Source organism: Aethalodelphis obliquidens, unplaced genomic scaffold (assembly GCF_003676395.1).
Source record: "Aethalodelphis obliquidens isolate GAN/ISIS:26980383/991018 unplaced genomic scaffold, ASM367639v1 scaffold76, whole genome shotgun sequence".
Taxonomy (NCBI): Eukaryota; Metazoa; Chordata; class Mammalia; order Artiodactyla; family Delphinidae; genus Aethalodelphis; species Aethalodelphis obliquidens.
The window spans coordinates 1,664,284-1,736,372 of NW_020838020.1; the positions used below are offsets into that span (position 1 = coordinate 1,664,284).

General features: G+C 33.6%; 1 pseudogene; it reads left to right on the top strand.

Annotated features, from left to right (window-relative positions):
* Positions 1-33,151: 33,151 nt before the first annotated feature.
* LOC113612407 (flotillin-1 pseudogene) lies at positions 33,152-43,806 on the top strand (annotated as a pseudogene).
* Positions 43,807-72,089: the final 28,283 nt, after the last annotated feature.

Sequence of the window (72,089 nt, forward strand, 5' to 3'; positions counted from 1 at the left end):
ATTAGCTATTTTTAAATTGCCCTCAAATTTTATACTTCTTTTTTACTTTGTCCATGTTCTGAAGGTAAATTCTATATTCAAAACAATAAGAACAGGAGATATGTGAAGACAAATACAGGGCTCCCTATTTTTTCTTCTACTTTGCACATCAATGAAAATCTGAAAACTGACACAGAGCAAAGGAATGCTAAGAAACACAATACCTCTCCTTGAATCAAGATGTCTCCTTTGGGGGAGAGATTGCATAACTTTTGTCACCAGTAGTATTCATTCAGACTGATCTAATAACAGAAATGTTTATAAAGTTGACAATATAACAAAGAAATGGAGGTGAATACATGTGTTAAGCATTGGGTGTATGTGTGTTTCCTTTGTTAAAGATCTGTGCATTTCAAAGTTTTGTTCTCCTGTTCTTACATTTTCCCCTAGAGCTCAGAGATAAGTAATGGTACTGCTTTAAATTGTGCAGAATAAAAGCAGTTCACACCTCACCCATAGCTCACCCTCACTGACAGGAACATGTGATCATACAATCTTATCAGCCTATCATATTTTCCATTAATGGAAAAGAAAATATATTTAATGTGGGAGTTGATATTCATATATGGATAGTTGAATAAAGGGAAGATTTCAGTGTTTCTTAATCAGGCTACTTAATATATATTTTGCTAGATAATAATACCTCCAGGTTGCACTATCCCTAGTTTTACAATATTTGAGGTTCTGTCTTTATCTCCATGAAAACTTTTCAGTTGTAGCTGAAGAGCTAAAACAGAAATGAATATCCAAATATATGTCCCTCACCTGTCCTATTTTTAGAAAGTATAGAGTTTTTCATTATTTCACCTTGGTTATGTAAGTCATAATCATATAATCTTTTCTTACAGAGAGAATTGGATTTTTCAAGTATCAAAAAATAAAAGGAAAGCATAAAATAAAGACATATTGATGATATTAACTGTATATTAACCTGGATCTCCTTGAAAGCACAACTAGAATCAAAAACTTAGTGTCAATGATTGATTTGGAAAATGATCCCTGAGTGCAAAAATTGGAAGTCAGATGAATGGACCAAGGAAAGAAGGAAAATCTATCCAAGAAGCATCTTCAAGGTGACCACTGCTAAGGATGACAGGTTTACATGCTCACTGACTCCTTTTGATGAGTTAGAGTTCATTTTCTGATTTTGAGCATAAAAGATTAAAGAAAATCATTTATATTTTTAAGGAGAAATCAAGCTTCAAAGCGTTTTTTAAGACTCTTGTTAAATTTCTACAGATTTTAAATCTCCAAATTAAATGCATTCCTGGGTCCTTCAACAAGTAGTAGACTCTTAAGAGTGTGCCACTGACTCTAAGGCACAACTTGGGAAGGCAAATAGGTCAAAAGTGGTTTCAAATGAAAATATTTCCCACAATGGTCTCTCTAATCAAGGATGAGTCCAGAAAGGATAATTCATTTTGTGTCATCATAGCCTGCACTCCTGAAAGTCCAATCCTAAATTCTCGTGTATTCAACTCTGCTTACACAGGTATAACAACAACAACAAAAAGTAGAGTAACAAAGTACCCTTGGAAAAACAAATCAGGCACAAATGGCAAGGGGGCGGGGAACAGTTTATACCAGCGTTTCCCTTTTAGCAACGTTTACTTGCCATCAATACAAGCCTGAACAGAGACTCCACAAACTGAAATTAAATTCTGCCAAGATCACAGGGAATGCCAGTGGTTTGACCAGAGAGCATCAAGGGAAGCTCCGTAGCTTCCCACTGACTTTGGAAAGCTGCAAGATCAACATCTGGACTTCAGGCCATTTCTGAAATCAGAATTAAGAAAGTGAACCTCCTCTCTCCCAAATCTGCTGCCCACAGATAAAAGTGGGAGGCAGTTATCTTCAAGCTGCTACCCCCAAATGGTCAAGATTGGCCCTGCTGTGCTGAGTTTCCCTTTGCCTACGTGTGCATGCGTGATTATCACAGAAACCACCTTCCATGGCATTAGAGAAGTCCCTAAAAGAGGAAGTGAAGGGACTTCCCTGGCAGTCCAGTGGTTAAGACTTTGCTTTCCAATGCAGGAGGTGTGGGTTCCATCCCTGGTCCAGGAGATAAGATCTCGCATTCCTTGTGGCCAAAAAGCCAAAACATAAAACAGAAGCAATATTGTAACAAATTCTATAAAGACTTTAAAAAATGGTCCACATCAAAATTTTTTTTTAAAACAAGAAGTTTTTTTTTTTCTTTTTTAAAAAGAAGGAAGTGAAAGTTCTATAGCAAGATTTGGGTCAGGAGGCTGACCAGATATACTTGAACAAGACTTGCTCAGAGTCATCATGAAATGGTTACTGATGGAAGAGCTCTAGATAGAGTTGGAGCCAAAAGATTCTATCGTGGCACACAAATTATGCCCCATAGGACTTGTCATCATGAGTGCTGCTCTATTGGAGTGTCAACTAAAGTAGAACTAATGCCGTGAGTTACTTTGGTTAAAAAAATATGATTTTTATATCCATATTACTGAGGTAAAATCTACTGGAACTGAAAATAAAATATAAAATAATTTTTATTTTTCAAGATCTTACTCTACCATTTTAGAGTTTCTATCTTGTTCTAAAAGGAAAAATTACCATGTTAATTGAGGTATGTCAATAAAAGTGGCAAGGGAAATTGGGAAAAAGCATTTTTAGCTGAAACTGAGCATACAGCCACCAGGAAAATATCACCACTTAAGGGTATATTGGAAATAAAATTGTGTCCAGATTTATTAGGAGTAATAAAGCAGACATTACTGTGGGAAAATGAAATTATGAAAGCCAAAAGTTGTTTTCTGACCAAAGATTATAGTTTACTTATAGTCTAGATGTTCTAATATCAAATAGTCCATGAAATGACTGACCTTTAATATAATATTTGTTAGTTGGGAAAACTAGTTTTCTTTTCAGAAAAATTCACACATTCAATTTACAGAGTTCTCAATGCAGTTGTTTTTTAGTAGAACAATGCACACCCTTTAGTAGAACAATGCACACCCTTTAGCTGTTTATGGTTGAATTAACTATTAAGACTTGTATTTTTTTTAAAAAAGCTATAAGTTAATTAACCTAAAAAATGAACACAGAAAAAGCAGGATGTATCCACAGGTGGTAAATCATTTCAACTGTGAGGGAAATGGGAAAGTAAAAGAGATAGCCAGCTGTTCAAAGCAGTGAAAATTTTACCCAGAAAACTGGAACATGAAATCCAAGCTAAAACTTAGTGCAATCCCTTCAAGACAGCAGATGCTCAAGGTGGAATAAAAGGGTGACAATTTGTTGTAGAAAATTACATTGATATTATGATCTATGATCCAGACATCAAAGATCTCTATTAATCAATAGTCCAATATTACAACTACAATTTGATTGCACTGGCAAAGAAAATGAAGATTTTGTATTAAAAATGCATAGTAAAACCATCTGGAATGAGACCCTGTTAGTACACCATCCACCCTTAGGCAGATGCTTGACAAATGCTGCCGAAAATAACGAGACCAGGTGTATTAAAAAATAAAACAATTAATCACAGACCTCTCTCAGAATAAAGCACTTTTGGATGTTTCATGGAGAATATAAAGAGAAGATAGAGATTTTAGATCTATTTAATAACAGATAAAGGCTGTTAAAAGATAAAACAAATCCATAGAAAAATATAGAATTAATTTTACCATTGATAAATATATTAGATGAACCATAGTAAACAGCAAATGCCCACAATATCAAAGCAATAAGGAGACTTCATTAATTAGCAGGTCCTACAGCAGGGGGTGGAATTATTTAAACTAATATAAATTACCTTCTCAGGTATTGCTATAAAATTGAATATGATGTAATTTAGGAAATTAAACACTATGTTTGCTCTTTTATTTATATTTTTCTTCTTTTTAAAATTATCTTTAGTTGTTTTTTAGTAAGATATTAGACCCTTTAATTAGGGTTTTACACATGCTTACATATCAATGGGAATGCTGGAAAAAAGCCACTAATAGTACTATCTTAAAAGGGAATCACATATTAGTGTTTTCCCTTCACAGGTTTTCCTGAATTTTAAGTTATTTAATTTGATTTTTGACCCTCATGAGATATGCTATCTGAATGTGAGAAATTCACAGAAAAATATTTTTTGACCTCATATCTCTTAAGAATTATGTTATATATACATTGAACATCAGAGGGCTGACTTAGACTTAATATTTCACCACTTCTCTTAAAACAAGGAAATCTTGAAACTGTATAAGCCTTTGATTTTTACTTATAATATGTACTTCATATATGTACATTATAAACCTCAGAATACAGTGCTATAAGTTTGTCTTAAAACCATATTTTCAGAAAAATCAAGGGAAAATACTCTTTTATATTTCACCCATATTAGTATTTCCAGTGTGTCTTGACTACCTGTTTCTTTTGTTTGCATTTCACATCAGGCCAAAAATTTACTGTAGCATTCCTTGTATTGCGTGTCCATTGGTGAAAAAAAAAAATCTTTTTCTTTCTTTATTCTGAAATGAGGTTTTTTTTCATTCCAAATGTCTTTATTTAGTATATTTATAGTATATTTTTGCCTGATTTAGAATACTAGGTTAACCTTTTTTCAGCATTTAAAATAGTTTTCTTACTGCCTTTGGCCTCCATTTTTCTGAATAGTCAGAAAATTGGCCATCCCGTTTTCTGAATATCCAGTCAAGTTCCATAATATTTGTGCAATGTGTCATTTTTCTCTGGCTTCTTTCAAGTTATTCACTTTATCTTTCTTAGCTATTTGGTTGTGATGTACTTAAGTGGCTATTTTGTTTTTATTCTTCCAGATTGGTGTTCTCTGAGCTCCTAAATTTCTAACTTTATGTAAATGTATGTCTTTTCCCAAACAGCTACGATGTTTTCACTTTTTTTTTTCTTTTGTTTTCTGTACCACTCTCCTCTTTCCATAGGAACTACAATACACATACAGTAGACCTTTTGATACTGCCCAAGAGATCCCTGAGACAATTTTTTTTCTCAATAATCTTTCTCTTTTTTTAAAAAAATAGATGACTTCTATTGATCAAGTTTTAAGCTGTCTCTTTCCTTTGCCATTTCCACTTTATTCACAAGCCTATTTAGTGAACATCTTATTTTATATACTGCATTTTTACATCTAGAAATTTTTTTTTTCTTTGCTGAGAATCCTTATCTTTTATTCATTATCATAATATTTTCTCTACATCCTTGAGCTTATATGTGTTAACTGTTTTAAAACTATTTTCTGATAGTTACAACTTCTGGGTTATTTCAGGCTTGTTCTCTGGTTATCTTTTCTCTTGAGAATGGTTCTTGTTTTCCTGTTTCTTCAACACTGTGAATAATATGATATATTGTAGAAATTATGGATTCTGCCACATTCCTCTAAAGAATATTAAATTTTTAAGGGACAATTATTCTGCCTGGGTTCATACTATAAATTCTATTCCTTTAGCAACCAGTGGTAGCCCAAGTTTCAGTTTGTTTGATTTTTTTTTAATTTAGCTTGCCTTCATGAAATCTGGATCGCACATATGTAATTTAGAGAGCAGCAATGGAGTGAGCATTACACACAGAAATTATGACTGAATTTTTTGACTTTCCTCACTTTTCAGAAATTGTGATCTAAACCCTGTTCTCTGTTTTTTCAGGACAATATTGCATGGTTTTCAACTACTCTTTGTTTTACAAACTCTGACTAAAAAATATAAAAATAAACTGCAAACATATTTGGGAACTGCTACAGTGTTCATGATGAATTGTTTATATCAGGCCTCAATGCCTTTTAGTTAATACAATGTGTGTTGCTTCTTCTTCTGTGTCTTTGCTGCTGCCAATATCTGGAATCCAGAACAACCATACCCCATATCTCTCAACTTTTGTATATCCAGGCACACAGTCATTTATTCCATTAACTACTATTCATATTTCAGATCACAGTACAGTTGCCTCTGTCTCTGGGAATATTTTGTTGACAGGGCTGAAGTGGTCAGTTTTCATTGAATTGAAGTGATCAATTCAATTTTCTAGATTGAATGCTCTATAATCATTGAATAAATTCATAAATGAGAGAAAAACTGGAGAATTACTAAAAGCATGAATGAATAACTGCATGAATGAGTAAACAATCTTTAATGAACATCAAGATTGTTTCTTCAAAGTGGAACACTTTTCTCAAGTTCCTATATATCCACTTCAGCTGCAGCTCAGATCTCACATTATTAAGGCTCAATACTTGTATTTGATATAAATATATAAATGAATGAGTAAATAAAGTCATTATAAGGAATTGCCTTTATTTTTGTTTTTAGAGTAGAAAAGTGTCTTGGTTAATGGTGAAAATGAAGGGAGGAAAAAGAAAACCTCAATAAAATCAAGAAAAATGCATAAAATTGGAAAATAAATGTAAAAAATAATTTAATTTTGGAGAAATTTTATTTAAACTTTGGAGAAATTAAAAGCTTAAAATGTTATGATTGCTGTTCTCTTCTAGAATATCTTCCAATCTCTGTAAGCCCTTAGTGATTTCTCCCACCTCCCAGGTCCCACAGAATTTAACAGCTGAACCATTCATTTACACTTTACGTAAAATTATTTATGTATTGTAAGCACATATGTATTATAAGTACTATTGATTGCAAAGGCTGTGGTTTATACTGTTTTTAAGACAGTTCTACTACAATTTCCACAACATAATAGGTGCTCAAAGTTGTAAAATTAATTAGAATGAATTGTTAACCTATTTATGAAAAGTCAAGGAAGACTCAAAGATGAAAGGAGAAATCAGATCTCCAGCTCCATATTAAATTCTAGCATTGTTTCCTTCATACTTTTATGCCATGAATTAATAAATTAAATTTCATACTGTAATGACCATAACTCCTTTCATTTAGGATATAAATCAGATCATCCTTGAAAATATGCTAAATATGTTAACAATTCAACTAAATGCTAGAATGTTAATTTGTCTAACTAAATATTGCATGCACTTAGAAATTTTTGACCACAGGAACAGAAAACTTCTTCAACTTTCAAGCAGTTCTATGTTTTAAAAAATGACCTAAAAGGGAGTTAGAATGTAATGAGTTACAGTATCTTGCTGTCCAGTCTTGTTGGCATTTTAATGATTTAATATTCAACTGTTTAAAAAAACAATAGAGGTAGAAAATAATTTTAGTTAATTCTCTGATGCATTTTATTTTTAATTCTCATAGCTCAGGGATAAGACCATCTGTGCTATATTAGCTGGGTGCAACATTTTTAAAAGCCAAGAATTTCCTTAAGCCTGAATATACAGGTGCTATGACTCATGCAGTGGGGAGTTAACAAAACATTAGTATAACTGCATAATCTAACTCTTAGAGAAGCAAAGATTGTCTACTGCAAGAATTGGGTTTTGTGTTCATGACTGATGAGATTGTTGTATTAAGTGAAAGAAAAGGTCTCCCTGGTGGCACACATATGCTAGTTGCTGATAAGATGTTTCCTGGTTGCGTTATTTTTATGCTATCTGCTTTTAATAGACTTCTTTTCTATTTTCTTTTCTGATCACTTAGTTATTCATGACTGTTTGTTGGTATCTTGATGCGAGGGCATTTATAGGAATGCAAAACCAAATAATTTGCTTGTGGAAATTATTGTGCTTTATAGAGTTACATACTAATTTTATCTTTATTCATTATCATGGATTTCTATCAATAGTTGAAAGTTACAAGACCCCTGAAAAATCTTTCAAATATCAATTTTTAATGGATAAAACATATTGTAAAAAGGTTAAAGATCTATTAATTTTCTCTTTAGTGTTTCATTTTTAAATGATCTTTAGCATTTTTCATTAGTGATTTTATTAACTACTTTAGGATTAAATTCCTTTGAAAATCATCATAACCTCCACAATATCTAGATGTCTTTGTGTAACATAGACTAAATTTTTACAACATCACACAAGTTTATTCTGATGAATGAGACTAAGGCAGGTAATAGAAACTTGTTCTTAATTGCTCAATTGAGATGATTATAAACTGTCAGAAATAATATTAAAAATAAGGTTTAAATTCACAACTCAAATATTCTATAAATAAGCCCACATTTACTCAAGGAATATACAATGTGTGCAGATCAATTTGTTCATTTCTATGAGAAAGTAAATAAACTACAGCTTCACACAGCCTGTTCTATGTAGAATGCTGAACGTGTACTCATAACAGAAGGGAAATATGTGGAATTTCTGCCTGCAAGAATTCTCCAGGATCCTTTGTCCTCAGATGCATATTCAGCCCCTCTACGACAGCTTCCTATACAAAATCATTATCAGTGAAAGTCAGTAAGTACTTTGTTTAGTGGTTACATGGATCTAAACACTGTCTTTGAATTCAGAGATAGGTAAGACCATTGTCTCTCCAGGTGCTCATAGTCTTTGGAGAGATGTAGGAATATAGCAGGTGGTTCTATAAAATATAGTAAGATGTAAAGTACAAAATCCTATAGGAATATAGGAGATGAACCTCTGCTGTGTTTGTAACTACAATTTGTAATATAAAAGAAACCATTCCTTTAGACTATGAGCTACAAGTGGGAAGTATATTGCCTGAAGACATTGCAGGTGCCCTGATGAGGCAGATGTTTTTCTAAGTAAAAATATTAGCAATCTTTTATCAAATTTATTACATGTTCAATTGCCTGTCTCCACCAGGTTTTTGAATATGCAGCCATTGCTTTAAACCTTGAGTATCTTGTCTGAGTTCCCAACAGCAAACAGATTGCACACTTAAATTAGGGCAATTCAAGTTGGGCATAAAGGTGTAAGTAGCACGTAGGGAAATAAAAAACTAATAACATCTTGACTTCTACCTTCCAAGCTATGAGGAGTAGGAGGGGGAAAACTTGAGCAGGATGGAGATTTTTGCGTGGAGAGGACTGCATTGACAGAAATGTAGCCAAAAGCTGGAAAGCAAGAGACAATTGTTTTAGTCTATACAATTCTGCTTTCTGGAAAAGACAACAGTGTATAAAATGTTATCTAAAAGTGTTAAAAAGATAACTAGTAAAATGAGTAAAACTATAATGAGGTGGATAGACCTAGAGTCTGTCATACAGAGTGAAGTAATTCAGAAAGAGAAAGACAAATACCATATGCTAATACATATATATGGAATTTAAGAGAAAAAAATGTCATGAAGAACCTAGGGGTAAGACAGGAATAAAGACACAGACCTAGAGAACAGACTTGAGGATATGGGGAGGGGGAAGGGTGAGCTGTGACAAAGCGAGAGAGAGGCATGGACATATATACACTACCAAACGTAAGGTAGATAGCTAGTGGGAAGCAGCCGCATAGCACAGGGAGATCAGCTCGGTGCTTTGTGACCGCCTGGAGGGGTGGGATAGGGAGGGTGGGAGGGAGGGAGACGCAAGAGGGAAGAGATATGGGAACATATGTATATGTATAACTGATTCACTTTGTTATAAAGCAGAAACTAACACACCATTGTAAAGCAATTATACCCCAATAAAGATGTTAAAAAAAAAAAAAACTATAATTAACTAAGGAAAACGTTTTCCTAACACCATTTACTGAAGAGACTATACTTTTTCCATTGTATATTCCTGGCTCCTTTGTCAAAAATTAATTGACCATACATGCATGGATTTAATTTGGGACTCTCTATTGTTTTAATTGAAATTTAAAAAAAAATAAAAAAATAAAATTCCAATTATTAAGATGATTTTTATAGAGATCGTATGAATGGTATTTTAAAGCAATAAAACTGTTGTATGAGATTTTTTTTTGAGATATTTTTAAATTAAAAAATAAAGGTAAGTGAATCTATGTAATTGATGATTCTCTAGTGTGCATCTCAAGACTTGGAATCTTTTTGGTTTCTGGAAACCCTGTCTGGAATTAAAAATTTAAACAAAGTAGTGGTTTATTTCTCTCTTTGAAAGAGACTTGAGGTAGGCACATCACAGCAACCCAATCTTCTATTTGATATCAATCATCCATAGAAATGGCTTCAATCTTTAGCATCACTTCATGATTTGAAATGGTCAGTTCTGTTTAAAGAAACTTTCCTAAAAACTCAGTAATCAAATTATTTTTATATTCTCTTGCTAGAATTTATCATCTTGATGACATCTATCTTCAAAGGAGAATAAGAAAGCATATTTTATTTGAGGCTGTTTTTGCTTTGCATAAAATCAAGGTTCTGATTAAGGAAGAGAGGAGAATTGATGTTTGTTAGGCAAATAATCACCCCAACAAGATGTTCATCTATAAAATGTAGGTATTTGCATAATCTAAATATTCCTTAATTTTGGTATGGAAAGGTAATTTACTTTCTATTCATATAGCTAATAAATTTATAAGACTTTTTTCCAAGAAGTTTTTTTATCCTATCAGTTTTATTTTATTCTTTTGAATTTTTCCTTCTCTCCTAGCATAAATAAAATTGAATTATTGTGGATGAATTTAGTAAATTGAATTATTTATTCAATATCACTGGTGCATTTCTGTGATAACTATGCTAAAATTCAGAAGTATAACAACTAAATTTAAGTTTAAAAACATAAATAAGTCTTCATATTTTATCAGAACTGTAAATATATTGACTTATGATTTCACTGATGTCAAAGAAATTGTTAATGAAATACCCAGAATATTACATAGCATAAAAGGCTACATTACCATTGGTGACCTTCTTTGATATAGCTTGTGGAAAACCAGTTCTTCATCCTTAAGGAAACACAAAATTATAAAATTTATTGACCACAATACATAAACACAGGAGACATGTACACTGGCATTTGATTATTGTTGCTTAACAAAGAAAATTAAATGAAAGAATTGATTATGTATTTTTACAAGGAGAAATGTAGTAAGGTTTACCATTTTAGCTATACAAACACTGACAATATTGAGTTATAATACACTTGATTTCACACTAAATTTCAAATTCCAGTGTTACATTATTTTATCAATAGCACAAGTTTTGTTTTAAATAATATGGTATTCTGCTTGATATTTACACATTTTGGTCTCCATTCCATAGATCAGCACCTTTAAATATGAGTGAAGATATCAGTGCAGGCACATGCATGCTATATCTTTCATAAGACTACAAAACACTTTTCTGCACATATATGGCAAACTTCCCTAAGGCTGTTAACATGCAGCAGATTTAATTGCATCCAGTGAAGTATATTTCATATGTGTTATTCATATGGTATACTTAAGTACCTTGTATGCCGAGAAACTGCATTAATAAGTAACAGCCACAAATAATGTAAAAATTATAATTGGGTTAAAATAAACTGTATGCACTTGCTTTTAGTCTTTTAATTCATGCAGGTAATTTTCTTTAAAAATTACAGATCAATGATGAATAACTTTACCTACACTACTGTAATCCATTTTTGTTATTATTTGACCATTTTGTTATGATACATCCATCTTTATTATTATTTTTTTTACTCAGTACCAATTTTTTATTTAAGTATAATTAACACATAACATTATATTAGTTTCAGATATATAATATAATTAATAGGTATTTGTATATGTTGCAAAAAAGATCACAATAAGTCTACTTACCATCCTTCCATCTTCACAGATGATACAGATTTTTTCTTGTGGTGAGAACTTTGAAGGTTGACTCTCTTAGCATTTTTCAACTGTGCAATGCAGCATGATTAATTATAGTCATCATTTTTAAAGGCAAATCAAAACTGCAATGAGGTATCACCTCACACTGGACAGAATGGCTACCATCAAACAATAAATGCTGGAGAGGGTGTGGAGAAAAGGGAAGACTCTTACACAGTTGGTGGGAATGTAAATTGATACAGCCATTATGGAGAACAGCATGGAGGTTCCTTAAAAAAAGTAAAAATAGAGCTACCATATGATCCAGCAATCCCACTCCTGGGCATATATCCAGAGAAAACCATAATTCAGAAATATACCTGCACCCCAATATTCATTGCTATACTATTTACAATAGCCAAGACAAGGAAGCAACCTAAACCTCCATCTACAGAGGAAAGGATAAAGAAGATGTGGTACATATAGACAATGAACTATTACTCAGCCATAAAAAAGAATGAAATAATGCCATTTGCAGCAACATGGATGGACCTAGAGATTATCATACTAAGTAAAGTAAGTCAGACAGAGAAAGACATATAACATACGATATCACTCATATGTGGAATCTAATTTTAAAAAATGATATAAATGATTATTTATTTAGAGAACAGAAACAGACTTACAGATTTTGAAAACAAACTTATGGTTACCAAAGGGGAAATATTGGGGGGACATAAGTTAGGAGCTTGGGATTAACATACACACACTACTATATATAAAATAGATAACTAACGTTGACCTACTGTATAGCACAGGGAACTCTACTCAATATTCTGTAATAACCTATATGGGAAAAGAACCTGAAAAAGAATGAATATATATATATATATATGTATAACTGTATCACTATGCTGCACACCTGAAACTAACACAACATTGTAAATCAACAATACTCCAATAAAATTAATTTTAAAAATGTTACATCCATTTTAAACTGGTGCTTGGTCTCTACTACTGAGAGGAGCTAGAAATGGGGGTATCAACTAGCTCTGCTTCTCTGGCACCAGGAACATATGTGTCAGTTTCTTTGTTGAATTCGAGTTAGTAAAAAATAAAGAGAAGATAATTAGTGCTGTTCCAGTGGCAGTAGTGGTGACTTACAGGTTGGATTTTGACTGCAGAAATATAAGTGGTAGACAGCATCATCTAGCGTTTCTTGCTGGCAGCAACTGTTTTCTTTTCAGACCAGATCTCTATCGCTGTTGTTGTTTTTTCAGAGAAGTTGTGGAAGCTTAGGCTCAAACCTAGTCCTCTAGCATTCTCCACAATTCTGAGATTAACATTTTACACCTTTTCTGCTTTATCTTCCAGAATCAGTTTCTGTTAATCATACCACGGAATATAACTTATTTAAAACACTTGCATTTTGTGGTAAATCACAGTATATCATCTAAAACACACATAAACATATTGAAGAAAATTTCTAAGTATTTATATTCATAGGTGTAGTAATCTATTCAAACTCATCCATTTTTTAATCCAGATGAGTCATACATGTTTTTACAGCTCTTTCTGAATTTATTTAGAATTATTTAGCACTGCTATATCATCTTTTCATCCATGGATTTCTGGGAAAACATATTGTGAGAATGGAAAGGAAGATTTTTTTGTGGAGATAATATATGAAAAAGCACATATTAAAATGATGTTGTTACATATATACACGAGCTCAGGTGCATATACGTTTTCGTTCTCCAAATTTCTGCAGAATATAATTTGTCAGTGTAATCAAGGATTTAAAAAGTAGGGTTTAGGTTGGACAATGAGAATTCAAGACATATATACAGAACTGAAGCTTTTATTCTCTAGCAGGTTCGTAGAATTAGGGGTTCTCCTACACTGAGCTTCCTGTCTACCAAGAGCTTCTCAGCCATTCCCCAAGATAAATGACTTTCTCTTGGCATATGTAAATCAAACAAATGTATAAGCATTACAATCCTTTGTTGCTGATCTTGGGACCTGGTATTTGACAAATAGATTTATAGACAATTTGACATTTGAATGTTGTAGGAAATCCTCATTTTATTCCACATCTCTTTCACATAGACTTGCTATAGTGTTTTCTTCTTTTCTCTTTTTAGGTCTATATCCCAAATTAGTTATGCAGAGACAGTATAGGAGAGCAAAACTTCAGGCTACATTTTTGAGTTCTCCTGGATCTAAATTAACAAGATGCTACCATAAACATATTCAGGAACATAAATTTCTATGGTGGAGAAAGATGTGTGCTAGGTTGTGGAAACAAAAGAAAGGAAATAACCCCCCCAACCCCCGGCAAAAAAACAGATGATTTTTTTGTAGAGTTTCAATCTTTAAAAGTTGAGTTCATAAAATTAGAGATGGAGATGTATTGAGTAGAGTAGATGGAAGAAAGCCTATCTGGGATATATTCCTAAAGAGCTTTTGGATTAAATAGCTCTACATTCCATTCCTGGCTCAGTAAACAGCTCAACCTTATAAATGTCCTCTCTTAACATTGGTGTACTTTGCTTTCATAATCCACAAAAGAAACAAAAAGTCTGCCTAACAAGGTTGCTATGAGAATCAAGTAACACTCCATGTACGGATTACCTAATATATTGGATCTTTTTCTTGAAAGATTGGGATAGGTTATATCTTCTATTGTCAATGAAAATTCTACATTTTGTTGGACCATTGATGTCCATCCTGATCATGAGTATTTTGTCAATAGATGTGAATGGCAATGACAATTATGTTTTGAGTAGAGGCTTTAAATGTGCGAGAAGTTTGGCTTCCACTCTTACATGTCTGCCCTCCATGAGGAGAACATGCCTAAGAACTAACTTTATCAATCTGGATCCTAGAGTGAGAGAGAGGTAGAGTGGACTTGAACCTGACCTGTAACCTGGCACTTAACCCAGCAGAGCCACAGATAACCTGTGGATCTAAGAAAATGATTAAACATTTTTTATAAGGCTCTAAGATTTCATTTCATTTTTTGGTTGACTAAATAGGCACCAATAAACATTACATTTTTTCTTATCCAAGCTTCAGAAATTTCCTGAAGGCCAACTCCAGCAAGAAAATCCTTCACCTGCTTAAATTAAACTTGTGGAGTTTATTGTTCTACTGTGGAACAATGACTTGAATTTTGTCTCCTTGAAAACTCTGGAACTAGTGACTTATAACAAGCTTAAAAGGTAGCATCTGCTGCAGCTTGACTATATAAAGTAAGGCCTGATGAAAATGAAATATTAATATGCAGTTTACGTTAGATGCTGCTTCAGAGTTTCAGAAAAATGAACAGTAATCAAATGAGGGTGTCACATAATACACAGCAAGCAGAAAGCCAGTTATGTAAATGAATGCCCAAGGTTAGCATGACACAATGCTTTTTAATTTGACTAATATTAAAATCAGCTTGTTCTTAATGTAATAGATGGCTGTGACAACAGTTAAAGAGCACCAAATGTTTTTGTAATCCCGTCAAATTAAAAATGCTGTTGTGAGTGACCTGCTATCCACAGTGCAATACTTGAAAGGTACAAAATGTGTAATATTTCTTTGGCTTTACAAACATTAGACTAAAATGCTTCTGAGATGAAAGTCATAATGACCAGTGTACATCTACCTCCTTCAATTGAAAATACACATCAGTGAACTCCAGTTACCACAGTGCATTTTCAAAATAAGAGTTTCTCTCATTTAGCTGAATCATTTGAATTTAACAGATAAATCACAGATACATTTTTCAAATTATACACATTTTATTCCTAACTCTATACAAAAAAAAAAAAAATCTTCAGCAGATTCTGCATTTCCCTTTTATTTTCCTCCTTACTAATCTACTTGTCCAGCTAGTACACGTTATAAAATTGCTCACAATGAATAGAGCTATGGGTTTCATTCTCTATATAAAGTAAATGCACATGTATATATATTCATAAGGTGTATATGCAAATACATAAACAGACATGCAAAAACTAACCAGCCATACAATTTTCAATACTAAAAGAATACACTATTTGCAAAATCATTGCAACATTTAACATATTTGAACTTTTAAATTTAAATTTGGTAATGATAGTGTTTCATTTTGGGATGGTAATATCTTTATTTGTAATGTTCAGTGATTTATATCTGAAATTGATTTTTCTATAGAACTACAAGCGTAGAATTCTCATAAGCTATTGATTATCTTCTAAGAAGAAATGACAAATCAATTTCACCTTGCCAGTGTTCTTCCTAACAAATGTCAGAGTGTTTTTGTGCTAACCTGAAATTTCCACCAGAAGAAAAAAAAAAAAACAGGATGGGGAAAAGGAGAGGTCTGGAGAAGAAGGTAATATCTCACCTTTATATTTAAACCTTTATCTCTAGTTATCAATCTTTGTAATTAAACAAAAGTTATGCGACTGTTGCTTTAAATTAAACAAACCAATTGGATGTCTTTGAACCTGATGATGAGAACTGATAGTGGATATTTCAGACATCTTTTTCCAGTTCTTAAGAAAGGTGAGCTATTAATCATTTATTCCTCAGTTTCTATACTAGTGTTTTTGGAACTGGAGATTATAGTATCTGCATGTCCTATTTAAGAAAAGGAATATCGAATTTCTAATACAAAATTCTGTACAGAGCTTAGAAGTGGCTCATGCTGTGAAGGGCCCTGTAGTTTACAGTTCATTAATTTCTAGAAATCTTTTCTTATGTATAAAAAAATTGATGAAAAATCTGAACACATTATTAAATACTCTCTCTTCAAAAAAAGAAAGCACTTTGAGGTATTAAGGTGTTGCGATTTACAAAACAAAGTTAATTATAATTTTTTTTTCAGAAAGAAAGAATATATTGATTCACCATCTTAAAATATTATTATTCCACCCAATTTTAGCTATAAAAATATTTCAAGTATAATCATTTTTTTTACTCAGAAAGATAGGGAAAATTAGTTGATAGTCACATAATTTCACCATTTTAAATCTCTATTTGTATTCCAATATATTATACAGGTTACAAATTTTTATTATTTTTTATATAAAAATCTATTAAAATGCTATACTCATGTTCTTCAAACTCTAAACACGTTAATGAAAATTTAACGTTGCAGTTAATGGTGTTCAAGATGGTGTCTTAGTAATGGGAGCTCAAAGATTCACCCATATGCACATTTCCCATTGAAAATCACATATTAAATTATGTAAATCAATTACATAGGTTTTATTTTTTAATCTTTATCAGATAAGATTTAAGCCTATTTGAGAGCTTTAGATAATTAGAAGAAACAATGTTTCTCATCGTTGTAATAGACATGTAAATGATAATGTTTTGAAGTAAACACATTACTTACAAATTTTTGCTTCAGCTAATATATGTGGAATAATTGAAATTCATAAATAGTAATGATTTTAAAAAATTGCTCACTATGAATAGAGCTATGGATTTCATTCTCTATATAAAGTGAATGCACATGTATATATATTCATAAGGTGTATATGCAAATACATAAACAGACATGCAAAAAATAACCAGATTGTGCTTCTGTGATCACCTGTTCATTACTTAAATACAAAGGAATAGCTAGCCAATAAAATATCTAAATTATTTCTATTATTTTGTGCGTTTGTTTTAAACAGAAAGTTAATAAAAGCTATAGAACTCTTCTGTCAAATAAGATAACCATTAGCCACTTGTGGTTATTTAAGTTTAAATATCAATTAATTAAATGAAGTCAAATTAAAAATTCAGTTCTTGAGCTCTACCAGCTACATTACATAGTCACATGTAGCTGATGGCTAACATATTTGGTAGCATATAGAACATTTCCATCATTAAATAATTTATTATTGTGTAGTGCTATTACAGAGGTTTCACAGAATTATCTTAGAAGTCATCTCCAAATCATCTGTTGGTGATCTCCTGCTAATGATTTGAAGATACCCCAGATACCACCAGCCCAATGTTTTACTTTTCTTTTTTGGCTTTATCTTTTTTTGGTATATGCTGCTGGTTTTGTTTATTTTAAAAATCATTTTGCTGTTTTAAAAGAGATCAGTGCTCAATGAAGTTGTACATTAACAAAGTTAAACATTTTTAGAACTGAAGTCTTCCTTTTTACTCAGATATTTCATTACAAAGTATTTTAAACATACAGAAACATTGAAATAATAACATGGTGAAAGCCCATATAAATCCTATCAATGTTTGAATACTCCTCCAGTAATTAAGAAAACCGCAGACAGAAAATCATTAAAGATGTTAAATATTTGGACAATACTATCAATCAAATCCAATCATTGATATATATTTAACACACCTAACAACACAAGAATACACATTACTTGAAGTGTGCAAAGTATGTTTATCAAGGTAAAACACAAATTTTGGTCCATAAGACACCCACAATAAATTTCAGAGGGTTATAAATATACCAAATATGTTCTCTTATTATAATTACATTAAATTATAATCAACAAAAAGCATACACCTAGAAAATTATCAAATATTTGAAAATTAAGCATGATACTTCTAAGAACCCAGAAGTCAAAGAACTTGAAAGATATTTCAAACCGAATATTAATAAACCCACAACATATTAACATGTGTGGGATGAAGACGGTGCAGTGCTTAGATGGAAATTTATAGCTTTAAATGTCCACATTAGAAATAAGAACTATATAACATCATTTTTCTAAGCCTCAAAATTAATACACTAGGAAAATAAAAGAGCATATTAAAGCTACAGAAAGTGAAAAGAAGGGAGTGATAAGAGAAAAAAAGCAGTCATATAGAACAAGGACAAATATTTCAGAAAGTTAAAGTCAAAAGTTTGGTCTTTAAAAATATTAATAAAATTGATAGACTATACCCCGAGCAATACTAATTCAGAAAACGCAGGAAAAAGAAAAATTAATATTACATTGCCTAACAACATAAACTTTAAAAATTAAGTGGAAACTATTATAAAATAATTTGCCTTACCAAAACAGAAAGAAGAAATAAAAACCCAAACAGCATTATTTACAATTAGAAAATAATTTTTGATTAAAAATCTTTTCCCCAAATAAATCTTGAGGCATGAATGATTTCACTGGAAAAACTCTATCAAACTTCCGTTGCGGAGCACAGGCTCCGGACGCGCAGGCTCAGCGGCCATGGCTCACGGGCTCAGCCGCTCCACGGCATGTGGGATCTTCCCAGACCGGGGCACGAACCCGTGTCCCCTGCATCGGCAGGCGGACTCTCAACCACTGCGCCACCAGGGAAGCCCCAAACTCTTTAATAATAAATAACACCACTGTAATATATACACATACTTTCAGAAAACAGAAGAAGTGGTTCTTAACAGTTTACTACAGGAAAGAAGTGTTATCAAATACAAAAATGGGATACTGACATTACAAGAAACACACACACGCTCACACACAGAGGCACACACAAACACACAAATATCTTTCACGAACATAGACCCAAAAAGTCATAATAAATATTGGTTAAATCAAATCCAGCAATATATAAAAAGGTTGATATGCCCATGATCAATTGGAGTTTATATTAATAGACCTTTTAACAAGTAAATCAATTTAGTAAGCACATAAACATTTTTCACCGGGGAAGCCATACCCAGATCTTTCAGGAACATGAATCCATTGTTTATTCTTCAGCCCACAAGCTGTTGAGGTGAAGTCCTGTTAGCAGCAGTTGAATTTCACCCTTATTCCAGCTTTGTGATAACTATTTTACATCACAACATCAAGTCAGGTAGAGGAGAGCAAGAAGGTGAGTATTCTTGAACTCTTAGTTTCATTTATGTCTTCAGAGGTAATTGTTTCCTACTGGTTCAGTTCTGCATTGTTCTTATATCATTTCTGAAAGCTTAGCAAGAACCCACTCCTCAGTCCTTCCAAAAGTTTTGTAGTCATTTAATTTATCGATTTCCTTTTTGGTGATACTACATTTGGGTGATTTTGTATTTCCTTAACAAAACTGTCTGATAGACTCATGTTGGTACTAGTTGAAAGCCGGATAATTCATACTTGCTTACAAGCAATACAAATGAGTTAATATGTTTTGACAGTTTTTTGTTGGGATTATTATTTTAATGATTTCATATTTATTTTCTGAATGTTTGCCATGTTATAATGCATTTATGCCATAAGAACGTTAACATTTTGTGGAAATTTCTAGGAATGTTAGAATATTTTGAAAGATTTTATTATTTTTATTTCAGTATATCTAGATTTAAAATTTGCAAGACATTTAACACTACTGTTATTACAGTCTTGTGATCTTTGTATTCAAGATTTTCAAGGTTGCTCAAGTTTCCCATCCTCCATCTAATGCATGGGTTTGCTTGCTTAAAATCTGAAAGGGAAGGTGGTGGTGACATAATGAGAAAGGAATTTCATTGAATATAAATATAAAATATAAATAATTATATATAAATATAATTTCTATACTTCTCATTTGAAGTATAGATGACTTCTCATCACAGTCTGTTTTTTTGCCACTGGCATGCCCTACTCATATTACCTAAGTGTCATTGTCTTTTTTTACATTCTTCCTGAGACCACTTAACTTTTCTGCCTCCTACATTTTTGCTTCTGGTCTGCTGACATATTTTTATTCATGTGATGTTAGGTCTCTATAGTTAACCTAAAACCTTAAATATAAGCCTAAAAAGAAATTTTCTGCTTTAAAAATTAAAATTTAAATAATGACCTCTTATTTAACCTGATCAATCTTGGTTTACATTTATGATTCAAGCATATTTATTTAGGGTGATTAATTATGTTTTCAATATTGCTGTGGGTTTTAATGATAAGTTTTTTCACGTCCCTACTTATAATACTTCACATAATCTAGAACTTACCCACCTCTCCAAACTCTTCTTTTATATGCATTTGTTCATACACATAGTTCCATTTATTCATTCAGGCCTATTTTATTTTTTCCAAAACATTAAGATCATTGTTGACAATCTATTTTCAAATATTTGGCATTCTGTGCCTGCATTACACACACTTCATATCTTATCATCCTAATTAGGCTCATCCTTTAGGTCTTATCTTATATGTGAGTGCCACAGACAGGCCTTCTTCACTTACTAATTATAATTTGATCACTGCATATTTCTCTTTTATAACACTCTGTGTATTTTGTCTCAACTAATAATTGCATATTTATTCTTCATTAATTTATTTTCTCTAGTACTTTGTAAATTTTAGACTGGCAAAAAAAAAAAAAAAAGCAAACATAACTATATATAGTTATGTATATAACACCCAGAGGAGTTCCTGGAATATGCAAGTATTCAGTAAAGAAATGAAAGCTTACACTGTAACAAAAATGACCACCCAGATAATGTGACCCTCAGGACTTCACCCACAAAAAGTTATGCATTTAAAATTAATTCATAATAATCTGATTATATGTCAATTATTGAAAATGACTTCATAGGAATAATGAAAATATTAAAAATTCTCTTAAGCTTTATATGTTTTTAAAGCTTTGTGTGAGAAGATAACAGGAGGGAAGACAATGCCATAATCATATATTTATGCCATTGTCCAAAATTCTATATTTGTGATTATTACTGCTTTTATTTTGATATAGTGGAAGTGTTATTACTCTTTATTTAACATTGTGCTGCATGATGTCTATGAAATTGTGAGACTTAAGAAATAAGCTGAATCATTCAAACTAGTTTTACATTTTTTCATTAGTAAAGTTAATGATTTTCTACTGACATTGTCATTGTTTAAAACAACTTTATGATTTATTATGAGACACTTTCATATAAGAACATTCACTACTTTTTAGTTATATTTTTAGGCAATTAATTCAAAAGAAGATATTAAATATTCTCATTGAACAATGGATCAATTCTAGACAAGATTATGATTGTAGCAGATGGCTTTTATGTTGTTTTCTTTCTTTCTTCACTCCTTATGCACAGGCCCAGTTTATTCATTATTTAATTAACATAAATTGATGCATATTATATGTCAAAATAGTTACAAGTTCTGGGGTAGAGCACTGCATATTGAAGACTTATTCTTGTTTTCATGATGATCACATTCTAGCAGAGACAGACAGACAATACACAAGTGAGTAAAATGCAGAAAATGTTAGGTGGTGACAAGTACCATGGAAAAAAACTCATCTGAAAAAGGTAATACATAATATTGATGGTTAAGAAACAGAGTGTCCTTTTAAATTCTGTGACTGGGGAGGGAAGGTCCTGTAGAGAATATTAAAACCCAGCAAAGACTGAAGGAAGTGAGAGATCAGCCATGCAGATACATACGGGAAATGTGTTCCAGACTAAGGGTTCACCAAATTCAACACTTTTTATAGGGTATGCCTGCTCCATTCAAGGGAAAACAGAGTGTACTGTTTCTGGAATTGAGTGAACAAGGGAAGAAAGTATTAGGAAATGAGACCAGAATGGTAAACATGGGCTAAATTATGTAGGGCCTAATATGGTTTTGTTTACTACTCTCAGTAAAATGTAAAGCCATTGCAAGAAATTAAGCAATAAGTTACATTATATAATTAAGTTTTCTAAAAAGACCCTTCTGGCCACCCTGTTCATATATGGCTAATAGTTAAATCAAGATGAGGACACAAGGGCTAAAACTGATTATTGGACTTAGCAACATGGAGATCTTTTGTGATTTTTAGAGTTGCAATTTCAATGGTATTATTGTGAAATCTGAATGAGAGAAGATTTAGAGATGAAATTAATAAGAGGAATTGATTATGACAAGTATAGATGACTCTGTTGAGTCCCAAAATTTTTTCAGTTTCCCAGGTTATTCCACTCCAGTGCCCATCCACATATACTATTCTTGCTTTGGACTTTGGCCATCCTAAGGTCATTTCTCTAAGGACATGTTTTTTACTGGATTATATGTTTAAGAAATAAATTCTAACAATTTCATACCCACTAAGCGTTAAATCTTTTCAAATTTATTTTTCAGAAGTTCCATATGATTTTTAAAGGAAACACTTAAATATAACACTGTGACACAAAATAATGACCCAGATTTTCATTTTTTTTCAAGTATTTCACAAAGTGGTGAGGTGATAACTTAGGGAGCTCCCTGTACTGATGCATTTGTTGTAGTTATTTGCATATTTCATATGCATCAATATGCATATAAAGCTTGACTTTCCAGTTTAAACTGCTGGAAAACACACACAAGTATATACTACATATGCACATACCAAGTATAATATACTATAGTCAAAGGTCACTAAATTTAAGGCAGGATATCTAGAATTTAGTCCCTATTTCACCACCCCCTATATGTGTGTCCTTGGATATGTCCCCCAATATACTTTTGATATCAAAAATGAAAGTGTCACAACTACCACAGATGATTACTGTGGACATAAAGTAAGAGAATATTAATGAAAACAATTGGTAAATTATAGCATGTTTATAGATATACATACATATTCCAGTTAATAATTTTATAACAAATACGTTAATGTGGATGCTTACCTAAATCATTTATCACCTAATGGTGCATTTTTATAAAACTGAGGCAAAATTCTTAGAGTTTTCTCACCTTGTTAAGCATTATAATGCATATCATTGTGTGGTATCTTTTACACAGTTTGCAAAATTCTTATTTTCCTTGTTATCATATAATTATTTTAAATGTATAATATTCTTTCAAACATTTCCTATGTTAGGAAATAATTTCTACAAGAATTCATACTATTTCCACATGTCAAATGGTGACATCTGGGGGCTGGAGGAAGGGGCTTGTGATCAAATGCTTAATGGGTATAAGATTTTCTTTTGAGATGATAAAACTGTTTTGGGATTAGGTAGAAATGGTAGTTACACACCATTTTGAGTGTATTAAGTGTCACTGAATTGTTCTTGTTAAAATTTAGGAATGTGAAAATTTAGCTCAATTTAAAAGACTAAAAACAAATTAAGAATATAATTTATAGTTTTGTCTTAAATCTAAGGGAATATCCCCTTCCACAATCAATCATTAGATAACAAACCGTATGGTCATCTTATAAAACTTTATAAAATGATAGTTTATCTTGATTTGGACAATAAAATATATGGCTACCATATTTAAAGTCCATAAAATAGTTAGGTACTAAGCTATATTCTTAAAATATTTCTACTTCTTTATACAAGGAAAAGTTCAATATTTTCAGAACACTTGAAGGACCCCTAATTTATATAAATATTTAGCATGAAGCTGACATTTTATATTGTCATAATTAGAATTCTACAGATCTTCTAAATATTACCTCCAATGTTATGTGAAATCTTCTAATTTCTCTGCTTTCATCTGATTTTTATATTGAATTTAAACAGAATTTGTACAGTAAAAGTAACTAATAATCCTTTCTTTGTGAATGATAGTAATATGTTTCCCTTATTAATTCATATAATATTTTTAAATTTTGGCAGTGTTGACAATTATTTCTTATTTGGTTGGGTAATTACAATAACTGCAAATAGTTGAATCTCAGTAGCTTAGTTTTACATGTGAGCTTCTTTTTGCTCCTTGATACACACCTCAGAGGCTATTAGTACATTATTGCTACTTTATAAAACATTCTGTACTAAAATTCAGTAGATTCTTTTTTTATAATTTTAGTATTTTAAAGCTCTGTGACATCATTAGATATACATTGTATAATGGATGTTTACATCTTTCAAAAAAACATTTTACTTTTTAATTGGCCTATTATTAATAAAGTGGGGAATTTTACAATATCAATGGCCTCATTATTCAACAATTAATAGCTTTGGAAAATAAAAGAAGAGGGATTATTAGAAAATAAAAATGATTTTATATATATATCATTTAATTTTAATATGTAGACTTCTTTCTGGTATCCTAATTCAGACATACAATTTTTTATATAATAAGAGCTGTGATTATGAACTGGATGTTGATGATATTAACAAATTATTTTAGTAATTTCGTGTATGATAACGGCACAGAGTGTATGTTTAAACAAAAGCTCTTTTGGCTTAGTCACATAGCCCACTCAGGGAACTGTGACTTTCTTCCTTTCCCCAGGCAAGCTGTATCTCATCCTTCCCAGTTACTCATTACTCAATAAATAATATCAACAAGGAATTAACAATGGTTGGATTTGCATACAGTCTTTGTTCAGAGTTTCCCTTGTCTTGGATAAAGTAGATTTAGGTCAACACTGAGTAATTCCATGAGTAAAGGTTATACAATGTATACAAACATGGACAAAATCTTCTCGCATCTGAAACTAGAATAAAGATCTTAGAACCTTCTTTTAATCCATTTTTTCCAGTTTACCTCCACCCCAATCCTTGCTATCCTTGCTATAGCTTATCCAGACAGTTAAAAACAATGCTTAAAGGAAAAAAAGTCTACAAAATTAGAATTTTAGCCTCAAACACATTAAAGATATCTCTGATGAGATTTCTGATATTCTTTTACTAGCTGGTCTATTTTTCATAAAATTTTACCTACTATTATTTGCAAATTTCTACAGATGTTGATAGAAGCACTTAACTGTATGTTACTTTCCCAAAGCTAAATTTATTTCTTCCTCCTTCTATTATTAGTCTCTGGGTATAATATATCAGTTTGAATTTTAAGTGAATTATTTAAAATATATGTTTTTCTGGAGGATCATTTTCTCTAGACTTATATTCTTATTTGACTATACATTTGGACAATAAATAATTTTGTTACCCTATAGAGCTGTTGAATAAGTATTAATATAATGATTAACATACCCCATATTATTTACTATTAATGTCATTGTTTTATTTCTTCTTGGAGAAAAAACTAAGCAAAAATATTCTTTGCCATATACTCTATTTTTCCTAACTTTAAACCTTAGAGATCACTGCTTTGTAAATTCTAAGTTCCATCTTATCTGGGATATAACTATAACCAAGCTACAAAGACAATATTTCCTTTGATGTACGTTTCCAAAGTCACCCACCTACATTAAATGGAGTCAACATGTTGTTCCTTAATCTGACTGTTCCAAATAATTTTACCAGAGAAAATAGAAGTTCCAGGCACAGTGGCCAAGAAGATGTAGCAGTAAATAAAACAACGGTAGTGATGATTTTGCATTATCTAATGATAGATAAGACCATAGGATTCCCCAACATTGACCTCATTATCCTGAGCCTCCAGCCCTCCCAGCCATATCTTTTAAAGTTAACATGCTTGTTAAAAAAATATTTTTTAATGAAGATATACACCCTCTCCAAGATTTTCAATAAGATTAATGTCTTATTAAATTTGAAATAGTTGCATTTAGCTTTATCAGCTTACTAGGTTAACTACCAAACATGTTCAATTTTCTAGAAGTGAATGACATTAAGGTCTCCTTCCTGGACTTACCTTGTCCTCTTCATTGTGTTCAAACCTCTAGATAATAAATTGTCCTTCGGATCCACATATTCAGCCTAATTCCCAAGATCCGTAAGGCCCTCTTATGTATCAGGGCCTGTGTTGATTAAGCCTCTACAAGTTCTGTGTCCATTGAATACTTGTGGCATTGAAGCAATTTAAGTATAATGTATTTGCCTATTAGAATTATGTCCCCCAGAAAATGTGTTGTCCTTCATACCTATAAAATTGTCTGAACAGAATGTCATTCTGATTCACAGCAACACATGCATCAGATGTCATCTACCAGTCGGAGTAAATCCAGTCAAGCTTAGAGGGAAAATTTATCTCCAGGCTGAATAAGAACCAATATTATAAAAATAATAAAAATGTAACCTAAGTGAAAATTTCTACACTGCTATATTCAAGCGGAATATCGCTGGACACAGATTGATGTCTTTCCTTCAGATCATCAAAGTATACTTGTTGGGTAAATTTCATAACTTGAATCCATTCAATTCTTCTAAAAGGATAACAAATCAGGGGTGTCTTTGAGAACTGGCCATGAATTGGCATCAAAACTGAGAGAAACAACTCTGAATATTCTCTTATTCTTATATGAGCTCTTTGAAGAGAGTGATGGTATATTTCTCAGCATCATTCTCCATTTATGGGCTTCCGTACTTTCTGTGACAACTTCCCCTAATTTTCTATTTTTTACCTATCATTATACAGACTTGGCGTTCTGAATGAGAGTCTCTGATTAAGCCATCTGTACTGGCTATCCACAGGGCAAGTTTCAGGAATAGACCTACCAGAGTTTTCTTTTTGGTTTTGCCTCTGGAAGGAGTAGTATTAGGAAATTAAAATATAATGTGATTGCCTTTACCACTAGGAAGTTGGGTGCACGTATCATCAATTCTAATTTAAGCTCTGAACAAAGGTCACTCTTCAGCCTACTCTTGTTTTATTCTGAGAAATTAAAATAGTGTCCTGAGAAAAAGTCTTCTTCTGCTGGTTAATAAGTGCAGTCCCTCTCCTGGTGTAATTGTATCTGTCAAGGTAATGGCAAACATTTTGTGATGTAGGAGACAGAGAAAATTTTATCATCCCATGATTCCCCCAACACAGGCCCCCACTCCCACCAACACTTATGACACCTTTTCAAAGAATTTGCTATTCACTCACATTCAGATGAAGTACACATTCACCCAGATGAGGCAGCCAGCCCTTCATTCTCTTACCATCTCCTATTCTAGTTACTATGGCTGTGTAGCAAATTACTTCAAAGTTTACCTCAAGATTGTGAGCAAATTTCAGCATAAAACCATTATCTATTATGCACCTGAATAACACTGGTTAAGAATTCAGAAAGGCCATAATGGAGATCATTTATCACTGCTCCATTAAATCTGAGGCCTGAGAGGGAAGACTCCAAGACTGGAGGCTGAAATAATCTGAAGGCTCTCTAAGTCACATGTTTGAAGGAAGATGCTGGCTGACAGTGGGAAGGACCTTGTTAACTTACCACCTGGGCCTATACATGTAGATTCCCCAAGTTGTCTTCCTCATAGGATGGTGGTTGGGTTCCCAGGACAAATATCTTTAGAGTGAGGAAGGTAGAATCTATGTACTTTTTACGATTTGTCCTCAAAAGCCACAGAGTATCCCTTTGGCCATACTCCAAGGGTCTAAACCAGGTTGGTCACCAACCACCAGGGCTGAAGACAAGTAGTGGTCAACGGCCTGTTAGGAGTCAGGCCACACAGCAGGAGAAGAGCAGCAAGCGGGTGAGCAAGCGAAGTTTCATCTGCTCTTCCCCATCGCTGCCATTACCACCTGAAACATTCCCCCCATCGCTCCCGTTACCACCTGAACCATCCGCCCCATCGCTAGCATTACCACCTGAAACACCTGTCCCCAGTCCGTGGAAAAATTGTCTTCCACAAAACCGGTCCCTGGTGCCAAAAAAGATGGGGACTGCTGTGCTAAGCAATCCACAAGGTCAACCTCAGATTCAGCTGAGGGGGATATAGACCCCACCTCTCAATGAAAGGAGTGTCAGTAACAGCAAAAGTAGAACTTATAAGGGGTTGTGGGGGAAGGATGGAGTGGGAGTTTGGGCTTAGCAGATCCAAACTAGTATATATAGGATAGATAAACAACAGGGTCCTACTGTGTAGCACAGGGAACTATATTCAATATCTTGTGATAAACCATAATGGAAAAGAATATGAAAAACAATAAATAAATAAATAAATATATATCTATATCTGAATCACCTTGCTGTACAGCAGAAACTAACACAACATTGTAAATCAACTAACTTCAATAAAATATTTAAAATATTTTTTAATGTAAAACATGTAAGATGGGAGAGAGAAGAGAGAGGACACTAGAGAATTGTGGAAATCAGTGAAAGTCTAAAACATGGGTAATTGAAATTCAAGAATGTGAGGAGAGAGAATACAGAAAGCCAATATTTGAAATGATAATGAACACACGTTTCCAAAATCTGCTGAAAGATACTAGAAGGGAAAGGCATAACTGTTTTGGTAGTCTTTACTCCAGCATCAAGGGTACCTGAGGAGTCAATTCTTGATTAAATCTACCTTAAAACATCACCTCAGGGAACTATTAGGAATTTGATTGTATTGGCTCAATGATAAATGAGAATCCAGCCCAGGGCTATGTACTGAATTAGCATCTGTATCTCAATGTCAATGTTGTTTATCAAGTAATGAATAACTGGATATGGTTAGATGCAGCTGCACTAGAAAATGGACATTATTATGTATCCCTTGAGAATTTTGCACCTAGCTAGTAACATAGCCTTGAGGGAATAATGTGAGCTGCTATGGAAAATCACTGAAAGGAAACCATGGCTTCTTTGAGCAGACCTCTTCCTCAAGTTATGTTAATCTCTCATAATTACACACATCTAGACTGTAGGATATCTGGACCTTCAGAAATAGTGACTATAGGTCTTAGACTTTAGCTATTCTATGTTGGTTACCTCACCCTCAGAGAATATTGATACTCTTAGCTTTTAGCTAAGTACACTTGATATGGAGAGAAGCCTATTCACTCTCATGAATCTGCCCATCCAAACCTATGACCACTGCTCCTTAAAAAGCAGAATGGGCATTGCAGGTAGGTTGTAAATAAAGGGGGGCATAGAAAGTAGAAAATGGCTCTGAGATATTATTTTTTGGTGTTGCCAATCTCTTAAGTGGTAATACATCCACTGACATGGAAGGCAAAGTAAACAAAATCAAACAAAGAGAATGTTGAGACATATTTGAAACTGTGACAAGAAGAATAACATTCCTCCCCCACAAGATGCCTTTTCTATAGTTTCCTATATCTGTGGATATGTTACCTTGTATGGCAAAAGCATCTGCAGATTAAGTTAAGAACCTTGAGATTTTCCTGAATTATCTGAGTGGAAATAATGTCATCACAAGGGTTTTTATTAGAGGAAGGCGGGGGGATAAGAATCAGAGAAAGAAATATGATGATATAAGAAGCTGTCAATTGGAGTGAAGTGGCCATGAGCTAAGAAATGCAGGCAGCTTCCAGTGCTAGAAAAGGGAAGTAAATAGATTCTCCCCTAGATCTTCCTGAAGGAATACAGTAAGTCCCCTACATACGAATGAGTTCCATTCCGAGAGCACGTTTGTAAGTTCGTAAGTCCAGCAAAGTTAGCCTAGGTATCCAACTAAAATAATTGGCTAAATAGTACTGTACTGTAATAGGTTTATAATACTTTTCACACAAATAATACATAAAAAACAAATGCAAAAAATAAAGAAAACATTTATAATCTTACAGTACAGTACCTTGAAAAATACAGTAGTACAGTACAACAACTGGCATACAGGGATTGGCATCGAGTGAGCAGGAGAGAAGAGTTACTGACTGGAGGAGGGAGAAGAGGTGGGAGATAGTAGAGCTGAAGGATCGTCAGCAACAGGAGACAGAGGGCAAGCTATCTTTTTGCATGGCTCCACTTTCTCAATTATTTTCACTTTTGTTTCCATCATCACTACTTGGCGCTTCTTAGCAGTATCAGCTATATCACCGCTGCTTTTATGCCTGCTTCCAGACTTCCTGGGCTTGAAATAAAGATACTGTATTACTGTACTCTATACAGTACAGTAAAGTACACAAAAGCACAATGACTTGTACAGGATGCACACACGTGACAAGTACACCAGACATGTGAACTAACTTATGTGGTTGGACATATGAACGCACGTTCACATCTTTGCAAGTTCACAACTTGAACGTTCGTATGTAGGGGACTTACTGTATAGCTCTACTGATATCTTGAATTTGGCCAAATAAGCCCCATTTTGCTTTTCTGACTTCAAAACTGTAAGATAATAAGCATATTTTTAAGACACTAAGTTTTGGTAATTTGTTACAATAGTAACGCAGTTGTGGCTACCAATTACATAAGATGGAATGTGCAGTGATGAGTAATGAGGCAAGACAAATGATATGCCTCTGATTTAACCAGTGGTAGAAGCTATGGTATCAGTAGCCATCACCCCATGCATGGACCTTTATTCAACTCTCCTTTTAAGAGAGCAAGAGACCATACTAGAACCTGGGCCAACCTGCTATTTACTATGAAAACATGGTCTTTAAGGGTATTAATGATGTTTCAGTCATTTAAAAGGAGAATGGTTGCTGCAAAAATAACGATAATGGAAATAAGAATGCTAAATTGAGGGGCAATATATATTTAATCAATAATGAAATAATTAAAAAGGAGGAGATTGATGTGATTGCTACAAAAAGCTAGTGGCACATTATTGCCATCTGGATGGAGAAAAACCAACCCCTGGCAGGCAACACAGCAGCTAAAAGAACCTGCCAAATATGTTCCCTTTATCTCATCTCAGATACATTTAAATTCAAGCACATTAAAGGAGAAACACACACACACACACACACACACACACACACACACACACACACACACCACCAAGATATCAGAACAGGGTACTGAAGAAACTTAATCTTTCAATGTGGTAGTAATAGAGGATAAATGATATGATTTGAGGATCAATATAATTTCATTAAATCTCCAACAAGGGCTCCAAGATTGTACACTATAATTAAAGTTAAACAGGCTAGGTAGAGAAGAAAACTTTTTGTGGGAATAGATATTGATACACCATATACTGGAAGACAAGGGGATATGATCAGATGGTTAAAACTGAAACCTGGAATGTAAATTCATACTATGGCAGCCATTACCAATGTTATGGTGAAAATATAGATTATCCTGTACCATGGTGTGGTAACGTCACCAGTACCAGAAGACATAATTGGAATGAATGAGACCATAAATGCAATAAATCATCATTGAATACTTATAGTTGGATATTGGGCAAGTCTAAACTTTGTTTTATTATTGTGCTAAATAAAAACTTTTTGGAATTTTTGAAAGCAGAAATTTTGTATTCAAAGAAGAATAGCAGAAGTAGGCATACTAGATTCAAAATATCTCCACTTACAAGAGTTCCCACTGCCCTCTATGAAAACTAGATAGTTCCTGAAAAGTAAATGCTCACTCTTATGACTTGAATTACATAGTTTCTCTAATAGCATCTGCTGCCTGCTATGATGACAAGCTAAATTGTAAAATTGACTGTTAGGATGTTGTAGAGTTGGCTAAGGTTTCCTTTTATGTTCTATCTCAATTTTGAAGAAAGCCAAGCAGATATTCCTTTTAATTTTTTTCCTTTCTTTTCTTGCTTTGTCCTGTCTGTCCCCCTCTCTCTCTTTCTTTCTTTCTTTCATTACTTTTTTACTTTATCTCTCGATTGATTGATTGATTTTTGGTGGAAACATCGGAGGAGATTATTCACTGCTCATCTCATAGGGTGTCTGAATTTTCCAGTATACTGTTAATGACCTGATGAAATGAGGTATAGACTTGATTGCCATCAAAAGTAAGTTGATTCACTACATTGATTATAATATAACTTTACCTTTTTCAGAAAAGATAGCCAAGAAAATTTGGGAAATAGAATAAAGTATATGACTAATTGTTATAACATATGTACAATATGCAGTGGGATACATGACTAATGGTTAATTATACCGTCTAAAATACAGGACAAGATCAATTTGTTAAATTATTAGGAATAGCTTGAGCATGGGTCACAGAAGACATTCCATAAACAGTACAGTGTACAAACTCTTTTACTTCATTCTTATAACAATAAAGTGCTACAACACTATAGGAGACTTTTTGGATTTTGGTAGACACATATATATCACATGAGGATCTTATTAACATCTATACAAAAGTTACCAGAAAGAAATCTGAATCTGTGAAAGTTTCAGAGCAAAAAAGGGTTTTTGAGAGACTTGCAGACAATTGCAGTGCAAGCAACACAATTAGGGATATATTATATTAATATACAAATATGTCATTAATGATGATTTTAGGGGGACATATTTTATCCATGAGGTGGTTGTAGCTTGCCTTTTGGAACCAATAGAACCTCAGAGAACTTCATTATCTTGTTGGCGGAATGGTCTAAAACTTATGTTTATTAAACAAAGCAAGACAGTTTTACAATGGAAGCTTCCAAATCTCATTTCCATATTTAAATTGGTAATTTACCACCATTTGACTACAGAAGTTGAAGAATAAGACTTTGAATAGGCAGAATTAAGGAAGTATATGTGGCTTTACAGGAAAACTTAAATCTTGTCCCCAGGAGGTGATATTTGAATATTTAAGAGCATGTGACATGACCAAAGAATTCTTTCTTATGGCCAAGCAAATTAACCCTCCTTAGTTGGATAAATTAAAACAACACTCCAAAGGGAATCCAATCACAGAAATTACTGTGCAGAATATGTGAGGGGAATTAAATTTGATCATGTAGCTTCTTCCAACCCCAGGAAAGAAAAAAAACTGTTGCTTATTCAGTTGGGGTTTAGAATTCAAAGGTGGATTTCCTACTGATCCTTGGAGGTCTCTATTTGGATATATGAAATGAGAAGGCACAGTGGTTCTTGGGCTATATGTTTGTGGGCTTGGCCACAACTAAAGATGCTGATGCAGTAAAATGCTGTTCAGAAATAATAAAGAAATGATGTAAAGATGAATCAGGAAATAGTTAACAGTAGCCTGAAGTGGCTGCAAATGGATCCTGAGAAAATACAGCTCTACATCAGGTGCTGCTTATCCTCTGATCAAAATAACATCTAACAAAAGAAGTAAGCGTTTAGAACAAAGTATTGTGCCTCAAAGCAATTCATGGGGTTATGTCTTTATATTAATATAGTCATTCCACTGGAGGCAATTGGACAAAAAACAAAACTGTTGTACCGATCTAGGAGATGCCTTATTACCCCCAAGTATCAGTTAAATTGAGAGTTGGATGAGGAAATAAAACACCTGTTAACAGAAATTTAGCTGAAGAGTAGTAGATTATATTCTGCAAAAAAATGGTCTCTGTCTCTCTTTCTTTTTCTATTTTCTGTGCTTCCATTTGGACACTTTCAATTGACTTATCTTACAATTCACTCTGTCTCTCTCTTTATTTTTTGCTGTATATAGTCTACTATTAAATTCATTTTAGAATTCTGGATTTTGTATGTTCTAGAACATCTAGATTTTTAAAAATTCACTTTATAGATTCCTGTTAAATTCTCTATGCATTTTTCCATTTTTCATATTTTTATATATTCTAGAACATATTAATCAGAATTATTCTAGGTCCTTGTTAGGTAACCTCAATACTTGAATCATCTGTGGGTATAATTCTATTTTTTTTGTCTTTCATTTCCAGTCAAATGGTCCATGTTGTTTCTGTATCTTTTCAGATACTGTTATCTTCCTTTGGAAATTATTAACATTTCCTTCTTTTAGGAAAGTAGAGTGGTTACTAGTCTCATTAATTATGGGCTGTCTTGAATTGAGTCTGGATTGCAATCCTTATAAATCTAGGTTTACCTTTGATTTGTCTTTGGGTTTCCAGGGTTTTCAACTATAATCCTCATATTTTGTGGACCATTGCTCTAGTGGTTTTTTTAACTCTAGTATATGCCTAATGAAGCTTTCAAAAATATCCTGTTTGCTTGTCAGTGACATTTTGCTAATGATTTTAGTCATGATTTCAAGCAACTTTAGGCTTTAGCAAATGTATTAAGAGAGAAGTAGTTATGTCTTTGAAATCCCCATCTTCACCAGAAATTCTTGTGGCATCTTTGTCCAGTCACAGTACTACTCTCTGGGCTATGATCTAGATCTTCAACCTCCTGCTTTAATCAGAATTAGGAAATTCTCTTAGAGTAGAAGCAGCTATAGCACCCAGGTCACTATTCCAAGATTTCTCCTGCTCTATGCCTTTGCACCTCTCATTTTGATCTGCACTGTTAGCTTTCTGTCTCCTTCAAACAGGTAAGATGTGTATTTTGTTGGCTTTTCTAGTTATTTTAGGTAGAAGCACTGATTGGCTTTCAGAAACTTTATTTCACGAAACTGGGAAATATTTCAAAGTATAGTTTATTAGACTTTTTTCATGTAGAGGAAATTAGAAGTCATTAGAATCTCTTGTTAGAGCTCAATAGCATACTTATGTATAAAATAAATATGTAACAACATAAACTGTATAGGTTATAGATACACATGTTAAATTGGAAAAAAAAATAGGAAAAAAGTGGACACAGAAATCTTATTTTCCCATTAAATCATTCTTGTAAAAAAATGTGTCTTTCACTGAGTCTAAAAGCATCCACATACTGAAAGTATATGTTTAAATTTTTGACCAACCTGGCTGCCCGGCCAAGCATTAGATGGTTATTAATGACGCAATGCATGGTGCATAATAAAAGTAAACAACTGAGGTGGGCTTTTTTGTGCATGTACTTTGGTTTTTGTTTTTTAGTTTTTTTCTGTAGTTTTTTTTTCTGATGAAAATATGTAACAGCAAAGTGTTTAGATTTAAAAAAAAAACCTGAGTTGCTGCTATTCAAAGAATGGCAATAAATTTTTTATCTTATGTGATTGTAAATATAGATTTCCCTAATAATAATATATATTATACACATTATTTCAATTAGAAAACATTATTCACAGGAATATTTTACCTAAAAGTCTTATTAAATATAAAGGTTTATATTCTAATTGTCTTAATTCTAGCATTTGATTCTTAATAAGAGATAATGATATATTCTTATTTTTTCTTATTTATTTCAAATATCATTGTCTCTAATGCATTTTATTTTTAGTTTCTCACTGTGTAAAACATAAGAACAATATTGAAATACATTCTAAATTATTTTTTCTAAGGTAGCCATATTGTATTATTATTACTTATCATTAATATTATAGTTATTCCTTTTTGACCACCAAGAAAGGAGGCAAATCAAACAATGAGTAATTAAAATACCTTCCCACTTGATCCAATCTAATCAACCACTAGACCAAATGTCCAGCTTTTCTTGGAAGTAAATCATATTAGATTAGAATTGAAACACATTGCTGTGTTGTAATACCCTGGTCCTTAATTAAATTCACAGCATCTTCCTTGCAACAGGAAAAGTTTAATCCATGAGTTCTGACTGAAAGTGGGGCATACAAAAGTCCCAGTGTGGGCTATTATCTGATCCATTATGATGGCAGGTTTTTTGTTAAAAGTTGATTTGTAGGCTAATTTGGAAATTCTTAAGTGAATTATTTCAGCATGTTATCAAAAAGTGGCCTTGGGCTATTCCAAATTATGATAGCATAATTATTACCATAGGGAGATAAATTTTGTTTGCCTGAATTCTGTTCCTGGCTATCTTTGTGGGTACTTATTCAGATTAGCGTCATCTCTGTGTTAGCAAATAGCACATGTGGCTATTTTACATGTCACTAAAAAGGCAAAATAATACTTATTAAATGGTCAGGTTATTTAATCTATAGACATTCATATAACAGAGACCAGAGAAATCATAATACAGTAATACACTTTAAATTTCTTGATTTAAATAAATGCCCTTAAGGGCTTTCATCATTTTAATTAATTACCAAAAATTGTTCCATTAGTAAATATATGTATAGGAAAGTCAATTACATATTACATCTTAGTATTTCATTCTAGACTTGTAGAACTTACTCATGGTTTTTGTCTGTTTGTTTTAGTAATATAGGCCACTTCAGCAGATACTGTAATATATATATATATATATATATATATATAAATTATGTATTTCTGATATAGTTAGTGGATAAAAATGTTGCATAGAAAATATATCTGTTGACATCTCACCACTTATTGTTCCAAGGAAAAATTTCTAAACCTCAAAAATAATTATGAACAAGAGAACAATATTTTATATTAATTACTTCTGAAGTACTATTTCTAAGATATATAGTGTAGCCTCTACATATGAGATCAATAAACTTAAAAGAATACTCTTTCTTTCTCATTGACTAATTTCATGTACTTTTTGACTTCTGTGTTCTAGTTCGGAGTAGTTCACTCCCACATTTTTATCAAGTTGTGTTACTTATGTACAAAAGCTCATTGTAGTTATCAATTAATGACCTATCCTGGTCCCTTCAAATCTACTATTATACATTGTCAGAAATTATAGCTTTTCTCTGTACAAGATGAGTGCAGAGAGTAGGAACAGGAGGCTCTTCATTCTGGAATGTGTGGTTATTTTATATCAAGGTGTAGAGAGAAAATGAAGAGCTGATCGTGTTATTGGGGAAGGTTTTTCCCATACACTAAATTGAAATAAAGAAGACTAAAAATGTGGCTGTTTATCTATCACACAGAATGTCCAAAATATAATAACATAATTGAACACCCCAAAAGAAGTATAAAGAGTATTCAGTTCACTAAATTAAACAGTAATATGCTGAACTATCATACAAAAATCACCTTGACTGAATTAAAAAGAAAAACATATGAATGGAAAAATTTGAAATCAGTTAAATTAAGTTGTTTCAGTTTCAGGGTAATAGAAAAACTAAGAAACATGTTTAAAGGGGGATTTATTCACTGGAACACAGACCTTTTAATGAGAAGAATAAGATTTAAAATTTTTTATTGTAATAACAACAACCATTTTTTTTGTGAATTCTGTAAGACTTATCAGTGTGGTTAGCTACACCCTGAAGGACATTCATGATGATCAGATATTTGCACTCCTCAGTGAAAACTCGAACAACTCAAGTCCAGAAAGATGCTCAGATTGAGGAAGGGAGGTGAAGAGATACTGGGGTCCAAAGGCCAAACCAGGCAGAAAAATGTGTCTGCTCAGTATTTGCGTGAGATTGAGATGGCCAAGTTGCAGAGGGACAACTAGCTGAAGAAGGCCAAGTATGACATCTAGATCAACACCCTCTGAGCACAGGGTGACCTGGCCAATCAGCTTCAGGTAGCCTAGACTAAGCAGCAGCTGGAGGAACAGGAGGCACAGGTGCAGGTGATGGAGCATCCCAGCAGGGGGCAATGCAGGAGCAGGAAATGGCCTTGCTAGAGCTAGAGATTCGAGTTCAGAATATATTTGTGTGGGGTTTTTTCTCCCCATTTAAGTGCTTTATTGATTCCCTTATATTGTTTTCAATTCATGATGTATTTTTGTAACAAGAGGCCTATACACTGAAAACAAGGTAGGAAGCAGGGAAGAAATCAATATCAGAAGATGCCTTCTAGAATCTTAGTTAAAGTCTTTGAATGAAAAAGTAAACTTCCAGTTAGCTCAAATAGGATAAAAGAAATTGACCTGGTGAAGCTAATTCAAATGATGACAGAACACAAATAAGAAATGAAATGTTGGCCAAATAGGGGAGAAAAAGGAACCTTTGTACACACTTGGTAGGAATGTAAATTGGTGCAGCCACTGTGGAAAAGAGTATGGAGGTTTCTTAAAAAACTAAAAATAGAACTACCATATGATCCTGCAATCCACTCCTGGGTATATATCCAAAAAAACCAAAAATACTATTTCAAAAAGATACATGCACCTCAGTGTTCATAGCAGCATTACTTACAATAGCCAAAAATATGGAAGCAAGCTAAGTGTCCATCAAGAGATAAATAAAGAAGATGTGGTGAGGGAGATCTTCAAGACGATGGAGAAGTAAGATGTGGAGATCACCTTCCTCCCCACAAATACATCAGAAATACATCTACATGTGGAACAACACCTACAGAACACCTACAAAGATTCCTACACAGGATAAATCCAAGGAGAAACACGCCAAGACACATACTAATCAAACTATAAAAATTAAATACAAAGAAAAAATATTAAAAGCAGCAAGGAAAAGACAACAAATAACATACAAGGGACTCCTCATAAGATTAACAGCTGATCTTTCAGCAGAAACACTGCAAGCCAGAAGGGAGTGTCAGGAAATAATTAAAGTGATGAAAGGGAAAAATCAAGATTACACTACCCAGCAAGGATCTCATTCAGATTCAATGGAGAAATTAAAACCTTTACAGACAAAGAAAAGCTAAGAGATTTCAGCACCACCAAACCAGCTTTACAGCAAATGCTAAAGGAACTTCTCTAGGCAGGAAACACAAGAGAAGGAAAATATGTACAATAACAAACCCAAAACAATTAAGAAAACTGTAAGAGGAACATACATATTGATAACTACCTTAAATGTAAATGGATTAAATGTTCCAGCCAAAAGACATAGACTCGCTGAATGGATGCAAAAACAAGAGCTGTATATATGCTGTCTACTAGAGACCCACTTCAGACCTAGGGACACATACAGACTGAAAGTGAGGGGATGAAAAAGATATTCCATGAAAATGGAAATTAAAAGAAAGCTGGAGAAGCATTCTCATATCAGACAAAATAGACTTTAAAATAAAGACTATTACAAGAGACAAAGAAGGACACTACATAATGATCAAGGGATCAATACAAGAAGATATAACACCCATATTTATGCACCCAATTTAGGAGCACCTCAATACATAAGGCAAATGCTTACAGCCATAAAAGGGGAAATTGACAGTAACACAATCATAGTAGGGGATTTTAACATCCCAGTTTCACCATTGGAAAGATCATCCAAAATGAAAATAAATAAGGAAACACAAGCTTTAAATTAAACATTAAACAAAATGGACTTAATTGATGTTTATAGGACATGCAATCCAAAAACAACAGAATAAACTTTCTTCTCAAGTGCCCATGGAACATTCTCCAGGATAGATCATATTTTGGGTCACAAGTCAAGCCTTGGTAAATTTAAGAAAACTGAAATCATATCAAGTATCTTTTCCGACCACAATGCTATGAGACTAGATATTATTTACAGGAAAAAATCTGTCAAAAATATAAACATATGGAGGCTCAACAATACACTACTAAATAACCAAGAGATCACTGCAAAAATCAAAGAGGAAATCAAAAAATACCTAGAAACAAATGACAATGAAAACACAATGATGAAAAGCCTATGGGATGCAGCAAAAGAGGTTCTATGAAGGAAGTTTATAGCAACACAATGCTACCTCAAGAAACAGGAAATACCTGAAATAAACAACCTACCTTTACACGAAAAGCAATTAGAGAAAAAAGAACAAAAAATCCCCAAAGTTAGCAGAAAGAAAGAAATCATAAAAATCAGATCAGAGATAGATGAAAAAGAAATGAGGAAAACAATAGCAATTATAAATAACACTAAAAGCTGGATCTTTGAGAAGATAAACAAAATTGATAAACCATTAACCAGACTCATCAAGAAAAAAAGAGAGAAGACTCAAATCAATAGAATTAGAATGAAAAAGAAAAACTAACAACGGACACTGCAGAAATACAAAGGATCATGAGAGATTACTACAAGCAACTATATGCAAATAAATTGGACAACTTGGAAGAAATGGACAAATTCGTAGAAAAGCAAAACCTTCTGAGACTGAACCAGGAAGAAACAGAAAATATAAATAGACCAATCACAAGCACCAATATTGAAACTGTGATAAAAATCTTCCAACAAACAGCCCAGACCAGATGGCTTCACAGGTGAACTCTATCAAACATTTAGAGAAGAGCCAAGACCTATACTTTTCAAACTGTTCCAAAATATAGCAGAGGGAGGAACACATCCAAACTCATTCTATGAGGCCGCCATCATCCTGATACCAAAACCAGACACAGGTGTCACAAGGAAAGAAAACTATAGGCCAATATCATTGATGAACATAGATGCAAAAATCCTCAACAAATTACTAGCAAACAGAATCCAACAACACATTAAAAGGATCATGCAACATGGTCAAGTGGAGTTTAACTCAGGAATGCAAAGATTCTTCAATATAGGCAAAACAATCAATGTGATACACCATATTAATAAATTGAAGGAGAAAAACCATATCATCATCTTAATAGATGAAGAAAAATCTTTTGACAAAATTCAACACCCTTTTATGATAAAAACCCTTCAGAAAGTAGGTGTAGAGGGAACTTACCTCAACATAATAAAGGCCATATGTGACAAGCCCACAGCCAACATCATTCTCAGTGGTGAAAAACTGAAACCATTTCTCTAAGATCATGAACAAGAGAAGGTTGTCAACTCTCACCACAATTATTCAACATAGTTTTGGAAGTTTTAGTCAGAGTAATCAAAGAAGAAAAAGAAATAAGAGGAATCCAAATCAGAAAAGAAGAAGTAAAGCTGTCATGGTTTGTAGATGACATGATACTATATATAGAGAATCCTAAATATGTTACCAGAAAACTACTAGAGCTAATCAATGAATTTGGAAATGTAGCAGGATACAAAATTAATGCACAGAAATCTCTGGCATTCCTATACACTAATGATGAAAAATCTGAAAGTGAAATTAAGGAAACACTCCCATTTACCACTGCAACAGAAAGAATAAAATATCTAGGAATAATCTTACCTAAGGAGAAAAATGACCTGTATGCAGAAAACTATAAGGCATTGATGAAAGAAATTAAATATGATACAAATTAAATATGATACAAATAGATGGATAGATATACCATGTTCTTGGATGGGAAAAATCAACATAGTGAAAATCACTATACTACCCAAAGCAATCTACAAATTCAATTCAATCCCTATCAAACTACCAATGGCATTTTTCACAGTAGAACAAAAACTTTCACATTTATATGGAAACACAAAAGACCCCAAATAGTCAAAACAATCTTGAAAAAAGAAAAATGGAGCTGGAGTAATCAGGCTCCCAGACTTCAGATTATACTACAAAGCTGCAGTAATCAAGACAGTATGGTACTGGCACAAAAAAAGAAATATAGATCAATGGAACAGGATAGAGAGCCCAGATATAAACCCACACATGTATGGTCACCTTATTTTTGATAAAGGGGGTAAGAATATACAATTGCGAAAAGACAGTCTCTTCATTAAGTGGTGCTGGGAAAACTGGACAGCTACCTGTAAAAGAATGAAATTACAACACTCTCTAACACCATACACCAAAATAAAGTCAAAATGGATTAAAGACCTAAATGTAAGACCAGACACTATAAAACTCTTAGAGGAAAACATAGGAAGAACACTCTTTCACATAAATCACAGCAAGATCCTTTTTGACCCACCTCCTAGAGAAATGGAAATACAAACAAAAATAAACAAATGGGGCCTAATGAAACATAAAAGCTTTTGCACAGCAAAGGAAACCATAAACAAAACCAAAAGGCAACCCTCAGAATTGGAGAAAATATTTGCAGATGAAGCAACTGACAAAGGATTCATCTCCAAAATGTACAAGCAGCTCATGCAGCAGCTCAATATCAAAAAAACAAACAACTGAATCCAAAAATGGGCAGGAGACCTAAATAGACACTTCTCCACAGAAGATATACAGATTGCCAACAAACACATGAAAGGATGTTCAACATCACTTATCATTAGAGAAATGCAAATCAAAAATACAACGAGGTATCACCACACATCAGTCAGAATGGCCATCATAAAAAAATCTACGGACAATAAATGCTGGAGAGGCGATGGAGAAAAGGGAACATTCTTGCACTGTTGGTGGGAATGTAAATTGATACAGCCACTAGGGAGAACAATATGGAGGTTCCTTAAAAAAAATAAAAATAGAACTACCATATGACCCAGCAATCCCACTACTGGGCATATTTCAAAACCATAATTAAAAAAGTCATCTACCACAATGTTCACTGCAGTTGTATTTACAATAGCCAAGACATGGAAGCAACCTATGTGTCCACTGACAGATCAATGGATAAAGAAGATGTGGCACATATATACAATGGAATATTACTCAGCCATAAAAAGAAATGAAATTGAGTTATTTGTAGTGAGGTGGATGGACCTAGAGACTGTCATACAGAGTGAAGAAAGTCAGAAAGAGAAAAACAAACACAGTATGCTAACACATATGTATGGAATCTATAAAAAAGAAAAAAAAGTTCTGAAGAACCTAGGGGCTGGACAGGAATAAAGACACAGAGGTAGAGAATGGACTTGAGGACACGGGGAGGGGGAAGGGTAAGCTGGGACAAAGTGAGAGTTGCATGGACATATATACACTACGATATGTAAAATAGATAGCTAGTGGGAAACAGCCACATAGCACAGGGAGATCAGCTTGGTGCTTTGTGACCACCTAGCGGGGTAGGATAAGGAGGGTGGGAGGGAGTTGTAAGAGGGAGGAGATATGGGGATATATGTATATGTATAGCTGATTCACTTTGTTATAAAGCAGAAACTAACACAGTGTTGTAAAGCTATTATACTCCAATAAAGATATTAAAAAATAAATCAATAAATCAATAAATTTCAGCCCCATTAAAAAAAAGATATGGTATATATACACAAACACACATACACACATGCACACCCATAGACACTCACGCACACAATGGAATACTACTCAGCCATAAAAAGAATAAAATGTTGCCATTTGCAACATCAGGGATGGACTTGAAGGGCATTATGTTAAGTGAAATAAGTCAGACAGAGAAAGGCAAATACTGTATGATATCAGTTATTTGAGGAATCTAAAAATTACAACAAACTAGTGTCTATAACAAAAAAGAAGCAGACATATATAGAGAGAACAAACTAGTGGTTACCAGTGAGGAGAGAGAAGAGGGCAGGGGCAGGATAGGGGTAGGTGAGTAATAGGTACAAATTATTATGTGTAAAATGAGCTGCAAGTATGTATTGTACAACACAGGGAATATAGCCAATATTTTATAGTAACTATAAATGGAGTATAACCTTTAAAAATCATGAATCACTATATTGTATGCCTGTGACTTGTATAATATTGTACATTAACCATACTTCAATAAATAAAGAAATTAACACTAATAAAAGAAGAAGACAATGGGAACCCAGTGCTGCAAGCCTGAAGCACCTAGTCAATACAGATAATTCCCAGCTGCTAACACAGAGAGAGGCAGAAGATGTTTCTGTATGGATGCATGAGGAGACCGAGGCCTTTGCCCTAGAAGCCAGAGTCCCAGGCCAAATCTAAGCAGGTGGCCAAGCAAGCAGTAACTTTCCAGCTGTACCAGGAGGCTGCTCAGCTGATGCTGCTAGAGAATGTGCCACAGGTGGCAGGAAGGACCAGTGGTCCTTTGGCATCAGCCAATAAGGTCATGCTGGCATCCCATGGAAGTGGACCCATGGGAGTGGCCAGAATGACCTGTGAAGTACTGGACATCCTGAGACACTGCCCTGAGAGTGTGGAGAGACTCACAGGTGTCAGTAGCTCCCAGGTAGACCACCAGCACTTGCAAACAGCCTGAGGCCTCAAATTTCACTGATGCCTAGAGTCATGGCTCAAGTTCCCTGAATGATCCCCTATTGCATGCACTTCAACTGGCCGCTCTGAACATGTTCCTTGACAGCTGTTGTTCCACCCTCATCTCTCCTTGCCAAATTGTCTGTTCTTTGCCTCAGAGGGGAAGAGTTTCTCGCCTTCCCAACTCTACACTGTCAAGACTTCCAGTCCCCTGCGGGCCCCATGCCAACCTTCTGATTACCCCACCCCACCTCAACTCATTTAACTTTACATTTCCAGTCAAATTAGACTCTGAGCCTGTTGTCTAGAATTATTTGCTGACTTAGGTTAAAGGGTTTCCTGAAGGTTCTCAATTTCACTTACTAAATAAATTGCTCTTAATAAGTTTAAAGAAAAAAGTTTGGTTCATTTTTTGCAACTAATAGAGTGATATGTAGTCTCCATTCAGTAACATACAATAAGGAAACACTTTTCTTTATGATGCTCTAAATGATACAAATGTGCTATTTTAGAGGGAAAAACCCTCCCTTCCATCTAATTTTGGAAGTCTTGGTGTGAGATGGGGTCTAATTTTTCTAGTAAAGAGTTGAAGATGAACATTTAATTTTTCTCCTTGTCCTGGTGTTAAGGTCACAGACAAATGAAGATGCTAACTAAGAATTTAAGTCTCCACTAAATAACTTGAAAGCAAAAGGGCAGTTTAGAACTCACCTATAGAACCATATTTCCAAAATCTGCAGCAAGAGTGACCAGTGGTGGCAGCAATTGTATCCAGCAGCAGCAATGACTAGCAAGAAAAAAATGAGATTTATTTTCTTTTGGTAGTGTTGTTGATGGTAGTGTGTATTTGTGTTTCTTACCTAAATGTGGTTATCAGATAAAATACAGGATGCACAGTTAAATTTGAATTTAAGGTAAACCTCTAGTTCTACTTTTAATAAGTATACTCTGAATTTTACATGGGGCTACTTCTACTACTTCTTTGTTGTTGCTATTATTTAACTGAATTTCCAATTTAACTGGGCACCCTGTATTTTAATTTGATAAATTTGTAATCTATCCAGTAGCCTTATATTGAATGTGTTTTCACCTTGAGTTAGCAGATTCTTTGTTGCCAAAAGCTTTGATTTTATAAAAGTCAGTACCATGAAGAGGGGAGCTAAAGATAATATGTACTAGTTTGTTAATTTTAATTAGAGATAGTGATAAGATTAGAGAGGAACCTAATACATGTTACATTTAGAAGATGTCAACACTTGCTAAGCATGTACAAAACTTAAAAAACTTATTTAAATTGTAACATTGTTTGATATTGGAATATAAGAATTGCATTTAGGAACTGAGCAAGTAATCTTCAAACGTTGAAGTGTGTTGGACACTTTGGGTCTTGAGTATAAGTAAGTTTGCACATGTGGCAAGTTTTGTACCAAGAAGACTTATCTAAATAAGAGAAAAGAGAGCAATATGGCATTGATAAGAAAGGGTCTCTTTCCTGAAGCTAGATGTTAAATTTGACTACTAAGCAAATAATCTAGAGCCTAGCAGATTTAGAAAGTTGATTTCTCTGTACCAAGGTAATGCTCATAGGAGCAAAGGAAGGCCAGAGGCTGAAGAGAATTATATGGAGTTTAAAAGAATACTGATCTCTCAAATATCATCTCCATATTTTCCTTTAAGCAATTCTACCTGACAATAGATGCAATACCTCCACTTGTGAGGATGCAGCTGCAATGGAACCTGACAACAAAGTGTAGATTAACTAAACAATGCTGTCTTGATGTCCCCTTAGGCAAATGGAAAGTGAAGGTAAAGAATGTATATGGTATCCCTCCCACCCTCCTTATCCCACCCCTCTAGATGGTCGCAAAGCACCGAGCTGATCTCCTTGTGCTATACAGCTGCTTCCCACTAGCTGTCTATCTTACATTTGGTAGTGTATATATATATATATGTCAATGTTACTCTCTCACTTCATCCCAGCTTACCCTTCCCCCTCCCCGTGTCCTCAAGTCCATTCTCTATGTCTGTATCTTTATTACTGTCCTGCCCAGGATATGGGGATATACATATGCATATAGCTGATTCACTTTGTTATACAGCAGAAACTAACACAACATTGTAAAGCAATTATAGTCCAATAAAGATGTTAAAGGAAAAAAGAAAAATGTGAATTTCCTTTGTAGGCTAGAGATTAAAGAAAAAAGAAAAAAAAAAGAATACATACGGTTTACTTAGGTAAATTTTAGGTAAACTTTTTTTTGATTAATTAATTTTTGACTGTGTTGGGTCTTTGTTGCTGCACACGGGCTTTCTCTAGTTGCAGCCAGCAGGGGCTACTCTTCATTGCAATGCATGGGCTTCTCATTGCAGTGGCTTCTCTTGTTGCGGAGCATGGGCTCTAGTTGCGCAGGCTTCAGTAGTTGTGGCTCGCAGGCTCTAGAGCACAGGCTCAGTAGTTGTGGCACACAGGTTTAGTTGCTCTGCGGCATATGGGATCTTCCCAGATCAGGGTTCCAACAATTGTCCCCTGTACTGGCACATGGATTCTTAACCAATGCACCACCAGGGAAGCCCTAGGTGAACTTTTTAAGTAGGTAAAATTTATTTATCATGCTGTTCAGATTTAAAAAAAAAACAAACAAACAAATTTAACCCATAGGAAAATAAAAGGTAGAAAAATTATTAAAGATAAAATAGAAAATTAATGGCTTAAATAAAAATTTGTAGTGGAGGTAACATATAAATATTCAAAGGATAATTAATAAAAAACTAATAAATATCATAATTACCAAGCAAGAATAATAGTAACATAGAAAAATCAGCTCACCACTATTCATCAAATATATATGTATGTAAATATGTACATATACATATATATGTATATCAGGAATGATCCAGCACTTCATAAACTGATCATGAAAATATATGAATAAAAATTTTATGCTAATAATTTAGTAAATGTACATTAGAAGAATAAATTATTTGAAAAATGTAACAAAACCCAACAAAAAACTATGTATAGAATAATATGTATCCAAAAAAACCTAAAATTAAACATCTTCCCAGAAAAGTTACTCTAACAGTGTAATTTCTTTCTAAACCTTTAAGGAACAAATAAAATGACTCTTTCACATTTTTTTTTGTGATATCAGTAAGAGAAAAAGACATCAAAACTTGTTTTATGTGGGCAACAAAAATTTAATATTAAAACACAAAAAAACAGAATAGAGAACCCAGAAATACACCCACATAAATATAGACAACTAAATTTTGACAAAGAAGGAAAGGAACAAAATGGAGCAAAGGTAGTCTCCTAAACAAGTAGTGCTAGAAAACTGGACATCCACAAGCAAAAAAATGAATCTAGACACAGACTTTATACCTGTCAAAAGAATTAACTCAAAATGAATCATGAACCTAAATGTAAGATGAAAAACTATAACACTCCTCAAAGATAACATAGAAGAAAATCTATATAAACTTGGGTATAATGATGACTGTTTAGATGCAATATCAAAGACATCCATGAAAAGAAAAATAATAACCTGGACTTTATTAAAATAAAAATAAAATTCTGCAAGAGACAACATCAAGAGAATTGGAATACAATCCAAAGACTGGGTGAAAATATTTGCAAAAGACACATCTGATAAAAATCTGTTATTCAAAATGTACAAAGAACTCTTAAAACTCAAGTATAAGAACCCCTCCCCCAAATATGGTTAAAAAATGGGCCACAGACCTTAACAGAAATCTCATGAGAGAAGATATACAGATGACAAATAATCATATGAAAAGATGCTCCAGGTCATATGTCACCAGGGAAATGAAAACTAGAAAAACAATGAGATACCACTATCTTCCTATTAGAAGGGACAAAATCCAGAACACTGACAACACCAAATGCTGGTAAGGAGGTGGAGCAATAGGAACACTCTTTCATTGCTGTTGGAAATGTGAAATGTATAGCCACTTTGGAAGACAATTTGGTGTTTTCTTACAAAATTAAACATACCCTTACCTTTTGACCCAGGAATTGTGTGTTCCTTTGTATATACCAAAAATATCTGAACAATTTTGTCCACACAAAAACCTGCCCACAGATGTTTATAGCAGCTTTATTCATAATTGCTAAAATTTGGAGGCAACCAAGATGTTCTTCATAAGGTGAGTGGATAAATAAACTGTAGTACATCCAGACAGTGGATGTACTAAAAAAAAAAGTATATGTAAAGTCATGAAAAGACATAGAGAAAACTTAAATACATATTACTAAGTAAAAAAAGTCGATCTGAAAATGACATACTGTATGGTTCAGAATATATTATATTCTGGAAAAGGCAAAGCTATGGAGACAGAAAAAAAGCAAAACAAAAAAAACCAACAACAGTGGTTTCTGCTAGTGAGATAAATAGGTGGAGCACAGAGGATTTTTAGGTCAGTAAAAAACTCTGTATGATATTATAATGATGGATTCATACCATTATATTTTTGCCCAAATCTATATAATGCACAACACAAAGAATGAATTGTAATGTAAACTATGATTATGATGTGTCAGTGTAGGTTCATCAGTTGTAACAAATGCACCACTATTGTGATCGATGTCGATAAGGGGAGAGGCTAAACTTGTGTGGGGGCAAAAGATAAATAAAAATCAACATACTTTCCTCTCAGTTTTTCTAAGAAAATGAAGTGTTTAAAAAACATACAAACAAAAACTCAACAAGAACATTACAAGAAATTAAGTTTACATGTCAATAATCTCATGTAATCACAAACAGATTGAAATGCAAAGTTGGTTTAAATTTGAAAATCAGCCAATGTAATTTCATTACATTAATAAACAAAGAGAAGATGCTTATTATCTCAGTAGATACAGATCAGCCAAACGAGAAAAAGAGCAGAATAATAAAAACAAGGGAACTTTCTTCATTTAATAAAGAACATACACTAAAAAGTTGTATATTATACGTAATGGTAAATTATTGATAGTTTCATCTGGATAGTGAAAACAGACAAGGATGTCTATCATCATTAGTATTCACATTGTGATGGAAGTTCAAATGGGTGCAAAATCTGATTTTTAATGGTTGGAAAGAAAACGTAAAACTGTTATTTCTCACATGTGAATATAAGATATTTAAAATAATTTTCAGACAAATAGTACAACTAATAGATGAATATAAATGAATGTGACAGGGTCGCTAAATACAAGGTACTTTTTATTAACACAAGCAATTGTATTTATATGTATGACAAAAAATATTTATAGAAAATAAAATTAAAATAAAAGTCACCACTAAAATAACATGAATGAACTTAATAGAATACATTTAAGGAACACATTTATTTATTATACATAATTCATCTTTGTAGAAATGTTATTGAGAGAAACTTAAGAAGATCTAATTAGGGAGAGATATTCCATGTTATTTTATTGGAAAATTTAATGTTGTAAATATGTCAACACAACATGCAATTGATCTAGGATTCTATGTAATTCTAGTAAAATGTCATTAAGTTTCTTACCTTTCTTTCTTTTTTAGAAATGGATTTATAAATTTGAGAACTATTATGTAAAAACAAATGGCCAAAACTACTCAAGATAAGCAAGAAAAACAGAGCTGGAGGATTATCATATATTAAAACTTATTTTGTATTTACAATAATTGAGGAAGTGGCATGTGATTGGAATGGAGCACAGTGAGAAACGCCAGAATCAAATGCATGCATACTTGGTCACTTGTTTTAGTACGAAGTTGATACTATGGACGAATTGGGTAAGGTTACATTTTTCAGTGAACTAGGCAGGATTCATTCTGTGCCCATATGGAAGAAAATGAACATAACTCCTATTTTACATCATTCACAAAACTAAATTCCACAAGATGTAAAACAACAAATATACTGAAATTTAAAATAAGATACTATGTAAATGTCCTTGAATTAGGGGAAATTTCTTCATAGAATATAGGAAAATTTTAAGAGAACTGGTCTTCATATGAAGAAAATTTGTTTAAAAATTGACACTGTTAAGAAGGTGCAAAATCAGGCCATGGAGTAGAAGAATATATTTGTAACATATGGAATCAAATAAGGAGTCTAGTCCAGAATACATGTTAAGAACTTGAAACCAACAGAAAATACAGATATCACAATATAATATTGGATAAAGAACTACTACAATAATAGCAAAAAAGTGCATCAAAATGACCAATGAACATATGAAAATGTTTTCACATTGCATAATAAACCAGAAAATTAAAATTCAAACTACAACAATGTATCACTTCTTGCCTCCCACTCCAGAGAGTGATACGAGAGAGAGAGAGAGAGAGAGAGAATCTTGATGGAAATGAAAAGAATATGGATTCTCAAGCCTTGCTGGTGGAAGTGTATATTACAAACATTCTTGAAGATATTTTGAATTAACTAAATTAAGGAAGCACAACTGGTGCTCCAAAATTTCAAATCTTATATATACATTGGGTTGGCAAAAAACTTCCTTTGGTTTTTAAGTAAAAATAAAAGACACGTTTTTCATTTTCACCAAGAACTTTATTGAACAACATATTCAGTATTTTGTTCCACTATCTTCTGTCATTTTTCAGGCAACTTCATAATTCCATCTTCCCAAAACTTTTTATCTTTTTGAGCAAAGAACTGTTCCAGGTGCCTTTTAACAGTCTTCCAGGGAGTTGAAATTTTTTCCATTAAAAGAATTTTGTGAAGACTGAAATAAATGGAAATCCAAAGGTGCAATGTCTGGGGAATACAGTGGATGAATCAGAACTTCCCAGCCAAGCTATAACAATCTTTACCTGGTCATCAAAGAAACATGCGATCTTGCATTATCCTGATGGAACATTATGTGTTTTCTGTTGACTAATTCCGGATGCTTTTCATCGAGTGCTACTTTCAGTTGGTCTAATTGGGAGCAGAATTAATCTCTTGGTTTTCTGGAAGGAGGTCATTATAGAGGACTCCCTTCCACTCCCACCATATACACAACATGTATATATTCTTCTTTGGATGAAGACAGGTCTTTGGTGTGGTTTGTGGTGGTTCATTTCACTTGCCCCATGATCTGTTCCATTCCACATTATTGTATAGTATCCACTTTTCATGACCCGTCACAATTTATTTTAAAAACAGAACAATCTTCTTATGTTTCAGTAGAGAATCTCATGTGGAAATATGGTCAAGAAGGTTTTTTTCTCTTAACTTTATGTGGAGCCCAAACATCAAAGCAATTAGCATAACCAAGCTGGTGCAAATGATTTTCAAAGCTTGATTTGGGTATTTTGAGTATGTTGGCTATCTCCCCTGTGGTATATCATTGATTATCCTCAATTAATGTCTCAATTTGATTGCTATCAACTCAACCAGTCTACCCGACCATGGACCATCATCCAGTGAGAAATTTCTAGCATGAAACTTCACCTACCACCTTTGACACATTCGATAAGTCACTGCACCTTCTCCATATACTGCACAAATCCTTTTTTGCATTTCAGTTGTGTTTTTACCTTTCTTGAAATAATAAAGCATAATATGCTGAAAATGTTGCTTTTCTCTTCCATCTTCAATATTAAAATGGCTACACAAAAATTCACCTGTTTTGATCACTTTTTAAAAAAAATGCACACTGAAATAACAGCTGTCACAATACAACCTAACAAAATTGTTTCAAATGAAGTTACAGATAACTAAGCACTACTAGAACCATCTTACAGAAAAAAATGAATGAAAAACTCTCATGATATACATCACAAGAAATGTATAGTGTTGTTCATAGCACCATTTTAAATGAAAATATCAACAATAGAATGAATAAAATTGTGTTGTATTATACATATAAATGAGTACTGCACATCACGTGTCATGAAAATAATCTATAAGCAAACTTCAGCTACACACAAAAACAGAGGTGAAGATGACAAAAAGTGCTGTGCTAAAAAGTCAGGCACAGAACACATTCTATATGATTCCACTTCCTCAATATTAAGACAGAAAAAAAAACCCAGAGAAAATTGCACAACAGCATTTTAATATATGGTTAAATTTTACCAAAAAGTAAGATAATTTCATTAATGCCCACTTTTCAGTATATATGTTATATTTATTTAATATGTTTATACAGCTACATATAATACATGATGATATGTATAAGTACAACTGCGTGTATATCAAATCAACTCTTCTAAATTTCATATATCCAAAATTGGCACTAATTTCCTTTTTGTTACCTGTTTTATAAGATATGTAATCAGATTTCATTCTCAGTGATCACACTGAAAAAAAATCACTCTTTTCTTCTTAGATATAACAAAACTGTATTTCCTCTTGGTCTTATCTTTAATGCTTTTGGTCCCCAAAAGATTATTTTTCTTTAAACCTCATTTTGTCAAAAGAACCCCCAGCTGATCTTTCTTTTTTTTTTTTTTTTTGGCGGTATGCAGGCCTCTCACTGTTGCGGCCTCTCCCGTTGCGGAGCACAGGCTCCGGACGCGCAGGCTCAGCGGCCATGGCTCATGGGCCCAGCCGCTCCGTGGCATGAGGGATCCTCCCGGACCGGGGCACAAACCTGTGTCCCCTGCATCGGCAGGCGGACTCTCAACCACTGCGCCACCAGGGAAGCCCCCCAGCTGATCTTAATGCTGCTTCTCTTTTTCTTTTCTTTTTTCTTTCTTCCTTTCTTTCTTTCTTTTTTTTTTTTTTTTTTTTAAGGGAATAGCAGTGTATATCACAATGATGTAAACTAATGCATGAGAATTCGGTCTTGTTTGGTATGTAAGTCAGGATAAACTAGTTGTGTTGAAGTTACAACCTGATCCCTCAACCTTAGTGATGCATCACAGAGTGGTTTAATTTCCCAGCTACACATCCACCTTAGACCAGGAGGGTCTGCTCATTTTTCTGAATCAGGGATTCAGACAGACAAATCTGATCTTGACAGGTCTTTGATAAAGTCTGTAACAGGAAAGAGGTGTAGAGAATTGTACATTGGCCCTCAGCAGCTTCTTATAAGAGTGCCTTGAGTTACTTCCCCTCATACTCCAATGACACTGCAAGTAATATAACCACATCTAACTTTAAGGTCTGTGGGAAAGTGCAGTCTTGTGTACCTATAAATAGAAGCTCTAAGATATTTGTAGGATGCCTACTTATTACAATATGCAGGGTTCCTAAATTCAGACCTATGAATAATAGATATTAGGTCTTAGAATTTCCTAAGATGTATGTACCATTTTCTTTTTCAAAATGTTTTAAAAAGTGGGCACAAAGTTATATTATTTTTAAAGTGTGCTGTACATTGCATATACATTTGAAAACATATCTTCTAACAGTTTATAATTATGAGAAAAACTGTCTATTGTTCAGGTACAGTTATATTTTATCTAGTAGTTCACCACAAACATAGAGTCTTAATTGTTAAAACATTTTTCTATTTAGGTTATCATTATATTAAAGGAATAAAGATGTTGAGGATTCTGTGTTCAAAATTACTTGATGGAGCTACTTGAATTGCTATAGTAATACATCCAGCGATTAAGATGGTAATTTCCAGAGCTATTTACAATAGTAAAATACTGCCTTGTATGAAGGTTTCTTACCCTTTTCACTCTCTGAGATAATTAAAAAATCATTATGTCCTGATTTTCTCCACATTATCTTATTCACGAATACATTGTATGTTTGTATTTCTTTGTATATAGGATTTTGTTTGTGTTGTATTTTTTTGATACTGAATAACTTATTAATATTTTTAAATATAACATTTAAATTCCAGATTCCCTACTTGAATTACAAGTCCTTATAGTACCCAGTATGGGAATCAGGAAGGATAGATACAAAAGAAAACACATGTATAGTTTCCTGGGGTCCATTGATTTTCTGGGGTTGGCTGTGTTGATAAAAAGCTTTTAGCTTTCTTTCTTTAGTCTCCTTATCCTTAGTCCCAGATGTTAGATAGACTTTTATTTTCTTTCTCATTTTATATTTGCCTCAAGTTCTTATCTGTTTATAGTCTCTTGCTTGTTTGCTTTGGATTCTGCTAGACTAACATTATAAAGTTTTGGGGATAGACAGGGATTGGGTCTTAAAAATGTTTTGGAGACTGATTTCCTTACCTGTACACCCCTATTTCAGCTTTCAAAGTGCTATGTGAACCTGTTCTTATTATTATATCCTGGTATCTAATTGTGGTGCAGCCTCCATCTCATTTTATTTTGATTCAGTATATTTCAGCTAATTATTCTTTCATACTCATGAACTCCTCCTAGATGAATTATTAACCTGTGTTATTACCCTGAAAAGTAGAATATAGCTTAATCATGATTCAGAACTATCACCATTATATTTCAATAATTTTTCTCCATAGTACTTTAAAATTAGTCAATTAAAAATAATTCACTCATATTTGAAAGGTACGAGTTAATAAAAACACATGTAAAGTAAAAACACATGTAATTTTATCCCTTATGAAATATAAACAAAACAAAGGCATGAAAAATATTACATAACAGTTCATAAAAGTCATGTAAGTCCTAATTTTATATAAAATCTTATATATATATATAAAATCAGGACTTAAAAAATATATATATAACTTTCCATAGTTTGATTATGGTCAAAGATTTCAAGATGAACAGTTGCATTGGCTATGAGTAGAAAGCATATGTTCTAATGTATTAAAAGAGAAAGAACTATGTAAGACATTAACTTCCATATATAAAGTAACTTGATGAATGATAAATAACAGATTTGCAATGATACAGCAATATAACTTTCAGTCTATCTTCAAGTGGGTCACAAACAATTTTCCTTCCATCAGAAAATTTATAATCCGGTATGATTAGAGGCATACCAAATTAGCAGGTAATTTTTTAAGAAGATTTATGGAAAAAATAGAACAGGACAATATGTTTCGGAGAAATTCAAATTACATGAGACAGCCAGGTAACAATAGTCATATAATGCCCCTCTGAGGAAATTACAATGAACACCATTGTCAAATTTGAAAAGTAGGGACAAGGACTCATATATCTGCATAATAAGAAAGAGAGAAGAGAAAGAAGCAGATAAGTAAGCAGGGTCTTTTTCTTTAAGTATTTTATAGAAAAAAGTAGTAATGAGTTCACTTACTCTGCTGAGTAAAATGATGAAATGCTCTAAAATTTAAGGCAAGGGATTATGCGAACTGATTTGTAATTTTTAAGACAATCTGGCTAGTGGATTAGGTTTGGCTCTGATATAGCAACACTGAAAGAAGAAAGGCCACATAGGAGGCTATTTTAGTAATCCTTATGAGAGGTAATTGATACCATAGCACTGACCACAGCCAGTTCATCTCTACTTGGATAAACTTCAAACAATATACCCTTTTCAATGCCTGTAGTAGATGGTCTACAGTAAGAGCTTACTTGAAGAGAGAAGACCAGACAGCCAACATCAAAGCTCCATTTACATTGTTGAGATCATTGTAACCCTTCTAGACTCACCTGAGATGCCAGGGACTACATCCAGGCAGAGGTTTGTGTGTGTTTTCAGGCTTGACCATAGACCTGAAGAATGCTTTCCTGGCCAGTCCTCACAGGAGCAAACTGCCTCCCTACACAACACTTGGTTCACAGACAAGGCACTGCAGGCTCTGAAGGAGTTGCTGTCAAGGACTCATTATCAAGGACCCCTATCCCAAGCTTTTAGGCATATCTGTATCCCCATTCCAGATACTTCCATTCAGAAGTCTTTTTTTTTTCTTTTCTTAAACATCTTTATTGGAGTATAATTGCTCTACAATGGTGTGTTAGTTTCTACTTTATAACAAAGTGAATCAGCCATACATATACATATATCTCAATATATCCTCCCTCTTGTTTCTCCCTCCCACACTCCCTATCCCACCCTCTAGGTGGTCACAAAATCTTTTTATCAGGGTGGGTGACAGGAGGCTTCAGCAGAGGCCTTCCTCAGGTGTCTCTGCTGAGACCCCCTTATCAAAGGGAGAGGAGAAAACTTGAGATATTTTTCTCCACTCTGACTCAGTGCCCATTGCTTTCCAGTCCTAGTCCTTTCCCTTCTCCCTCCCTTTAACCCACAGTTCCATAAAACTGCAGGGACCTTCTGTTTGGAGCCCTTCTGCAACAACAACAAAAAAGGGCTGAGAACTTGGTGATTAAGAAGAGGGGTATACAGACTCTATACGGACTACAAGTTAAGGAATCATATCTAGGGTCAAAAAACTACCTAGTGCAATGCAAGTCAAAGTATGGTCCATGTACCTGCAGCATTGGATTCACCTGGGATCTTGTTAGAAATGCAAATTAATGGTCTAACCCATACCAACTGGGTCAAACCCTCTTGGAACATAGGGCAGGGATCTGTGCGGTTTTTTTGTTTTTTTTCCCTTTGTGGTATGTGGGCCTCTCACTGCTGTGGCCTCTTCCGCTGCGGAGCACAGGCTCTGGACGTGCAAGCTCAGCGGCCATGGCTCACGGGCCCAGCAGCTCCGCGGCATGTGGGATCTTCCCGGACCGGGGCACGAACCCGTGTCCCCTGCATCGGCAGGTGGACTCTCAACCACTGTGCCACCAGGGAAGCCCGGGATCTGTGTTTTAACAAGCATTACATTTGATTAAGAATGAAAATGTTTGAGATCTACTAAGTCAGCGGGTTCTAAGGTATGTTTGCATTCACCTAAAATTATCAACTTTATTATTTTCTACGTCAGAAGAAGGAGTTTATTAATATAAATATTTTCAAAACCGGGACACAATGGTAATCTGAGGCTAAATAATTTGCCCAAAGCCAACAGTAAATAAATTGGATTGACATTATTTTTATAATGTTCTTGTTGCCTAGAGGATAAACTATGCAGAATTCATGTTTATTGAGATGTAATATACACACAATAAAATTCACCCCTTTTAAGTGTACTGTTTGATGAGTTTTGACATGCATATAACCATGCAATGACCACCACAATAAAGAATAGTTCCACTGGCCCCAAAATACTTCCTGAACTTTTGAATAAATCACATTCTCTCTTTCCCAGTTCTCCCATGGCTTTTTCCTCTTCTTTTATTTATTATTTTTTCATTTTATTGAAAATAATATAAATGCAATCATTCAGCATGCAGTCTTTTATGTCTGGCTTGAATGCACTTAGGTTAATGTGTTTGAAATTCAGTTATGTTGTTGCATGTCTATATAGTTATTTCCTACTTATTTTCCAATAATACACAAATGTATCCTATGATTTACCCATTCACCAGCTGATGAGTATTTGGTTTGCTTACACATTTGGGCGATTATGAATGAAGATGTCTTGAACATAGTGATACATATTATTGTAGAAAGTATTTTTTTGCTTTTTTAAAAATAAATATCTAGGAATATAATTGCTGGGTTTTAAGGAGAATGTATGTTTAAATTTGTAGGATAAGGCCAAGCTCTTTTCCAGAGTGGCTTTACAATTTTACATTTTCACCAACAAAGTATTATAGTTCCAGTTGAACAATTTTCTCACCAACATATGTTATTGTCAGGCATTTTAGTTCAGGCATTCTAATATGTGTATAGTAACACCTCATTTTGGTTTTAATTGAATTCACTTCATGATTAATATTTGTCATTGAAGGTAAAGAAAAAAAGTAGAGGAATAATTTTCTGAAGAGAGACAAGGGCCTTTTGAAGAATTTATATTATTGATTAGAGTCAAGATTGTTCATATTTTGGAAGCCAGAGAATGGAGGAAATGCCACTTTTTTAACAATGGAGCTGAGCAAATTAGATGTTGGTTGCATTTCTTCCATCATAAGTAGTTTTGATTAAACTCATACAAGCCACCAGCTAAGGATGAAACACTCATGTTAACTCCCACCTCAATGTTAATTAATTTTGAGTGTATTTTAGATAAATATTTAATATCTTAATTCTTTTAATTTCTATTGAACATAACTTCTACGTAATGTAGATAAAAATGTTCAAATAAAACTAGAAATGGTGAAAAACAATAATACTTGAAAAGTGTACTTTGCTTTCAAAAATATTTTCAAGTGTGGCTATTTAAATTGTTTTCCTCCCCAAATTGTCATAAATAATATAGGTCATAGAGCTTGGTTTAGAGGGAAAATAACAGTAATTTGATGTTATAAAAAGTTGGTTTCAAATTTCCACTCCTCTACTTCCTTATTAGCTATGTGATCTTGAAAAGACAAAGTAGCTCCTCTGATCCTCAGTTCCTGGTGTGTAACTCAGTCAATGAACTTTGTCTGGGTGGCCTAAGGCTTAAAAGTGAAAATGGATAGAAAGTTCCTCTAGACTGTCTGATACTTAGTAAAGCTTTATTAATATACATAGCTGTGTGCATGCAAATGTATTCACACACACATGCACACACACTCATACACAGAATTTTGCTTCATTTTTCTTCAGTTGCTCTCTCAAATGGATTATTTCTATCTGCTCCTCAGAGAGGAAAATAAATAAGTTGACTAATAACAACAACAAAAATAACGGATATATAGCTTTAGTTTTCTACTGGCCAATATTTTATGTATTTTCCATAGATACTTATATGTAAGTAAGTTTCTTATGTTCACTAACAAACTTTATTAGGGAAGTAATACATACCTGAGTTAAGCTATTTTTTTAACTGGCATGTTATATCAATAAAACATGCTGTATATTTTGAGTTACATTTCAGTATTTTTATTATTTGTCAAAATTTTATATTTTCTTGGAGCAAGACAATAAAGTACAGCATTTTCTAATGTTGTTAAAATATACTAGAGGTGAGAGTACAATGATCTTTTACAAAACCAGGTATGAAGATGATAAAAATGTATATAATTCCTCTTGATGTATGATTATCTAATTATTTCAGAAACATGTTAAAGAAGTCTGCTTCAGCCTTGTTTTAGTGTACACTATGGGATAACTGGAAGAATTTCATCATATTTTATAGAGAAAGAGAAGCATAGTAAAATTTGATAACAGTTGCTAAAATGTCTATCTTTAAAACAAAATAGAAACAGACATTTGCTTTCAAAATAAATGAGTGCACAGGAAAACTACTACTTAAAAACTGCTTATTAAAAATATACTCCACAAAGCAGTTCTCAAATCATGTATTCACACTAAATTATTATACCATTTGACAGCTTCCTCAGCTCACTCAGTCCACCCTCTTCTCACTTACTGACACCCCCCATCTCTCTTTTACTTCTCATCATTTCTATTACACTATTGCAATATCTTTTTGCTTAGTTTCTGTGAACTCTGGCATTTTATTACTATATTAAATCCCAAATTCTAGGCAAGATGTAATCTTCTTAGCATATTAATTGGATTGACATGTTTTTTTAATTATTGTTGTTATTCTTGTCCAATTAAAGTGAGATGGTGTACAAGAGGTAAGCAGTTCAAGCTGCAGTAGACTTAGGTTCCTTGAGAAGAATGATGCTGGTTTCTAGGAGAAATTAGGCAGAGAGAGTGATTTTCCACACACCTAAGTAATGTTAGTTATACTTTGTGTTTAGAAATGATGTAACTATGGGAAAGTTCAGAAACATACAACTTCTTTATGTAACATTTGGCACAAACTCAATTTGTAAAAGATTTGACAGGCTGCTAGTAAATCAGAGAATACCTGCCTGTGTAGAACATAGATTTTTGGCATCTCTTATAAAGTGTCTGTTTATTTTGTTTTCCCTTAATTGTATAGGAATTCCTGTGAATATTGTTCAATTTCAAGGCTACTCTCTTTGTAGTATAGGTTGTAAAGAGCTTTCCCCCTACTCATCTTATATGCATACCTTGAAAATAAATTGTAGTTTAGCATTTTATAATTTCCAAAGTGCTACAATTCATAGTAGTCGGATAGATGTTGAGAGACAGTTTTATCAAAATGAACCTGGACAGACAATTCATATCTTTGACATTAATAAATGGTAGGGTCTCTAAAAAGTTCAACATAGGAATGATGTATCTATCTGACAATATTGTTAATATTTGAAAAAGATACTAAAATAAAAGTACTCTACAAATTGAAAATGCAATAAGTAAATGGATTATTTTAGTGAATTTTTCTCATTATTCCTGAGTATAGTTGGAATTTAAAATACGTTTTCTGTTTTCACTGTAGGTTCCCTTATCAGAGCTTTATGTCTTCCTTTGAAATTTCCAGGATTTCCTTACAATACTCATCTTCCAAATGAAAATTTACTTATATTTTAATGTACCTATGGATTTAAAAGAAACAATCCCTACATTCATAACCTAAATATTTGCTTGTTTTGTAAGGTGCCTTACATTTATCATGTTCTTCTTATGCCAAATACACTTTTGAAATGGTACTCAGAAATTAAATTTCATTTAAAGTAAGAAGTATCATTTCTTATTCAGGTATTCTTAAAGTGTAAGTATTTAAGCTATATACATACAGGAAACTTTCCAAGAAAAATATCACTAGAAGATTTTTTTTTCACTCTTTAAATCAAAGCAAAATTACATTTATTTTTTGCCTAATAGATTATATTTAACATTGTCTGAGAGCTCCCTGAATAGTTTACATAATAAAAAAAAAGCATTTTGGGGCTTCCCTGGTGGCGCAGTGGTTGAGAGTCTGCCTGCCGATGCAGGGGATGCAGGTTCGTGCCCCGGTCCGGGAAGATCCCACATGCCACAGAGTGGCTGGGCCCGTGAATCATGGCCGCTGAGCCTGCATGTCCGGAGCCTGTGCTCTGCAACGGGAGAGGCCACAACAGTGAGAGGCCCGCGTACTGCAAAAAAAAAAAAAAAAAAAAAAAAGCATTTTGAATATTTTATTTATTTGCCAAAATAATTCTTTGAGCTAGAGATTGTTAGTCCCATTTTTCAGAAAGGGAAATCAAGGTATTAAAAGTTTGAAGCAAGTTACAAAATAGACAGCTCATAAATTATTAGGTTTTCCTTTGAATTGAAATCTTTGTGACATCAAATAGTGTCTCTTATGGACATATAATTTTGTTTATTAGTCAAGCAGTTGGGAACTAAAGATGGAAGTGATGCGGCAAAGAAAACGTAAATTGAGAATGGGTGGGACCCATGAAGACAGATAGGAATCAGAATTTGCTCCCATCTGAAGTCTTCAACCTTGTTTATGGGGTGATCCACTGGAGAGGCTGGACCTTTCACCATGGATGTCATAACCCATATGGCTGCATAGTCAAAGAAGCTGACAGAGGATATTCAGGAGGAGCTGGATTTGTAGCAGATGTGCTCACTCTTCCTCCCCACTAACCCCACAAAAAAATGTCCAGCAGATAACTGGCAACCTATGTTAACTCAACAGTTATCCTGTATCCTGTTCCTAATTGGAAGTGTAAAAGAATATGGCTTCTATTTCACTTCCACACATAACGTCCCTTGTAAATACCTAAGTTTGGAAATATTGAGCAAGGGGAATACTGGAAAAATATAATTCCATCTTAGCTATGTTGACACACTACAGACTTACCAAAGTCCAACTCTTGTCATCTGGGCCTCCATATATACCATTTCTAACAACGTTTAACTAACTTCCAAGTAAAGACACTAGAAAAGTCATGCTTCTACCCAATATAATGCACCTTTTCTTCATATAACTAAAAATATGCATGTTTTGAAAGCTGTCTCAAATATTTACCCCCAAATCTATTTTTATAACCATCTTTGGGTTTTGCATTTTCTTCTAGGTAAGTCACATATCCTTCTGATATTCTTTAACTTAAATATTGAGATTTAAGTTTAACCATTAATAACACTTCTTATATTACGTGTCAGGGGAATGGAAGAAAATAAGAGAAAATGACCAATAATTACACTAGTATAACCGTATCTAATTCAAAACATAGAATATTCATTATTATTGGGGCAAAATGCATATTAGGCATTTTCAGTAAGACCCCATAAAAATGCATGCAATTATAGCACTGTTATTTAAAATATTTTACTTTATCATCTATAACCTAAAGGTGAGCAAACGTCTGGGAAGAATGTATTTGTTAATTTCACATTTATTTTATTTAAGCCTATTTTTATATTTAAATTTATTTTGTTTGCTAAATTAAATACATAAATTTGTTATGCTTTACTCTACTCTTTTGATAAGACAGGCTTTACTGTATTATATTTTTAAGAAAATAAATCAGCTTTTTACACTGCCAATGTAGTAGTCAAGTAAACATTGATGATTAAACTGATTTGGAAGAAATGACTTACAATGTTCTTTCTAGTTTTACTCAGAAGAACAATCTTGAATATATTGTTTGATTAGGTAACCATAATTTTTAGTGAAGTCCTAAGAGCACAATTTAATGTTTGCAAACATGTAAAGACTAATGAAACAATAAAGCCATCAAAATGTAAGCATTACTTATTTAACAAAACGCTGAAAAAACTAAATCCAAAAGAATATACAAAATTAAAGAATATTGTGCTAAGAAATGGACTGAAGCAGATATTCAGGATTTCACAAGTAAACATGAATGCTTTATGAACTTATAAAATCATATTCTAGAACAGTAGAATATAAATTATGATTAATAGGTAAAGATGATAACTATCTAGATGATGGATAGATAAAAGATAGATGTATAGATGCTTAGCTAGATATAGAGAAACATATCCAATTTGTGAAATATAACAGGAAGACTACATCAAGTATATTTGTTTAAAATACTGGGTGACTCTGCAACAAAGAAGGTAGCTCAATATTACTTCCCAAAACTCCATTAACTTCATATCTTCAGAAACTAGTTGTGACATGGAAGACCCGTTCATAGAAAAAAGGAAGTTGGCAAAGTATTTTTATTTGTAATTTAGTTAATTTTCTTATTGTTAACCTAATTTTGTTGTACATGTTTAATTTGAAGAATTTTGTTTTTAATTCAAGACTTACAATTTCAAATAATTCTGATGTGAATATAGCATGAAGCATTTCATTGTCAAATATGTGGATTGAGGTTTAAGATTTTTTTCATTACAGTTTTATTGAGATATAATTAACATACAGCATTGTGTAAGTTTAATGTGCAGAGCATAATGACTTGACTTACATACATTATGAAATGAATACCACAAGTTTAGTAAGCATCCATCATCTCATATAGATAAATATGTATAGATAGAAAATAAGAGAAAAAATAAAAATTTCTGATGGGAACTCAGTATTCACTCTCTTAACTTTCATATATAACACACAGCAGTGTTAATTACATCTACCAGGTTGTACATTGCATACTGTAATTATCTTATAACTGGAAGTTTGTTTTGACTACCTTCATTCAATTTCCTTCCCCTAATCTCTGCCTCTGGTAAATACAAATCTGATTTCTTTTTTCCATACGTTTGTTTGTTTTGAAGTGTGATTAACCTACAACACTATGTTAATTTCTGGTACACCACATAGTGATTTAATACGTCTATACATTTCAAAATTATGACCACATTAAGTCTAGTTACAACATGTCACCATACAAAGATATTACATAATTATTGAATATATTTCCCACACTGTACATTTCATACCTGTGACATTTATTTTGCAACTGGAAGTTAGTACCTCTTAATCTTCCTCACCTATGTCTCTCTTCACACCAACACCTTCTCTTCCTACATCCACCTGTAACTATTTCTCTTTAGTTGTTTGTTCATTTGTTTTGTTTTATAGATTTCACATGTAAGTGAAATCATACAATATTTGTCTTTCTCTGACTTACTTCACTTAGCACAATACCCTCTAGGTTTATCAATCTTGTTGCACATGGAAACATTTAATTATTTTTTATGGCTAAATAATATTTCTGTTTTTAAAATTTTTATTGGGGTATAGTTGCTTTACAATGTTATGCTAGTTTCTGCTGTATAGTGAAGTAAATCAACTATATGTATAAATATATCCCATCTTTTTTGGATTTCCTTCCCATTTAGGTCACCATAGAGCATTAAGTAGAGTTCCCTATGCTATACATCAGGTTCTCATTAGTTATCTATTTTATACACATTAGTGTATGTATGTCAATCCCAATATCCCAAATCATCCCCTCCTTCCCCCTTGGTGTCCATATGTTTGCTTTCTATGTCTGTGTCTCTATTTCTGCCTTGCGAACAGGTTCATCTGTACCATTTTTCTAGATTCCACATATATGCATTAGTATACAATATTTGTTTTTCTCTTTTTGACTTACTTCACTCTCTATGATAGTCTCTAGGTCCATCCACATCTCTACAAATGACCCAATTTCATTCCTTCTTATGGCTGAGTAATACTCCATTGTATATATGTACTATATCTTCTTTATCTATTCATCTGTCTATGGACATTTAGGTTGCTTCCATGACCTGGCTAAACACAACAACCCAAAACCTATGGGATCCAGCAAAAGCAGTTCTAAGAAGGAAATTTATAACAATACAATCCTACCTCAAGGAACAAGAAAAATCTCAAATAAACAACCTAACCTTACACCTAAAGAAACTAGAGAAAGAAGAAGAAGTACAACAACAAAAAACCCAAAGTTAGTAGAAAAAAAGAAACCATAAAGATCAGAGCAGAAATAAATGAACACAAGAACACAAGAGCAAAGACCAATAAAACTAAAAGTTGTTTCTGTGAGAAGATAAACAAAATTGATAAACCTTTAGCCAGACTTAAGAAAAAGAGGGAGATAACTCAAATCAATAAAACTAGAAATGAAAAAGATGTTACAACAGACACCACAGAAATACAAAGGATCATAAAACACTACTACAAGCAACTATATGGCAATAAAATGGACAGCTTGGAAGAAATAGACAAATTATTAAAAATGTATAACCTTCCAAGACTGAACCAAGAAGAAATAGAAACTGTGATTAAAAATCTTCCAACAAACCAAAGTCCAGGACCAGATGGCTTCACAGGCGAATTCTATCAAACATTTAGAGAAGAGCTAATGCCCATCCTTCTCAAACTCTTTCAAAAAATTACAGAGAAAGGAAAACTCCCAAGCTCATTCTACAAGGCCTACATCACCGTGATACCAAAACCAAAGATATCATAAATAATATTTCATTATACATATGTACCACATCTTTATCCATTCGTCTATTGATGGGCACTTAGGTTACTTCCATATCTTGGTTATCGTAAATAATGCTGCAGTAAACATAGAAGTGAATATATATATATTTTTTCAAATTAGTGTTTTCATTTTATTCAGACACATATGCAGAAGTTGTACTGCTGGATTATATGGTAGTTCTATTTTTAATATTTTGAGGAATCTCCTACTGTTTTCCATAGTGGCTGTACCAATTTACATTCTCACTGACAGTGCAGTGCATGAGGGTTCCCTTTTATCCACATCCTAACCAACACTTGTTATTTCTTATCTTTTTGTTAATGGCCATTCTGATATGTGTGAGGTGATATTGTGGTTTTGATTTGCATTTCCCTGATGGTTAGTGATGCTGAGAGTTTCTTCATATGTCTGTCAACCATCTGCATGTCTTCTTTGGAAAACTGTCTATTTAGGTCCCCTGCCCATTTTTTGATTGGGTTATTTGTTTGTTTGAAGTTTATTTGTATGTGTCTTTGTATATTTTAAATATTAATGTTTTACTGGATATATTGTTGGCAAATATCTTTTCCCATTCAGCAGGTGACCTTTTCGCATTGTTGATAGTTTCCTTCACTGTGCAAATGCTTTTTAGTTTGAAGTAGTCTCATTTGTTTATTTTTGGTTTTGTTTCCCTTGCCTCAGGTGACACATTACAAAACTGTTGCTGGGCTTCCCTGGTGGCGCAGTGGTTGAGAGTCCACCTGCCGATGCAAGGGATATGGGTTCATGCCCTGGAGAAACTAGGCCCGTGAGCTATGGATGCTGAGCCTGTGCATCCAGAGCCTGTTGCTCTGGAATGGGGGAGGCCACAACAGTGAGATTCCCACGTACCGAAAACAACAACAACAACAACAAAAACTATTGCTAAGATCAATGTCAAAGACAATACTGCCTATATTTCCTTCTAGAATTCTTGTGGTTTCAGATCTTACACTTAAGTTTTTCATAAATTTTGAATTAATTTTTGTATATGGTGTGAGAATGTAATCCAGTTTGATTATTTTGCATATACCTGTCCAGTATTCCCAACACCATTTTTGAACAGGCTGTCTTTTCCTTTTTGTATATTCTTCCCTTCTTCATCATACATTAATTGACCATATAAGTGTGGGCACATTTCTGGCTTCCTGTTTCTTTCCATTGATCTATGTGTCTGTTTTTGTGCCAGTACCACACTGTTTTGTTGATATAGCTTTGTAGTACAGTTTGAAATCAGAGACCATGATAGCTTCAGCTTTCTTCTTTTATCTCAAGATTGTTTTAGCTATTCAGGGTGTATTGTGTATTTTAATTTTTTTAATCTTTATTGGCGTAAAATTGCTTTACAATGGTGTGTTACTTTCTGCTTTATAACAAAGTGAATCAGTTATACATATACATATGTTCCCATATCTCGCTCCTCTTGCATTTCCCTTCCTCCTACCCTTCCTATCCCACCCTTCTAGGTGGTCACAAAGCACCAAGCTATCACCCTGTGCTATGCGGCTGCTTCCCACTAGTTATCTATTTTACGTTTGATAGTGCATATATGTTCATGCCACTCTCTCACTTTGTCACAGCTTACCCTTCCCCCTCCCCATATCTCCAAGTCCATTCTCTAGTAGGTCTGTGTCTTTATTCCCATCTTACCCCTAGGTTCTTCATGATATATATATTTTTTCTTAGATTTCATATATAAGTGTTAGCATACAATATTTGTTTTTCTCTTTCTGACTTACTTCACTCTGTATGACAGACTCTAGGTCCATCCACCTCGCTATAAATACCTCAATTTTGTTTCTTTTTATGGCTGAGTAATATTCCATTGAATATATGTGCCACATCTTTTTATCCATTCATCTGAAGATGGACACTTAGGTTGCTTCCATCTCCTGGCTATTGTAAATAGAGCTGCAATGAGCATTTTGGTACATGACTCTTTTTGAAATATGGTTTACTCAGAGTATATGCCCAGGAGTGGGATTGCTGGGTCATATGGTAGTTCTATTTGTAGTTTTTTAAGGAACCTCCATAATGTTCTCCATAGTGGCTCTACCAATTCACATTCCCACCAGCAGTGCAAGAGTGTTCCCTTTTCTCCATACCCTTTCCAGCATTTATTGCTTATAGATTTTTTGATGATGACCATTCTGACCAGTGTGAGATGATATCTCATTGTAGTTTTGATTTGCAATTCTCTAATGATTAATGATGTTGAACATTCTTTCATGTGTTTCTTGGCAATCTATATATCTTCTTTGGAGAAATGTCTTTTTAGGTCTTCTGCCCATTTTTGTATTGGGTTGTTTGTTTTTTTGTTATTGGGCTGCATGAGCTGCTTGTAAATTTTGGAGATGAATCCTTTGTCAGTTGCTTCATTTGCAAATATTTTCTCCCAATCTGAGGGTTGTCTTTTGGTTTTGTTTATGGTTTCCTTTGCTGTGCAAAAACTTTGAAGTTTCATTTGGTCCCATTTGTTTATTTTTGTTTTCACGTCCGTTTCTCTAGGAGGTGGGTCAATAAGGATCTTGCTGTGATTTATGTCATAGAGTGTTCTGCCTATGATTTCCTCTAAGAGTTTGATAGTTTATGGCCTTACATTTAGGTCTTTAATCCATTTTGAGCTTATTTTTGTGTATGGTGCTAGGGAGTGTTCTAATCTCATACTTTTACATGTACCTGTACAGTTTTCCCAGCACCACTTATTGAAGAGACTGTCCTTTCTCCACTGTACATTCCTGCCTCCTTTATCAAATATAAGGTGACCATATGTACATGGGTTTATCTCTGGGCATTCTATCCTGTTCCATTGATCTATCTTTCTGTTTTTGTGCCAGTACCATACTGTCTTGATTACTGCAGCTTTGTAGTATAGTCTGAAGTCAGGGAACCTGATTCCTCTAGTTCCATTTTTCGTTCTCAAGATTGCTTTGGCTATTCAGGGTCTTTTGTATTTCCGTACGAATTGTGAATTTTATTTTTGTTTTAGTTCTGTGAAAAATGCCAGTGGTTGTTTGATAGGGATGCATTGAATTTGTAGATTGCTTTGGGTAGTAGAGTCATTTTCACAATGTTGATTCTTCCAATCCACGAACATGGTATATCTCTCCATCTATTTGTATTATCTTTAATTTCTTTTATCAGTGTCTTATAATTTTCTGCATAGAGGTCTTTTGTCTCCTTACGTAGGTTTATTCCTAGATATTTTATTCTTTTTGTTGCAATGGTAAATGGGAGTGTTTTCTTAATTTCAAATTCAGATTTTTCATCATAAGTGTATAGGAATGCCAGAGATTTCTGTGCATTAATTTTGTATCCTGCTATTTTACCAAATTAATTGATTAGCTCTAGTAGTTTTCTAGTAGCATCTTTAGGATTCCCTATGTATAGTATCATGTCATCTGCAAACAGTGACAGCTTTACTTCGTCTTTTACGATTTGGATTCCTTTCATTTCCTTTCCTTCTCTGATTGCTGTGGCTAAAACTCTATGCCTACTTTCTGCAGGGTTTTTATCATAAAGCGGTGTTGAATTTTTTTGAAAGCTTTCTCTGCATCTATTGAGATGGTCATATGGTTTTTCTCCTTCAATTTGTTAATATGGAGTGTCACATTGATTGATTTACGTATATTGAAGAATCATTGCATTCCTGGAATAAACCCCACTTGATCATGGTGTTAGATCCTGTTGGATTCTGCTTGCTAGTATTTTTTTGCGAAATTTACGTCTATGTTCATCAGTGATATTGGCCTGTAGTTTTCTTTCTTTGTGGCATCCTTGTCTGGTTTTGGTATCAGGGTGATGGTGGCCTCATATAATGAGTTTGGGATTGTTCCTCCCTCGGCAACATTTTGGAAGAGTTTGAGAAGGATAGGTGTTAGCTCTTCTCTAAATGTTTGATAGAATTTGCCTATGAAGCCATCTGGTCCTGGACTTTTGTTTGTTGGAAGATTTTTAATCACAGTTACAATTTCAGTGCTTGTGATTGGTCTGTTCATATTTTCTATTTCTTCCTGATTCAATATTGGCAGGTTGTGCATTTCTAAGAATTTGTCCATTTCTTCCAGGTTGTCCATTTTGTTGGCATAGGGCTACTTGTAGTATTCTCTCATGATCCTTTGTATTTCTGCAGTGTCAGTTGTTACTTCTCCTTTTTCATTTCTAATTCTATTGATTTGAGTCTTCTCCCTATTTTCTTGATGAGTCTGGCTAATGGTTTATCAATTTTGTTTATCTTCTCTAAGAACCAGCTTTTAGTTTTATTGATCTTTGCTATCATTTCCTTCATTTCTTTTTAATTTATTTCTGATCTGATCTTTATGATTTCTTTCCTTCTGCTAACTTTCGGGGTTTTTTGTTCGTCTTTCCCTAATTGCTTTAGGTGCAAGTTTAGGTTGTTTATTTGAGATGGTTCCTGTTTCTTAAGGTAGGATTATATTGCCATAAACTTCCCTCTTAGAACTGCTTTTTCTGCATCCCATATGTTTTGGGTCGCTGTGTCTCCACTGTCATTTGCTTCTAGGTATTTTTTGATTTCCTCTTTGATTTCTTCAGTGATCACTTCGTTATTAATTAGTTTATTGTTTATCCTCCATGTGTTTCTATTTTTTAAAGATCTTTTCCTGTAATTGATATCTAGTCTCATAGTGTTGTGGTCAGAAAAGATACTTGATACAATTTCAATTTTCTTAAATTTACCAAGGGTTGATTTGTGACCCAAGATATGATCTATCCTGGAGAATGTTCCATGAGCACTTGAGAAAAATGTGTATTCTGTTGTTTTTAGATGGAATGTCCTGTACATATCAATTAAGTCCATCTTGTTTAAGGTATCATTTAAAGCTTGTGTTTCCTTATTTATTTTCATTTTGGATGATATGTCCATTGGTGAAATTGTGGTGTTAAAGTCTCCTACTATGAATGTGTTTCTGTCAATTTCCCCTTTTATGGCTGTTAGTATTTGCCTTATGTATTGAGGTACTCCTATGTTGGGTGCATAAATATTTACAATTGTTATATCTTCTTGGATCGATCCCTTTATCATTATGTAGTGTCCTTCTCTGTCTCTTCTAATATCTTTAGTTTAAAGTCTATTTTGTCTGATATGAGAATTGCTACTCCAGCTTTCTTTTGGTTTCCATTTGCATGGAATAGCTTTTTCCATCCCACTTTCAGTCTGTATGTGTCCCTAGGTCTGAAGTGCGTCTCTTGTTGACAGCATATATATGGGTCCTGTTTTTGTATCCATTCAGCCAGTCTGTGTTTTTTGGTGGGAGCATTTTATCCCTTTAAATTTAAGGTAATTACCCATAAATATGTTCCTATTCCCATTTTCTTTATTGTTTTGGGTTTTTTATTGTAGGTCTTTTCCTTCTCTTGTGTTTCTTGACTAGAAAAGTTCCTTTAGAATTTGTTGTAAAGTTGGTTTCGTGGTGCTGAACTCTCTCACCTTTTGCTTGTCTGTAAAGGTTTTAATTTCTCCATCAAATCTGAATGAGATCCTTGCTGGGTAGAGTAATCTTGGTTGTAGATTTTTCTCCTTCATCACTTTAAATATGTCCTGCCAGTCCCTTCTGGCTTGCAGAGTTTCTGCTGCAAGTCAGCTGTTAACCTTATGGGGATTTCCTTGTGTGTTATTTGTTGTTTATTCCTTGCTGCTTTTAATATATTTTCATTGTATTTAATTTTTGACAGTTTGGTTAATATGTGTCTTGGTGTATTTCTCCTTGGATTTATCTTGTATGGGGCTCTCTGTGCTCTCTGGACTTGATGATTTCCTTTCCCATATAAGGGAAGTTTTCAACTATAATCTCTTCAAATATTTTCTCAGTCTCTTTCTGTTCCTCTTCTTCTTCTGGGACCCCTATAATTCGAAATTTGATGTTTTTAATGTCCCAGAGGTCTCTGAGACTGTCCTCAGTTATTTTCATTCTTTTTTCTTTATTCTGCTCTGCAGTAGTTTTTTCCACTATTTTATCTTCCAGGTCACTTGTCCATTCTTCTGCCTTAGTTATTCTGCTATTGATCCCATCTAGAGTAGTCTTAATTTCATTTATTGTGTTGTTCATTGTTTCTTGTTTCATCTTTAGTTCTTCTATCTTTAGTTCTTTCATCTTTAGTTCTTCTTGTTAAATGTTTCTTGCATTTTCTCTATTCTCTTTCCAAGATTTTGGATCATCTTTACTATCATTATTCTGAATTCTTTTTGAGGTAGACTGCCTATTTCCTCTTCAATTGTTAGTTCTGGTAGGTTTTTATCTTGCTCCTTCATCTGCTGTGTGTTTTTCTGTCTTCTCATTTTCTTATCTTACTGTATTTGGGGTCTCCTTTTTGCAGGCTGCAGGTTCATAGTTCCCATTGTTTTTGGTGTCTGTCCCCAGTGGCTAAAGTTGTTTCAGTGGGTTCTGTAAGCTGCCTGGTGGTGGGGACTAGTGCCTGTGTTCTGGTGGATGAGGCTGGATCTTGTCTTTCTGGTGGGCAGGTCCACGTCTTGTGGTGTGTTTTGAGGTGTCTGTGGCCTTACTATTTTTAGGCAGCCTCTCTGCTAATGGGTGGAGTGTGTTCCTGTCTTGCTAGTTGTTTGGCATAGGGTGGCCAGCACTGTAGCTTGCTGGTCATTGAGCGAAGTTGGGTGTTGGTGTTGAGATGGAGATCTCTGGAAGATTTTCGCCATTTGATATTATGGGGAGCTGGGAGGTCTCTTGTGGACCAGTGTCCTGAAGTTGGCTCTCCCATGTCAGAGGCACAGCACTGACTCTTGGCTGCAGCACCAAGAGCCTTTCATCCACATGGCTCAAAAGAAAAGTGAGAAAAAGTAGAAAGAAAGAAAGAAAGAAAGAAAGAAAGAAAGAAAGAAAGAAAGAAAGAAAGAAAGAAGAAAGAGGATAAAATAAAATAAAGCAAGATAAAATAAAATAAAGTTATTAAAATAAAAAATAAATATTAAGAAAAAAAATTAAGTAAAAAAAATATATATATACTGGAAGGACAGAACCCTCGGACAAATGGTGAAGGCAAAGCAATACAGGCAAAATCTCACACAGAGGCATACACATACAAACTCACAAAAAGAGGAAAAGGAAAAAAACAATAAATCTTGCTCTCAAAGTCCACCTCCTCAATTTGGGATGATTCGTTGTCTATTCAGGTATTCCACTGATGCAGGGTACATCAAATT